This window comes from Ostrea edulis, chromosome 4, assembly GCF_947568905.1.
Source record: "Ostrea edulis chromosome 4, xbOstEdul1.1, whole genome shotgun sequence".
In the NCBI taxonomy this organism is placed as follows: domain Eukaryota; kingdom Metazoa; phylum Mollusca; class Bivalvia; order Ostreida; family Ostreidae; genus Ostrea; species Ostrea edulis.
Window position 1 is genome coordinate 79,216,246 of NC_079167.1, and position 72,089 is coordinate 79,288,334.

Genomic DNA, 72,089 nt, shown 5'->3' on the forward strand with positions numbered 1-72,089 from the left:
TCTTGTTTTCCCTTAAATTCACAATTTAGTTTAAAGTATGTTGTATAACATCCACTGCTCTGAGCTCATATAAGTGAATTAATGTTTTTCATCCAGTCCCAAATTTTGCAGTAGTTCTTTAATATTCGGAACTTGATCAAACATTTTTAAGTTTGTGGAGTTGTGGGGGTCCAGGGGATATGTCATCATCACTGTAAATGGAGTACCTGTTCAAAATATAGATAAATATATTTAAATATAGCAAAAAGGATGAATATCTGATATACTCAGAATTGTCTTTACAAATGTTTATCAAAAAAAAAAAAATAGTACCTCTCTTGCTGTTATACTTGTTGGCTCGAAATCCACTTCAACCTGCACTGGTCCTATCTAACCTCCCTCGGTCTTCAGGCTGATGCCTAGAAAAAAGATCATCATAATTGATATTTGCACAGTTAGGTCTATATTATACCATTGAGTAATTAGATTGCGTCAGACAATGTGAATTTTAAAACTGTGTCTCAACACATATTCAGTTAAAATTTAAATACTGATGTTTCAAAATTATAAATTGCAATGAGATGACATGTATATATGTTTTCATAAACTGCCATATACTTATCATATCTGTTTTATTTACAAAATGTGGGTCAAGAGAAGGGCATACGTGTAGTATACATATCTTAATTATACATACAGTGCATACATTTGCCTATGAGAGGGCATATGCAGACTTGTGATTAATTTACATTATTTAAAAAGGTTTTGCCAACCTACATGTTTGTGTGAAACACGAAACTTCAGGTTTGATATATTTCTTAGGTCAATGAAATTTCAAAGTAATAGTATATGTATACTATAGTCTAGGGAATTATAATTCAACACATGCCCCCCCCCCTTTCCACTTTTTATCCGGTTCCCTCATACCCCTAGATAGTAGATCTATACAGATATTTGTTTTTCATTACTTTTATACATGTAGTTCAAGGTATGTTATTTTTCGTAACGGTTATTTTCATAACGATATTATTATTTTCTTAATAAAAGAGTTGTGAGAGCCCATGTTTACAAATGTGGTATACATTTACATGACATCCGTTCGTTTACAATCACATGCACAGGTGGGAGTTATATTTTATGCACATATGGAATACATATATACATACAAAATAATACATCTACTGTATGTTGTGTGTTTAAACTTACAGATGTTATTATAAATCGCGTTGTGAAATAGCAGAGGAAATGTGAGTTGAACTTTTGAATACAAATTTATGGCATTTTTTTCACTCACCAAACGAAACTATGATTTCGTTGTCCAAGTTGAATGCATCCACCAACTTCCTCTTCTTGCAAGAAACTTTGTTTAGCCTCTCAATGACTGTATAAACAGTATTTAATCTCTCAGAATGCAGCACTCGGACATTACGATGCATCAATCAACAACTTTGTTTACGTAGCGCATCTATGTACATGGATTGGTGGTTGGTTTAACATTTCGTTTAGCAAAAAGTTTCACACAGATGAAACATTTGATCTACCATTATTACAGACATTGACGTATACTTATGTGGTATGTGCATATTTTCTGTAGGCGAGTCAGTCACATAAACAAAACACTTTCGGAACCCCTTTTTGTTTTTCGACTATTCTATGATGGAGTAAGGAATTCCGGAAAATGAATTCACGTGAAAATACACAATTTTTACTGATCACGTGGTTGCTATCCGTCGCTACCTTAAAGCAAATTGTAAGGAATATGACTGGTATAGAAAAATGTGGTTTAATAAAAATCGGATTTGGTTGAGTACTACCTACATTCTTTTGACAAAATATTATAATGGGAATAATAATAAACTCTTAAATATAGTAATAGACATTTCTAAAATGTATTGCTTAGATTTTTAGTGTAAAATGGGGTTTCTTGAATGAATTATATGTTTAACGTAAGGTGAAGATTAACGTTACACGCCTGTGTAGGTTCACGTACAATCACAGTTTGTCAAACGCAGAAAAAATATCTTATTTACAATTACGTTTTTACTTATAGCAACAAAACTTACGCTATTTATACAGCATATGACTAGAACTTCAATGTATCTGTTGAAACAGAACAGTTTTGTTTTTAATGATCTAAACATCTAAATTTTAATGATATGTATCCATTGTTCCAAATTTCTCAAAATACATGTAGATGAATCTTAATTCATAAATGCTTTGTTTGAAACTTGTTTGTTAATATTTTTCTTCCCTAGTAGGTTTTGAATTTTAGACCTGTCGCTAAACTAGAATTAATTTCAGATGGCCTAGTGATAATAGAACAAAATGTTGAATTCAATACACCAACTCAGTCTGTTATTTGTAGATCTTACTGGCGGACGGAATGTTTGAATTGACCTCAAAACACAAACAGGGAATTTATTTCGTATGTGAAAAATTTAGAGTTCATATACTGTTATAAGTGCTGTTATTAAAAGTAACGAGATGTCATTTGTATCTTTATAAAGATATGAATTAGTACCACTGTAGTAATGTGGGCACAAGTTGTGGGTTTTCAGTAGAGTACATAATTACCAAGGGCTCTTCAACATGTATTGGATTTTGAAAAAAATTCTTTCACAATAGCACGATAGCAGTTTGTAAAATCAATATCTATGATTTCCCATGTAGTGAAGTTCAGTTGTGTTCAAATCATAGCTCCCCCATCACTATGGTGTGTATTATCATACATATTCAATCTATACCATCTTTGACAGAATGTGTCATATTCGGGTTCAAAATTTTAAGAATGGCGCATGCAGTGACAACTCCTCTCAAGAACAATTATTTGCATGCTTTTCAAAATAATCTACAAGCATTCTCCTTTGGTGTACAATCCTCTTTTGTTTTGAAGTTAGAGCGTGGATCTTGGACAAAGCTTCACATCAAAATTCTTAATGTGGCTCACTAGACCCAGAAAGAGTTTCCCAAATCAGTACAAATTGGTTTAATCATAAAAGATATGGTGATATAGAATAAGTATGTATGACAAAAGGCAGAAAATATGCAAAATTGGATAAAAACATGATTTTCAAAAATATTATTTCAACACATAAACAAAAGACTGGCGGATTTGAACTGGAGATCTGCGGTTCACCAGCCCAATGCTTGTACCACTGAGCTACGATGATAGACAAACAAATCGATCTATACAAATACATTCACAAAACATTTAAATAGCAATCTTGTGACGTAGTGTCATCAAAAGTATAAGTGTAGTGAGCTACCTCAAGGCGGCATGATACACTGTTCACCGGAAATTCAGACGAGTGTTTAGCATTTTGAGTGATTTGCCCTTGATTCACGTTTATTTTTGAATGGGTTAATGTATTGGTAGTCAAGAGGTGTTACCAACCAGAGTTTCATAACGACAGCGACTGTTGTTCGAGTAGATTCGAAATCTGCCGGATACTTTTACATTTCTTTTATCTTCTACTCTGCAAATTCTAAATTTTGCAGGTTTTGTGTATCTCGAACACCAACATAGATATCCTCTCTTTAGTTTGGTGTTTTATTTCATTATCATATATACTTGAGTAACATTTGAATGATATTTCTGTGATTTATTAACAGGTTATGCAAATTATTTCGGTAATGTTTGTGATCTCCGTCTACATTTTAACAAACCAAAGGCATTCTAATTTTTGTATTTACATTTTTTCTGTATCTTTTTTTTTAAAAATATAGACACACTTTCAAGTTAGTAAAGTACAACTATTATACTACTAGTCTAGTCAATCTAGCAAATCACCTCAAAGTAATAGCAACAGAAACAAACTCGACGGAATTTAATAAACAAAAGCGTGATTAACAACATACAAAAAATCGGACAAAATCGGACAATGGGACATATTTAAAATTTAGACTTAAATGTTGTAGTAAACCATCGATATTTTGTGATGTTTACGGCACGCCGTACACGTAAAGGGGAGTAACTTAACTGTGACAGTCATCGGAATAAAGTTATACACAACGATCTAAAGTGCATGTAATAAAAAACGCGATTAAACAGCTTAACAGTTGTATTAAAAGGGTGATTTTAAGACCTTCTATATACATACAATATTGCTCAACATCTCATATTCTTTGCCGACTTTCATTCCCGGGGAACTTTTGCGAATAAAGCTTCAAAATATTTTGTTTGACCCTCTACTGAATTAAATTTAATTATAAAAAACAATATTTACTTTAGAAGTTATGAAGAATCAATTATAAATGAAATCTTAAAGAATTAGTTTCAATTTACAAGGTGGAATTACGTTTGTTAAAAAAGAAAATATGGAAAGCCATTCGGGTTAAAAGTTTCAGTTATTTTGTATCTTCATCATTTGAGCAAGCGTTTTGTATTAAAAACTTTTATAAAACTTAGTAAGTTAAGTATTTTTGCTTTTCTTTTTCAAATTCAGGTTTGGGGAGTCATTCATGGGTAATAATAATGATAATAAAACATTGATAATATAAATAATAAAAATCAATATAAGTAAACACTTGCGCATAGTATCATGATTTGATGTAAAATCGAGTAGTTGCTCTTTCTAATTAGTCTTCGGTTCACGACCTGCGGAACCACATATCCTAGCAGCATGCGAACAGCGCGCTAGACCACCTGGTCATCTATTCAAGACAAAACTTGTTTTCGATGACGATGGAATTCTCGCCACGCTGGCACACGATAATTGAGAATGGAAATGGTATACAGTTATTTATCGTAAATTTTAGAGGATCATACAAAATGCACATTGTGTTTGAATATTATATATAAAGCACAGAAATAGCAACGAACTCTGAAATAAACATAACTGCCCTAAGGGACGAAATCAATGTCGGATGAAAATTTAAATTAAATTCGTTAGTGGGAGAGGAATAAAAACTCCCCCAAGTTTCTGTCATCCGACATCGATTACACTTTAGTGGAAAAAGGAAAAAGACAAGCGACTGTTGAATACCACATACTATCTAAAACATATTAATGAATATTTAATAGATTTAATGTACACTTTCATTTGTGAATAAACAGTAGAAAAGGTATACAGAAGTATACAGAGTGTTATTTATAATCGTAAATCTCTTTTCTTGTTATTCGATTAGTTTCAACATTTGTCATATTAAGTTTTAAAGGGGGGGGGGGGTTCTTGGTGAAAACTATGTGAACGTAGTTTTTTGTGAGACATTGAATTCTTGATCTTGCCCCTAACTGAAGAATATCGTTAAAATCAGACGTCTTTTTAGGAAATGAAGTTTGTCAATCCTTGCCCTTTCTACATGCATTCACAGGATGCGACACAACGTCAAGAATGTTCGGCATCGGAACAGGTCCTGTATAGTCAAAATGTAGACAAATCACGAAAAAATTATGTATATGATTAGTTTTTAAATGGAGGCAGGCTACTGACGAACAAGTTGATGGTGAAGGGGTTTCAACTGTTTCGCTTAAAGTTAGCATTTCGCGAATTATATGGTCGTTAAAGCAATCTACTTTGCCAATACAACTTATCATTGGGTGAAATCTGTCTGACTTGCTTCATATAGATTGTTAGGCCGTTTTTGGCACAATGATATTGAATAAGGGTAACTCCGTTTGCCTTATTAAGATATAGAACTCACGGCGGGTGTGACCGGTCAACAGGGGGTGCTTACTCCTTATAGACCATAGGCACCTGATCTCACTTCTGGTATATCCAGGGGTCCGTGTTTGCCCACCTCTCTATTTTGTATTGCTTATAGGAGTTACGAGATGGATCACTGTTAGTTATCTTCACCTTCCTATATGAGGATTTCATAGAGCAAAAAGATATATTCTGGTGTCGATGTCATATCGACTTTGTAGGATGCAATACCATAGAGACACTTATAGGAGATTTGCTTTGTGAAGAATTGTCTAACACAATATAATTTTTATCAGTTCAGTCACTGCCACTAACTACTAACTACAGCTGCAGAAAAGGAGCACTGCAAGAATTTTTTAAGTCATAGAGTGGACTAAAGAAATGATTAATTTGGATCCCTCGAATTGGGGCTTATCACTGCTTTCAGCAATTCTTGTATCCATTAAAACTAAATTACAAGTCGCGACAGATAAACTTTTGAACGTTTTTCGCTGTAAATGCAAGGCATATTGTGACACTAGCCGTTGTACTTGTAAAAACATGGACTGAACTGTACTGCAATTACTCAAATGATCACTCATATAATTATCAGGAACGTAGCAATAATAGCTCTACATCTTTTATCATTGCATGCAAAGTTGATAAATATTTACGCACAAAGGTCTATTTTTAAACAGATTGGTTGCCCTCCCTCCTCTTTTCTTAAAAAATAGCATTGCCGTGAACTGTACACAGTGGAAGTGTAAAATTGAACTGAGAGAACAACCTTAGCCCCCCCCCCCCCCCCCCCCACCACCACCACACACACCATCAAGGATTTGTATAACTTTGGATTAAAATTCACTTGTCAATTTTCAGGCAATATTGTGAAATTATCTTCACCCCCCCCCCCTTTTTTACGATGCTGCGTGCCTGATTCATTTTGCTTTTAATTCTATGTGTCCATTGTTTTAAAAACAGATTACTCCTGAAATTCTCGGTATTAATTGTACAATAATTTGGATAGAACTAAACATCAAATATGGCTATACCCCCCTCCCCTCTTTCCCAAACTCTAGAACTTGACGAAGTGCACGTATTAAAGATTTCCTTATAAAATCGAAGAAACTGAACCTTGTTTCGTCATAGATGTAGTACAAACTGTTAAAACTCAGCTTAATAAAGAATTTGGTAACGTAAGCTTTACTATACACTGTTTGTTTTAAAATACTACATGTATTTATGTGAAACATAGGACCTGAATGGTAAGCGCGCCTCCAACTTCCGATGTAAGGGGAGTAACTGCAAAACTGTAGGTCATCTTTTACAGACCATTTTTGAAGGGGCACTTGTTTTGTGTTAACAGTTTATTTTAATATATAAATATTCATGTGGTAACTCATATATGCCTAATGGACAGGAAAAAGTATTTTCTTCCAAAATCCAGTTTTTAACGATTTTTGTTGGAAAATGAAGATTTCAGCCGAAAATTCGGCAAGGGGAAATAAATTTTGGTGCAGAAAAGTTTAGTTGTGGATTTGGACGTTTTATTCTTAAATTTATATGATCACTGTCATATCTTCTATAAAACAGTCATTTCCTATCATTTCCAGTTTTTCACTATTTTTGTTTTAGAAAAAGGTAGGTTTTCCTAACTAAAATGGTAGTTTTCATATATATTGAAATAATCTATATATTTTACTTGTTGAGCAGTTTTGAAAATAATTCCTTGCTTCAATTTTTTATTGGTAGACTCAAATGTATGACAAAATGTGGGTTTTCTTCTTACAATTTCAACCTTTAACAATTATATTCAAAAAAGCAAGATTTTACCCAAAAATTACAGTCAAGGAAAGAATATAATCTGCTGTAAAAAAATTAATCGAACATTTCCAGGTTGAAATTTGAGATATGAAACTTATTTTTACTGTATATTACATAAAATGGACATTTTCTTCAATTTCCAGTTTTTAACAATTTTCATGAAAAAACACATCCTTTTACCCCAAAATTCCAATTTTCCCATGGAAATACAAAAGCCGATTTTTAATATGTTGTTTGCATGTGTTTTCTTGCATGAATAATCAAAATTTCATTTCTGTTGCAATTAGTTTGAGGTTTTGCTCATTTTTGAGCTAGATTGACTAGACTATACGTTTACCTGATCAGGATATAGGGCTCACGGCGGGTGTGACCGGTCAACAGGAGACGCTTACTCCTCCTAGGCACCTGATCCCACCTCTGGTGTGTCCAGGGGTCCGTGTTTGCCCAACTATCTATTTTGTATTGCTTATAGGAGTTATGAGATTGATCACTGTTCGTTATCTTCACCTTGCATCTATTTTTCTTTATTTATTTGCAAGTTGGTCTACATATTAATGCACACCGCTTTACCACCTTGGTTTATTTTTCAGTAGTTGAAAAATTAGGTCGTTGAATAAATATGCATGTATTCATACGCGAACATACAACAATAAAAAGCTGAATCTAACTGAATTGAAACAAACTGTGTCTTCATCGTTGTATATAAAACGCGATGGACACCAATAGAAATTAAGGAGAAAACAGACAGTGAATGTACATTTACCAGACATTAGTTTTTTGCCGAAAATTCGGTGATAGTACCGGGTCTCCTTAATTAAGGTGTCCCAATACTCAAATACCATTGGTACGAAAGTCTTCATTAAGTGTTTCATATTTCACCACATATCAATGTATATGTACGTTAGATCTCAAACTCAGGGTGCATTGCACACCTTTTAACAGATATTTGTTTCACTTTATATTCATGTACAAACAAGCTATTCTCGTTCGACTTCATATGGAGGAACTGGTCTCGGTGATTATGGGAGCTACCGCCCACTTCTGCTTCATACTTAGCTTGTTTCTATTGAAAATAGAGAACAACAGCAAAATAAAACCTCAACTTTATGACAAATGGGATGATTTTAGCTTCTCCATCGTCAACTTCCCATATTTATGTAGCAATATTTCATTACCACCTGCATATGGTGTGTGTATATATCTCAACTTATCCGATACAAAAGAGATTGTCTTCCGTATGGAACTAAACAAGACCAATTCCAAACAGTACTAAGGGTTGCAACAATGTATTTCAAAATCAAGACATGACAAAATAGGTTTTTTATAACCTGCCGATTAAACATTATCCTAAAGGAAGTATTGGCTGTATAAAAGTGGGCTTTCTCCAAGTACTACTATTTTTCCAAAAAGACCTTGATTTTAAGAAATGAAACATATAATCAATTTAGGAAATGAAACTTATACTTCGTGTCTTGATGCAGGTATCAAAGGAAAAATTGGACGGACAATTTTTTCATCAATGCGCTATAAGTTTCAATTTCTTATCATCTAGATATGTGTTTTTATAAATAGTAAAAAAAGAATTTCTCTCATCAACAAGCTTTAATTAACTTTTATGAAATGGCGCGTAGAAATATATGAAAGTAAGAATGAAAACAGCAACAAAAATGGCAGATGGAGTGCGTTCAGGTCAGGTAGAGTTACAGCGCGGAATTAAATGGATTAGACGCCGAATTAAAGGTGCAATGGTTTTAAAAAGCTGAATTAGATATAATGGAAGAGAGGAAGCGGTGACTGGATATATGCTGCATCGTATTGGAGGAGACGTTGAATACTGGTTGTATCGTGGGAACGGTGTGATTCGACTCAGCTCAATTTCAGTATCAAATCTTTATCGATTCCATGTCTCTGTTGGTCCCATAATGTAATGCGTTTTATGAACAAGGTGAAGATCATAGGAGTAGTTTGACCTTCATGCTAGTTTTTTGCTTATTAGTCTTATTATACCTGAGAAATGTCCATGTCTCTATCAATATCGATTCCAGAGTTATACCAGGTTTGGTATTCATGGTCAGATGTCAAGGTCATTGGGATCCTTTGACCTTGATACTAGTTTGTATGACTTGGCATCTTCTCATTTCTGAAGACCCCAGGACGCTATCATATTTTTCAAGTTATATCTCTTCCTCTATTAAGAATTTATTAAAACAAGGGAAAAGAAGAAATCTGACTCCAATTGGCCGCATAACTGTTATAAAATCTCTAGCAATCTCAAAAATTGTACATTTGTTTATTTCCTTACCGAATCCATCAAAAGACACTATTGACCAGTTAAACTGTCTATTTTTTTAAAATTGCTGTGGAAAAGTCCTGTTCATAAAGTAAAAAAGTCTATAGTTAACCAGGAATATGAAAAGGGTGGTTTAAACATGATAAATATAAAAACAATTATTGCAAGTATGAAATTATCTTGGGTTAAAATTTGCTAGAGTTCAGCAAAATGGAAATTTGTCATAGGCGAAGATATTAATATTAGTCAGGTCATTAGATGTGGACCAACATATGCATTAAAGAATATTGAAAAATCAAAAAACAAATTTTGGCAAGATGTTTTTAATTCTTGGAAAAAAACTGGAGATTTGTTTTGAAAATGAATTGACACCAGAAAAAATGAGTAAAACTTTTCCTTTGGTACAATGATAAACTTAAAGTAGATAAAAAGTGAATGTCTTTGAAGGAATGGAGTAAAAACAATATTTACTTAATAAATTCGTTACTGGATGAGGAAGGGAATATAATGAGTTATGCTCAATTCAAAACAATATTTGATATTAAAACTAATTTTTGGAATTTTTTGGAGTAACAAAAGCAGTAAAGAAAATGATGAAATATTTTAATATCGATAATCTGAATAAAGAACAAGAACCAACTATTCCCTTACATTTTACCTTTGCTAGATGATAAAACCAACAATAGAAAAATTTACAAAATATTGAATTCTAGCAAAGAAAAACCAACTGGACAAAGAAAATGGAATAAACAATTTGAAATATCTAGTGACGAATGGAGAGGAATTCACATGGATGTTTTTATGAACATAAAAGATAGTAAATTACAATGGCTACAATATCGAGTAAATCATAGAATTTTAACTACAAACACTTTTTTGAAAATGATTGGGAAATCAAACGATTTATGTTCTTTTTGTTTAGAGGAGAGAGAATCATTGGAATATATTATGTATGATTGTGAAAAAGTCAGAATTTCTTAAAAAGAAATGTGCAATGTTGGTTTACTGAAACATTTTCATTCAATATCATAACTGATAAGAAAACTTTTATCCTTGGATGTTCGAAAATTAAAATGGTAAACTTTGTAAATTACCATTTTAAACATTAGATATACTTCACCAAATGTACAGGAGATTGTTTGTCATAGAGTAAATTTAAAACCACTTGGATAAATGTATACAGAGTGGAAAAACAATTGCAAATAAATATAATTGTACAGATCAGTTTGAAAAGAAATGGAAATTATTTGAAACATTAGCTCAAGTATAACGTAAAATATGTTAAAACAAAAATATCCTAAAATGCTTCTTTTTTAGTATTATATACATCTGTTATAATTTTTTCTTCGTAAGAGGTGAAGTAAATGTATCTTCAATCAATAATGTGTTTAAAGTAGTATTTTATTAAATAACAACCTTGGTATTACATCATATATCCGATTGTTAATTATTATAGTATGATATTTATGAACTCAGCCAGAGTACATTGTCAATTTTTCTACTTTCTTTACTTCTAGCCTTCGTTTAGTATGAATGTCCGTGTGAATGTGTGAGCAAAAGAGTTGGAATTCTTAAAACCCAGTAACCCCCCCCCCCCCCTGATCAGGTTGGGTTGTAAGGGTTGTGTAAAAGCCTGACTATATACCTGAATAAATGTTGTTAAAACTGAAAAAAGAAGTTATATCTGTTGAATTAAGAACTAATTTTTCCACACATAGTTCTATGTTGGACCCACTCCCCAAAATATAACTTAACCCCATTTAATATGAAAACAAAAACATTTCTACACAACTATATATTTTGCCTTATCACATCCTTAAGTTTCTAATACTTTCATCTACTGTTTACGGACAACGGCTGCGGACATTTGAAGACAGAAGAAGAAGCGGAATAATAGTTAATAAGAAACAAGCACACACAATAAGTGAAGTGTGGGTGAGTCAATAACTCCAGTACATATATAATACTGGTCTCCAGTGAATGAAACAATTCTTCAATGTGTTTCCATTGTTATTAGGAGGAAGGCTGGTTGATGTCACAGTCTCCTTGACTGGTCCTCAGCAATTCGCGTACACTGTGTCACTTTGGAGATGATCAGCAATGACCTCGTAACAAAACTGATATTCTTCCTGAAAATAGAAAAACACGGAGTTCTCTGTACATTGATGTGCAAAGGAAAAGAAATCGCATTAAAAAAATGAGTGGAAAATGAAAGTATTTCAATCATACCAAAGAAGATATGAACTCTGGCCGTCGGATTTGGAGTTGTCTTGTGATTGTAAATATGTCCACCTGTGTATCCATGGTAAGTTGTTCCAGAGCATTGAATACAACCAAGAATTGTCCACATCGCTTGGCCACATCACTAAGTAATATGGAATTTTATCTCATTACTCTGATGCTAATATAATTTATGAATTGAATTCATTTGCTATGCAATAAAATGACTATTTTCTGGAAGATTTGTTTTATCAGAAGCGATGTATAATTTTCACAAGTGTTATACCGGGTATATTTGTGTTATTTCTAGATTAAGAGTGTAGTTGGCTTAACCCGTGACCAAAATTAGCCTTTCTTTAATCCCCAGGTCTGGATCTTCAAATAATTCTTAAGATATTACACATGTTTGCCAAAATAAATTAATCAAATGAAACCTCGACAGAACCAGAATCCTTCCCTCGGGGTGGGTCCTTTCCTCCACCCTCGCTTCGTTGATGAGATCAAGTAAAACTCTCCGGTTTGAGGAGTCGCTTTCTCCTTTCCATCTTCTACTTTCCAGTATGCAAACGCTCATGCCACTAGCTCTCTGCAATCATGTGTTTGAGAAGAAACGAATCTTGGATTATAAATGCCAACAGTACTTCTTGAAATGTAAAAACAAAATTCATCAGAAAACTTTACAAATGAACACCTTTTGGTGCAGAGTAATGCTAGTCTTGGTGACTGTTGTCGTTTGTGTACAATCTGTCATTTTAGTCGTGAATGTTCCAACCGTTTTGCTTTCATTTTTAGCAGGAAGCCAAAGTGAAGACTGAAAAAGAAAACACAAACTATGGGCATGGTTATAATAACGAAAGGAGTCAACTACAAAATTTAAGCTCATGCCAATCGTAAACCGTCTTAAATCATGAAAGGTGAAGATAACGAACATTAATCAATCTCATAACTCCTACAAGCAATACAAAATAGATAGTTGGGTAAACACGGACCCCTGGACACACCAGAGGTGGGATCAGGTGCCTAGGAGGAGTAATCATCCCCTGTTGACCGGTTACACCCGCCATGAGCCCTATATCCTGATCAGGTAAACGGAGTTATCCGTACTCAAAATCAGCGTGCCAAGAACGGCTTAACAATCGGTATGAAACATGTCAGACAGCATTTGACCCAATGATAGGTTGTATTGACGAACTAGATCGTTATAACGACCATAGAATTTGCGAAATGCTGACTTCAATTGAGAATGTTGGAAGCCTTGTACCATCAACTTGTTTGTCAGTAGCTTGCCTGGATTTGAATACTGACAATATGCAGAACTGCAATGACTGGATATTATTATTATTATTATGACTGGTTGGTTTCTGAGGTTGCACAAGGAGTGTATAGTATTTTCGTCTAGACTGCTTGATTTTGTAATTACACGTGTTTATGTCAAGTTGAAAGATCGGTGATTTTAATCCAAAAATAGAATTCAATGAAACAGCATATATTTATTACATGTACATTTACAAAGTTACACACAACACTTATGTTACCGAATGGAACCTCTGAGTGTGATATTTAAACCGTTATTATAGTAACAATCACACTAAAATGACATCCGGGACAGTTTTGAAAGTTTCTTGTGAGGTTTACACCCGAAATCAATGCAAATGTATAAAACACATACAAAGTAAAATTTCCAGATTTTCTTTAAAAACTATGAGGATTATCTCTGTCGTAATTCTGAGAAACTCATTCAAACTATATAGAAACTATATAGAAAGTATTTTGTAAACCTACAAATGTACTCACTCATTCAAACTACATAGAAAGGATAGTTTGTAGACCTAGAGAATATAATCATTCACACTACATAGAAAGGATAGTTTGTAAACCTAGAGAATATAGTCATTCACACTACATAGAAAGGATGGTTTGTAGACCTAGAGAACATACTCATTCACACTACATAGAAAGGATGGTTTGTAGACCTAGAAAATGTACTCACTCATTCAAACTACATAGAAAGGATAGTTTGTAGACCTAGAAAATGTACTCCCTCATTCAAACTACATAGAAAGGATAGTTTTTAGACCTAGAGAATATACTCATTCACACTACATAGAAAGGATAGTTTTTAGACCTAGACTATATACTCATTCACATTACATAGAAAGAATAGTTTATAGACCTAGAGAATATACTCATTCACACTACATAGAAAGGATAGTTTGTAGACCTAGAAAATGTACTCCCTCATTCAAACTACATAGAAAGGATAGTTTGTAGACCTAGAAAATGTACTCCCTCATTCAAACTACATGCAAGGTGAAGATAACGAACAGTGATCAATCTCATAATTCCTACAAGCAATACAAAATAGATAGTTGGGCAAACACGGACCCCTGGACACACCAGATGTGGGATCAGGTGCCTAGGATGAATAAGTATCCCCTGTTGACCGGTCACACCCGCCGTGAGCCCCATATCCTGATCAGGTCAACGGAGTTATCCGCAGTTTGTAGACCTAGAAAATGTACTCGCTCATTCAAACTACATAAAAAGAATAGTTTGTAGACCTAGAAAATGTACTCACTCATTCAAACTACATACAAAGAATAGTTTGTAGACGTAGAAAATGTACTCACTCATTCAAACTACATAGAAAGGATAGTTTTTAGTCCTAGAGAATATACTCATTCACACTACATAGAAAGGATAGTTTGTAGACCTAGAAAATGTACTCGCTCATTCAAACTACATAGAAAGGATAGTTTGCAGACCTAGAAAATGTACTCACTCATTCAAACTACTGTAGAATAATTCATATTCGAGGGGACCAATTTTCGTGGATTGGTGGATTTTTACTAGTTCGTGGGGATGTAATTTCGTGGATTTATATATTTGTAAGAAATATAACTATGGAATGTAATTATGATTCTTTATTCGTTGAGGATGTAAATTCGTGGGTTAGGGGTACCCTCGAATTCCACGAAAATTGAGCCACCACGAATTCTAATGATTCCACAGTCTATAGAAAGGATAGTTTGTAGACCTAGAAAATGTACTCACTCCTTCAAACTACATAGAAAGGGTAGTTTGTAGACCTAGAAAATGTACTCACTCGATACTATGAACTCCACCAAGCCTTTCTATTTCATACCTATCAGTAGCCTGCTATATGAGCATTGTCATCATATCAATAAAAGTTTGATAAATCACATATCGTAGAAGTTTCAACAGTTTAAATATCGAGATTCGTTAAATTGGTATGCATACAATGATACCTCTTTCCTTTTCTTACTCCAATTTAGCGACTGACATCACTCTACCAAAATCCCCTCACCTAAGGCATCACTGTACAACGTTGTGATACACATATTTTTTTTCTTCTTCATAATGAATATTTTTGTCCAATGATGTTGCTATTGAAACATCTTTGGTACAATTTACAAGGCCAATTTCTTTCTTGTTTGAAGCAAATAGACTTATTCAAAAGTGAAAATAACGAAGAGTGGCCAATGTAATAAATCCTATAAAGAATACAACATTAATAAGAAGACAAACACGCACGCCTGGACACACTGGTCAGAGGTGACATCAGATGCCAAGGTGGAGTACTAGCAAGCATTTCCTTTTGATCGGTCACATCTTGATCAGGTAAACTGAGTATTCCGTAGTCAAAATCAATATATAAAGAACGGCTCTAGACAGCTTTCGACCTAATGACAGGTTGTACAATATTTGCAAATTAGATCATTATCATGACCATAGAATTCACTAAATGCTGACCGTAAACGAGACGGTTAAAATTCCCGTTACAGCAACGTATTTGTCAGCAGCTTGTCTCGATTTAAAAATTGTCCATAGACTTGAATCAGTTGCGAGACATAACCATCATATGCAGGTGACAAAGGAATATTGATAAATAGATATAGGAAGTTCACGATGAAGAAGCTGAAGTCATCCCATTTGTCATGAAGATTAAAATCAAATAATTATATAAATGTTCCATGATTTAAAAGTGCACATTGATTCTAATCTCTCAATATTAAATTTGGATGCTTATGTCCAACACCGTATAAGTAAAAATAAAATAAAAATGACGTCATTGTAACATCAAAGTCGTGCGCAGTGACCTGACAAATGATTAGTAAATGAATGGATACAAGACTGCTCATTATACAAATTGCAGGATTTTTTCTCGACCATACCGATTCGATTTCCACCAACGGACTCAGGGATACAATTGTAGGTGCATAATAAGCCTTCACAAGTCTCAGGAAGTCCTCTGTGTAATCTGGGAGAGGATATTGAGCACTGATGAAATGGTCATTTCTTGCAAAAGACTGAAAAGGAACAGGAAATGAAACACAACATGCAGAATGTATTCATCATGTACGCATTGTTGTATTCAATCGGTGCATTCAATGTAAATGATTTATACATTTGTAGTAGTAAATTATGGTTATTTAAAATAATATTGTAGTTTTCATATTCAAATGACTTGTAAATCTCTATATTATACATTTACAAATCAGGAATAATTACCATGGATTCATTTTGTTTAAACGGTATTTACAATGTTGAGGTTTTCCGCCGACTCGCAATGACCAACACCTGCGCTACACACAATAAGCTAATCAACACACGGTGTGTTGTCAAAGACAAATTGCATTAGCAATTTAATAAGTCTATATAATCAAAGTTAGACATTTCAGACATGAAATATTGACCATCCCCTTCCAGGTGAAGCATAATAAGAACAAAGGTCATTAATCCTACATAAAAATCATACACTGTTCCCGTAAGGCGATCCATAAGAAATTTAAGTATATGAACGTTATCAATTGATAAGGTCTGCACAATAAAGATGACAGAATTGTTTTGATCTATACAGAAATTAATATTTATCTTGGAATCTTTGAAAAAGTTCAATTCCTAGGATTACATTTTGTCCTTTTAATTGTTCTTAGGTCTGACCATTTTCACTAGCGAAGGGTTTACTCTACTTTGTAAGAATATAAGTATATCAGAAACCCCTTGCTAGAACAAATGGCGGTCTGATAAACATATCGCCCCCATGTTCTATTCACAAATGTATATATTACACAGCAGACAAACCTGTAAAGAAACTGCGTTGTAGTAGGTGTTCTTCCCTTTAGTGTTTGACAATGGACACATGTAACTTTCAACTGAAATGGTTTCAAGAAATTTATATACAATTCATCAGTCAGAAGGGTTTTATGTCTCTGGGTACCCTATATATATATAATAGCAGTTGATTCAGTCAAAATTAAAGGGTGTAGAGCTAATGTGCAATTATATCAAAATGGAATGCAGGAGGCCTAGGATCGAGCCACCTTGGGATCTCTTGTCGGCAGACATCAGTAAGAATGTATCTACATGAATATGTTACTATGTTAAAGTGAAAGTGCATTGTAAACTCTCTATGTTAAAAGTGTGGTACCATTAGTGAAATGTAAATATTCAACTGTGATGGGGATTAATCATTAATCGGTAATAGTCTATCATTATTGCAAGATGAACTGCGTTTTCAAGGTATTCATGTATTATACAAACTGGTTTACCAGGCAGAACACTGGGTGTGTAATTGGTCGATACGTTTTGCCGCCCTGTTTTGTAGTCCTCTTGTGTGTATTCTCGTCTTCCGGACAACAGGTCCTAGAAACAAGAGCTGAAGATCATTCTCATGTCACATGTTACTGCACAAAATCACAAATATCGTTCTAGAATATCCAACAAACTGTTCAAATCATCCAGACTAAGACACGCTGCTATTTTATTAGAGATTCATAAATAGAATCACCTGAAATTCAGCAGAAAGTGGTGATTTATTGGCTATTTCTCCGAGATTGATATAACAGGAATGATCCTGGAATTCTCGTAGAAATGTCCTGGTTGATACAGACCTTCCTTTTCCTCGGAATGATTCAAGTAATGCCAAGTAGACAACTTTGTATTGATCCTTAAATATGAATTGCATTATAAACGGGTATTAAAAAACCCGATTTTCTCTCTTTATATTATTTGTAATGATCTAAAATTCTAAACGAACCCAATACACATATCTATATGAAAGGTGAAGACAACGAACATCGATCAATCTCATAACTCCCAGAAGCAATACAAAATAGATAACTGGACAAACACGGACCCCGGACACACCAGAAGTGGGACCAGGCGCCCAGGAGGAGCAAGCATCCCCTTTCGAACGGTCACACCGCAGTGAGCCCCATATCCCGATGAGGCAAACGGAGACATCCGTAGTCAAAATCAGTGTGTCAAGAACGGTCTAACTATCTGTATGAAACGCGTCAGAAAGCACCTGACGCAATGGCAGGTTCCATTGATGAACTAGATCGTTATAACGACCATATAATTTGCGAAATGCTGACTTCAATCGACACTGTTGAAACCCTTGTGCCATCAACTTGTTTGTCAGTAGCTTGTCTTGATCTAAAAACTGACTATACACAGAACAAGCTCTTGCATACCGAATTAGTTGAGAGACATAAACACCATATGCTGGTGATAATGAAATATTACTACATAAATATGGAAAGTTGACGATGAAGAAGCTGAAATCATCCCGTTTGTCATACAGTTGAGTTGTCAGTTTGCCGTTAATGTCTACTTTCAATAAAATATCTAAGTATGAGGCAGAAGTGGACGACTCTGTGGTGTCTTTTATTTCGAGCTCACAGGGATATATCGAATCGACATATGAACGAAAGTTATTATTGTTAATAGACAAAGCGTCGTCGATAGATCTAAATGTCGAATTGAAGGCCACAGCAAGATATTGTTTCTTCTCGCGTAGAAGTTTTTGAATAAATTCTGCTTCATATGAATATAGAAACATGTCACCTAACAAAGGAGGATAATTCGTGCCCTTGAGAATATATGTAACATATCAAGGAATACATGCATAATATAGCACATCTACCAACAATTCTTTACAGAGAATTGAATGCTACTAATCAGATCTAATTGAATGCTACTAATCAGATCTAGGACTTTGATTTCGAAGTTTCGTCTGAATGAGAATTGTTTGAAAACACATAAACACCGATAAACGAGAACACATGCGTAACAATTACCATTTCAATTGAAATTTATTATCTATAACCTATCATTGGACTAAATGCTATCTGACGTGTTTCATATCAAATGTTACACCCTTCTTAGCACACTGATTTTGACTACGGATAACTCCGTTGGCCTGATCAAGATATCCCGTAAAACTATCCACTAGGAATCAAAGAGAGTAAAACACAAACTTACGTCACCCTGGATCATGTTAGCACGGCTGTTTCTTATGGTTTCTACATACTGCCGGATATTAACTTTCCCGGTTATCTCCCCTCCCTTATTAAGCGCGTCCAATGCTATGTACGTCCCTGTCCTACCAATCCCTGCGCTGTATTGTTAAATAGAGGTCATTAGTAGTCTTCAATATAATCAACGGTTGAAATAGAAGTCATCTATAAAATCAATGGTTAATATGAAATTCATTAATATAATCAACGGTTAAATTAGAAATCATTAATATAACCAACGGTTAAAATAGAAGTAGTTGATATCATCAATGTTTAACATTCTAGTATATTAGACATGGATCTCAATTAGTCGAATAGTAATATTATTTGATAAATATGATTATTTTGGGGGAAAACCCTTCAACAACAGTGAGATTACCAGCATGGTAAATTATATTGAAGGTAATCAAAGGTCACTAAATCCTGTCTGGTGCACGAAATTTTAAAAATCCAATTTCAGAATTTTATCTTGCATATTCCCAACATTTTCTCATTGCTGTCATGAAGTAATTTTATTTTCACACTGAAAATATCACTGTTATTACTGCGACAGGCTGAAAATATTCAGTGGATGAATTATACTATGTTGCTATTGAAAAATATGAAAGAATAAATAGTAATACGCGCCTGCAGTGAACAAGAGTGTACTTCCCTGGATGTTCGACAGAAGTTTTCAGAACGTGTCGATGGAATACCACAAGAGCCAGCGGTTCTGGGACACCGTGGTCAGGCCACTGCGTATAGTGGAACATACACACGTCACGCTCAGCTTTATCCTGAAATTAAACAGTTAATGATCACCTATATGGAGAGTTGGAAATATTGGATATATATGTTGCAGAGAAAGATGACGAAAAGATACGTACCAAAATAATATAATTCATATAAATTGAATAAATTATATTCTGACGTTTCATAATCAGAATACGACATTTAAAATTCTGGATTCTGGCACCTGCATCATATTCTGTGAATCTTAATCATCACATAGTGGCCTGCGTATTTTATCATGAATTAATCTTATTATATTGCAGTACAATTATGACGGAGAGGCATGATGTTAAAGTGTGTTCAAGGATTTGTCCATAGCCATGACATAAAATGAAAGTAATATTACATGCATCTTCCAAATTAGTGTAGCCTTATAAGTTAAGAAACTTTTGAGGATACATTTCAATCTTAGTTGTAAACGACACCAGGCCTGGGTTTCTCGAAAAAATCTCAAATCTTAAACTCAGTTCAACTTAAGTTTGAGTTTTTATCTTAGTTGAGATTTTGCTCAAATTGCATTTCTCAAAACGATCTTAGTAAAATCTCAGCTGAGTTAATCTTATTACTCAGCTGAGTTTATTCCTCACGACACTAAGCGACCCGTCTGTCAAAAAACGTAACATCCGCACAGCTGTATCTTTCGTAAACAAATCGTTTGCTTGTCTTCTGCCGCGTATAACGTCAAGATGGAGGACTTTCCTAAAGCACGGAAACCAAATTGGACCGAGAGAGAGCGTTTGACCTTGGTGGAGGCGGTCCGATGCAGAGAGGACCACCTTTTCGGCAAAATTAAGGGGGCAGGGGGAGTGAAGAACTCTAGTGTGAAGGAATCAGCGTGGGAGGAAGTCGCTCAATTCGTCAATGCGTAAGTACTGTGTTATATTTTTTTGCTATCAACAAAATCTGTGTACCTTTCATTAAAAAGAAGTTCATCCCCGGAAGATTGCACAAACGCATTATGTTAGGGTTAGGGAGGGGGTGCAATCTGGTGTAATTTCAATTTGGGGAGATGTGGAGACATTTGTTAAAGAAAACAAAGTATGCTTATATTATCATCATCGTATCTAATAAAAAAAATCCTCAAAATTATTACTAGTATAGATGTTCATATAATATACATGTATGTATGCATGTCTCCACAGTTGTTGCTAAATATCAGATGTGCATCACTCTTTCATTTTTAGCTCACCTGAGCTGAAAGCTCAAGTGAGCTTTTCTGATCGCTTTTTGTCCGTCGTCTGTCTGTCTGTCCGTCTGTTAAACTTTTCACATTTTCGACTTCTTCTCCAGAACCACTGGTCCAATTTCAACCAAACATGGCAAAAAGCATCCTTGGGTAAAGGGCTTTCAAGTTTGTTCAAATGAAGAGCCATGTCCCTTTAAAAGGGGAGATAATCACAAAAATGCGAAAATAGGATATGGCCATTTAAAAATCTTCTCAAGAACCACTGGACCAGAAGAGCTGAAATTTACCTGAAAGCTTCCTGACATATTGTAGATTCCCTGGTGGTAGGATGGGGCCACAAAGGGGGACCAAAGTTTTACATACAAATATATAGGAAAAAACTTTTAAAATCTTCTTCTCAAGAACCACTAAGCCAGAAAAGCTGAGATTTACACGAAAGCTTCCTGACATAATGCAGATTCAAGTTTGTTCAAATCATGGGCCCGGGGGTTGGATGGGGACACAATAGGGGCTCAAAGTTTTACATAGAAATATATAGGAAAAATCTTTAAAAATCTTCTTCTTAAGAACCACTAAGCCAGAAAAGCTGAGATTTATATGAAAGCTTCCTGATATAGTGCAGATTCATGTTTGTTAAAATCATGGCCCCCGGGGGTAGGATGGGGCCACAAGGGGGATTAAAGTTTTACATACAAATATATAGGAAACATCTTTAAAAATCTTCTTCTCAAGAACCACTGAGCCAGAAAATCTGAAATTTACATGAAACTTTTTGACATATTTCAGATTTTAGTTTGTTAAAATCATGGCCCCCAGGGGAGGATGGGGTCACAAGGGGGATCACAGTTTTGCATACAAATATATAGGGAAAACCTTTAAATATTAGCCAAGTGACTCAGGTGAGCAATGTGGCCCTTGGGCCTCTTGTATATATTATACTGGTGTGAAAAATAAATTTCAGCAAAGGAGAAAGCGGATGCCATCAGGAGACCGGCAACTGGTGGAGGACCAAAGCCTCCCTCGACCACTCCAGTGGAGGCAGAAATTATTGATGGAATGGGGGACAGGCCTACATTGTGTGATCTGTCTGGAGGACATGACACAGAGGAAGGTATATAGTTTACATGAATGTTCGAAATGTATCCTATATGCAGGGCTCGAAATTAACATATGCCCGTCAGTCTATGACTGATTAAAAGTCTGATAGACTGACTGACATTTGTTTTAGTCAGTCCAACGGAACCAGTCAATTTTCTAAAGCATCAGTTTGGAAAATATACTTATGAAATTTTTTACACATATGGCATGCTTCGATCTGTAGATATCAGACGAATCTGATTTTATAAATCAGTGATTTCAAAGGTCCGTCGGACATTGACAAATGTCCGGTAATTTTTGTTTTGGTCCGATCAATATCAGTTGTTTGCCGGACCAAGTGTCCGATAATCTCTTTTCCAATGAAATACATGATTAGATAAATTTTCAATTTTTAGCAGCATATATTATGTTCCAAAATTTATTCTGTTCTTTAGTCATTGCAAACAGAAAATGTGTTTACGTTTAACTCAAATATTTATCAAACGTGCAATCATCTTCAATTCCCCCGAGAGGGTGATAATACAATTGAGCAATATATCCCGTGAAACTACAGACGTCTTTGAAGCGTTTGAATTAGAGAATAAATAACACTTATTTTAGCAAATATTGTGTTGCAGGGTATACCCAAGAAATCAGACAGACAATTAAAGTATATCAGTTAGTAAGGCCAAGTATGAAAAAAATTATTTGATGTACATTACCCCAATGTATAATATTCATTCATGCCAAATAATTGTTAAGAACTTTGTGGGGAAAAATCTTGACATCTTCTGATGCCAAAATAAGAGTTAATTTTCATATTTGACAATTAATGAATTATCCATGTCCATGATGTATTGAATGATTCTCATTTATTAAGCCAAACTTTTAATTTTCATATTTAACAATTATTCATGTCCATGATGTATTGAATGATTCTCATTTAGCAAACCAAACTTTTTCTCTTGATATAAAATGTCCAACCTTGAAAGTTGTATGTTGGAGTACATGTGCATCAAACAAATACTTTTAATTTTGGCCCAATTTATTTGCAACTCTTAACTGACATAATTCTTGTAATTTTCTTTTCAAATCTTGTGTCTTTTCTAAAGTTTTCTACATGTCACCCCCCAAAAAATATTCATTGAAAAACAGTTCACATTTCACTTTACAACATATGTACAATGTACCTTTAACCATACATTATTAAACAAACTTGAAACATTATAAAAACAGTATTATAAAGAGACAGTAGTTCAACAAAAAAAATAATGACGTTGTCGAGATGGAGCGAAGTTTATTTACACTAACACTATTTTTCATTGCAGTGATATTTTACTCTGTGCCAAATGAGGTGCCACAGCAACATACTTCCTCATCTGAGATTGCCTCCACATGTATGTGAATATGAAATAATTCATAAAGGTTTCACTGTTACATGTACATGTATTTAATTTTAGCTCACCTGTTAGTTCACTGGAAGGGCCATGCCCCTCAGAAAGGGGAGATAATTACATAAGTGCAAAAATGGGATGGAGTCATCAAAAATCATCTCAAGAACCACTGGGTTGGAAAAATTAAAATTTACATGACTCTTGCCTTACAAAGTGCAGATTCAATTTTGTTAAAATCATGGTCCATGGTTGTAGGTCGCCCCGACCTACAATAGGGGATCAAAGTTTTACATGCGAATATATGGCGACATTCTTTAGAAATATTGTTCTCTTGAACCACTGGGCTAGAAAAGTTACACATATACAAAAGACATTAACTGAAATCATTCGATGTAGAATTGTGTTTCGCAACCATTCTGCTGCAGAACCTGATATTAATTAAAAACTTGTACTTCTATTTCATGATTTATGTACTACAATTTGTAAATGTATCATTGTAGCCAGTTCCAGTGCAACAGTGAACTGTCAGGTTATTGACTTGGGTTTTTTGCCAACACCATCCACATCAAAGAGATGGAAGACGATGGAGGATGAAGAGATTTTAACCCTTCGGGCAGAAAGGGAGGCTTACCAAACAAAGACAGCATATTATAAAATGAAAATGAAAATTTTGCAATCTAAAATGGACAAGGCATGTTCAGAGCAGTAGGCATTTTGTTTTTACTCTGTTTCTCCTTCTTCTTTTTCTCCCCAATACATTTTTGCATGGGAGTGTTCTCAGAAAATGCTCAAGCACACGAAGTAGTTAAAATGTATTACACGTCTTTTGTAAATCTTCTTCTGAAGAACCACTATTCCCATTTTCAATCAAAAGTGGCATAAATCATCCTACATTGAAGGGGATTGAATTTCATTCAAATGAAGGGCCCTGCTCTCTCAAGAGAAGGCAAAATAAGTTAGGATCATTTGAAAATCTTCTCAAGAACCACTGGCCCAGAAAAGTTGAAATTTTTATGAATGCTTCCTAACATATTGTAGATTCGAGTTCGTTCAGATCATGGTATTTTTGGGTAGTGTAGGATCAAAATAGTGTATCAAAGTTTTTCAATGGTGATGTATAGGAATAATCTTATAAAAATCTTCTCAAGAACAACAGGGCCACTAATCATATTGATATGTGACAAGACCTGTCTTTTGGTACCAAAGCTTGTGAGTGATGTGGCCTATGGGCATCTTGTTCAATGAAATCTTTTGAAAGTTATATCTTGTGATATATATATATATACAGTTTCAATTGATTTACATGGTCAAAATGATCAATCTGTATGCACATGTGATTTGCTTTGATTGGCAGATATTTAGATAATCGATAAATTCCCTTATGAAAGAAAAATGGAATGATATAGACATCATAGGTTCATACTATAAAAACTGTATATGTAAAATGATTTGTTGTGCTGAAGCACAATGGCACCACTTCTTTAGTGGTGACGGGATATTGGGAAACATCCATAACGATCTCCGTTACAATTAAAACTAGTTATTTTTTGTTTCTGTTGTGATTCACAGGGTTGGTATATATTCTGTGTACATGTATGTGTAGAACAGTAAAATAATATTCGAGAGTAAGAATTTACAAGTACATTACAAATACTATTTAGGATTTCTTCATCTTCCATACTTTTTCCGTCTCTTTGATGTAGGTGTTGGCATTGCTAGATCATTTTCCTATTAACATATATATGGGTTTCAGTAGGAATATATGTGTGTCAAACTTTGCCTATTTATGTATAGGCAGAATGTTCTTGTATATTAAATGTTTTTGATCTACAGTATCAAAATGTTGTTATCTGGAAAAATCTATGGTGCTGTTATTTTTACAAAATTTGTAATAGACAAGACAATCCAGACAAGGCATGTAGTATGGTTGGGAAGATATGCTTGATTTGTATGAATTAATGTAAAATATTATGTATATCATGTTTTGATGCATTCCAACATTTCATTTTGTGATGCATTAATAAGTATTTGTATTCAATGAATATTTCAAAGGGGCATGGATGCAATTTGAGCTGAGAATTCTCAAATTTTATTTTCCCCATTACTTAACTCAGGTACAGTGTAATTTTAATGGTCAACCAAAATTTGAGTGTCAGTTGTTGAATTACAAATTGGATACAGCACTCACAATCATTTGTTATGTAAACAAGGCCAGAGCCATGTTTTCGTATACTTAAAAATTGCTAAATAGATTGATTTATTTTATCTTGTTTAATGTCTCTCAACATAATTTTTCACTCATAGGAAATATGTTGAAAACAAAATGAGATGTGACAAACTCTAGAAACTGTTTAATTGTGTTCAGAATTAACTTGTAATATGAAAAATCTGCTTTAACCAAAACTTTTACAAGTATATTTAATCTATATGAACAAAAACATGACGCAAGCCTTGTTTACATAACAAGGACTTGTGACCTCTGTATCTCCCATGTACCTCGACAACTGACATTCGAATTTTTGCTGACCATTAGAAATACCTTCAATGTTAAACAATGTAAACATTGAAACTGGAAAAATAAAAGTTTGAAATTTTTCAGCCAAAATCGTGTCCATGCCCTTTTAATAGTCATCATTTAAGAAGAAAAAAATGATTCTATCTTTTTTTTCTGTATATCGTCCAAACCTTTAGTATTAGTAATAGATAACCTGTTTTATTTCAAGAAAAAAAATGCCTGACAAATATAATCCCTAACATGTTTGCCATCTCTTTGATCCCCTACATCAAAGCTAACATCCTCCTGGTTTACAAATAATTCGTCTACATCTAAGATATCTTTTCTTTCAATACCAATGTTGTGCAAGACTGCACAGGCCAAAGTGATACTACATGCCTTGTCTGGAGTTGTGCGTAGGCCAGTGGACAAACATGAAAATCGTTTCTTAAGAATTCCGAAAGTCTGTTCAATGAGAACTCTTGTTTTAGCATGGCAGTTGTTGAATTTGACATCTGCTGGAGTAGAGGGAACAGGATATGGCGTCATAAGGTAGGGCTTGCAGGGGTATCCTGAGTCACCAAGAAGGAAACCTTTGTATTGTCCTGTTGATATAGAAAAAATATAGTACAATCAGTCTATTGTATTGGTACTATCTCAAAGCCTAGAAAATTCTTAATTAATGATATGTACCATTGTCAAAGGCAACAGAGATAAGGCTGTCTCTAAATATCCTACTGTCATGCACGCTTCCTGGCCATTTCGCCACACAGTTTAGGATCCTATACTTACATCACATATCATCTGAAATTGTTATTTTAAAAGGAATTCAAATTATCATTTCAAAACCAGATTTAACTGTCAGTTTATCGGACAATAATTTATGTCATGTTTGTTTGGTAATAGTCTTCTATGCTATTACATTCAAGTTAGATGTATGAGCTTGCATGCAAAATGTTTGAACCATCATATAGGTTAAATCCTGAGATGTATATAGGAAGTTTTTGAATACCTGGTTACATGTATTTGTATAATTAATCAAAAGTTGTAATTCATCATCTTCGCTAGCCAAGTGTCCGATTTACTTACTCTCATGAGAATAAGAGAATCGGACACTTGGCTAGCGAAGATGGTATTTTATGGACATTACTACAGTGTTTCAGTGTGTTCCTGTATTAGCAATATGGTGATAAAATTGTTGTGTTAAATACCACCAGGTATTATTTGTTGTTTCGCTCATGTGAACTGCTGGTTGGTGTGAGCTTTTCAGTCTATCTTTGTTGTCTTCATCATTGTTGTCATCTTTGACATTCCATATTTTAATCGATTGATTGTTTGTTGTTTTTGAAATAGTTTAGCCATTGTACAGTAGTATTAATTAAGCATAAATCTTCAAGTTATGAAAACATTTTATATTGTGTAAATTAAGACTTGTTTAACTAGTTGCCCATCTTCACAGATGAGCAATGTGGCCCACAGGCCCGGTTGTTTCTGTTGTGGCATAAATGAAATTATTAATACATTATCAAAAATCGTACCATACTGTGTTGTGTTGTGAAATCGAATATGATTCATGAATATGCTAAAGTTAAAAGCACAGAATACCTGCACATTAAGAGAATGATATCCTTTCCTATTGACATAGTCTGGTTCATTCTGTGATGGTGCTTGCAGCTTGATGAAGGTCCCATCAACACATCCCAGAACATTTGGGAAATCTAGATATATAATATTTTGTTAACTTATGGTCACTTGTCAATTGATCAGACTATAGTAGAAATATACATGAAATGGTGTATTACTTCACGTGTGGAAACGAATTATAACTAGTAATTTTAAAAGATTTCAAAATTTAAACTATATTAAAGTACAATTCTCGGGTATTGAAATTATGATTTATAATATCTGGCTCATTTTTATGTGCCATCTTATGTGCTTTTCTTATGTAGGTGCCATCAATGCAGCCTAATACATTAGGCCAACAATCTATTTTGTATTGCTTGTAGGAGTTATGAGATTGATCACTGTTCGTTATCTTCACCTTGCATTAGGAAACCCTATGTCAAATTGATAGAGATTAAATTGTGTACAAATAATGACGGCATTATGCGTTACCAATCTTTAGACTTTCATATGTACATTATGTTTCTAACCACACTCCCCTTGAAAATTTTAAGTCTAGATCCACCCATACATTGGAATAAACGAATACTTCCGCAAAGATCTGCTTTATTTATGTGTCAGAATCAAATCAAACTTTTTTCTTATAATCCATTGTACCACGATAATATATCACAAGTGAAGCAATGTTTTCATTCCTAATACGTATGTATGTACGTTTGTTGTTCAATACGAAAGATTTGTGGTACGATATAACCTGAGTTGCAGAATTATTTCCCTTGACTTGTCGATGTTGGAAGTTTAAATTACCTGCAATGGCAAAAAATTCTTGTTTCACTTGTACCATTCTTGGACCTGTCAGCATGTTGATAAATTGTCTTGCCACCCAGCACAAACCACTGCACACGTCTCTTACTGCTCTGCATATGGAAGGTGGGGAAATAGAGGAAAAGGTGTCCGAAATCAGCGAGTAAAACCCACCAGTCGCTAAAAACCTCAGTGTTACAAGGACTTGAAGAAGGGGTGGTAGAGCGCAACTCCTCAGAGTTTCGCGTGTAAGAGAAGGGGCGAGCAAACCAGTGATATAAAGAACTGTATCAGGCCTAAATCGGTACCTCTTAAACACCTCTACTTCACACAAATTTTCTAATGGATTTTCGCGATCCACGAGTCTGTTATACGCCATACGCTGAAGATGCTGGCGGCGACGACGTTGTGATCTGTTTTTGATCGCCATATTTGAGATGTAAGATAAGATTTGAGACTACTAAGAAGGTATCTCAAGATTTAATCTCAGCTGAGTTATAAACCGATCTTAGATTTTTTTGAGAAATCCAAATATTCGAGTTTTCTCAGATTTGAGATTTTTCTCAGAAATTTAGTAAAATCTCAGACTTAAGTCTGAGTTTGGACTTAAGATTTTTTCGAGAAATCCAGGACTGGCCCCAAGACCGTAAACTGAATATAGACTTAAGTCACAATTTTGATTACTTAATCTTAGGATTTATTTAGCACAGATGTTAAAAAAACTGCAAGTTTATAAAACAATTCAAATGCAATTATATACTGGACATTTTATTTGTTAATGAAAGTTATTTCAAAAGTTAGCCGAATTTGAAATTTAGATTTTAGTCTATTCTCAGTTTATAGTCTTGAGGCTCGGTCTCTTGATATCAATCTCAGATCTATTTCAGTCTTAAGAAAACTTCTATAAAGTTCCTGCGTGAAAGAATTCTAAAGTTTAATCCTGTGATCCTAGAGAAATGAACACCATCGTACAGGTCTTTTACTCGCGTATTACAAAATAATATCGGGAAATAAATATCAATATCCCAAATCACTATAACTTTGAGCCTCACAGTTTTTAAGGAAAGTTCTAAGCTTTTCAATCCTCATTAGCTACACGGCTCGTACGAGAGGTTTACCTTCCAGTTTCTAAAATTTTGGTATAATCTATCGAAACTTGCTAAAAACGTTTCTAAAAAATGATGAAAATGAAAACCAAATGTTTTTACAAGTCAAATAAATACATTTACCATATGGAATGCAATATATTCTCATGATTTCTCAATTAAATATAGGAAAGAGTAATCAATTAAAACTTTTTAACATGATAGAAAATTTACAAGTCCCTTACGTTTAAGGAATTTTACATAAAACACTCAATGAAATTACATAATATTACGCTAATTACGGTGAAACGTGCATACATCTTTCTTGATCAATCCTGCCGGTTTTGACTCCCATAGAATAATGACCGGGAGTCATTTTTCGACGTCGAAAAATGACCCCCTAGCCGTAAAAAAATTGGGTAATTTTGTAGAAAGAAGACCCAGGGTTCATTATTTTGCGTGTCGAACCTGAAAAATAATGAACCCCGTAGAAAATGCCCCCCTCCCTTTCTTAACAGATTGATTTATTTTAAAGGAGTTCATACGGGTTTGCAGGTCATTATTTACCAAGAGTTATCGTTCCTGCTGCTCCTCTTTTCAAATTTATTCCATGTGTAAATTTTTTTTCAAGGTTAATAAAATAAAAGTAAGAACTAGTTCATTACATTTGAGGAAAACCCACTGTAGGTTTCATGACCAATTACAACTGAAAAAAAACCCGCATATCTCAGGGATGGATCCAGGGAATTTTCAAAAAGGGGTTCTACCATAAATTTTAGTTTTCAAAAGGGGAGTTCCATTCTCAAAATGTGTTATTTTTACCTCATTAAGCAACATTTTGTAACGATAGGCAGAGGTACAACCTATAAAACCTCCACACCTCCCTCTGAATCTACCAATGTATTTATGCTATCTATTTACATGTATAGATCTTGTGTAATCAAACACACACATAAAAAAGAGCTGCGTCTAAATACAATTACTTCTTGTGTCACAGAGAGGCGTGAAATCTTCTTAAAACTGATGAATTGACATACTGTACATTTTTTGCAACTGAAGTCAATAGCCTATTTCATTTACGCATCATTATCGTTTTTCAAAAATTTTGGAAAATGAGTAAGTGTTGATAGAGGTATTAGTGAGCATGCGAACGATAATTTTGGGTAGACTATAGCATTTCACTGGATAATTTATGCCTATCAGGGGTGTAGGACAAGGGGACGGGGGCACGTGCCCCTTCGCTTTTGGAAGAGGGGGGGGGGCACAAGTGGGTTTGTGCCCCCTCACTTTTTTAACACAAAATTGACATAGATTGATCAGATGATAATATACCACGGTTAAAAAAATACTCAATTCTAATATGCAGGTTCTCAGCACTCAAAGCATTATTTCTTGCATGTACATAACCTATTCTCTCCGTCCTACATTTTTTTTGACCGAGTTACGTTTTAAATTAAACCGTCATAAAATTGATAGTTACAAGAAAAATGTTCTCAAGGTGAAAATAGTTATATCTCATTTATATTAGAAGAGGATCCCCCATTGCAATGTTCAAAAGTGCAGTATGTCGTACACAGTACAGGGGAGTATGGGAAGGTACAGCCGGGGCACATGCCCCCACACTTTTCAAAGGGGGAAGAAGTATGGTTGTGCCCCCCCCCCCCCCCCCCCCTGCCTTAAGTAAGGCTTTTTTACAATCTGATTAGAATAAGATCCCCGATCTGTTCCTTTGTTTTCATATTGTCTCTACAACATAAAAACAAAGGAGCAGATGGAGGATCTCATTTTTATCAGATTGGGCTTGTTAGTTAGTACCCACAAATAAAACAATTTTCAGTCCTTACAGTCGGAAGACCCTCCAGAGGCCATGAATCTTGAATTCTTCAAAATTGTCTTCGGAAGACATGAAACTTGATGAATGAAGTCAGTAGGAAATGTCATACAAGCAAAGTATTTAAAGTGTAAAAAAAAATTTGACAAGGGAAGTGTAAAGTCCCCCACCCTCCCCACGAAATATGATTTTGGAATGTCAGAAGGATATCCTACGTCTTTTTTTATTTTATTTTTTTTTTTTGCTTGTCAAGTCAAGATGTGTTTAATGTGGATTTCTTTGGTGCCCCTCACTATTTTTAGCCCAGCTACGCCACTGCCTATTGTGTTAAATAATCAAAACACCCAAAATAAAACGCCGCACTGTCATATCACAGTAAATGCAGTACACCTATTATCACCGTGTAGAAACGCACTAGAGTAAAGTGTATCACTTTCTACTCTCTCTCTCTCTCTCTCTCTCTCTCTCTCTCTCTCTCTCTCTGTGTGTATGTGTGTGAAGTATGTAGAGGAAGCAAATTTACAAAAAGATGTGATTAATTAAGATTAATTCCAGGTTTAGCACCCTATAACAATGGCTGATGGGGGGGGGGGGGCGCAATTTGTATCCCCCCTTTCGAAATTCCTTGGATATCCGTATGAGTACACAATTCCCGCCGCTGATCAGAATTAGAGGATTCCCAAGACACTGGGTGCGTTCACAATTCTTCCATTGGTACAAATATCGATTTTGCCATTGGTTGTCTTTGGTACCAATGTTAAACAATGGTACAATTGGTTGCCTTAAAACTGTGAACGACAAATTGGCAAACCAAAGACAAAATAACGGCCAACGGTTGCCAATGTTGACCATTGGTACCACTGGTTACTAATGGTCACCAATGGTAGTCAATGGTTACCAACGCCAAATGTTTAGTTTTCCGCCATTTTCAGAAATGACAAACCTAACAAGAATATCTGTTGCACTGCTGAAACAAAATGAAACTAATTTCATGGACATGATCACTTTATATGATCACTTGTCATCAGGTGATATTCTTTTGCCAAAAAAGAGTTCATTTGTACCACGTGTGCAACACTATGTTGAGGTTCCTATTCCACAGTACACCTTAGATGATTTTAAAAGTCGCTTTCGAATGTCAAGAGGTACCTACCAGGCAACATGCTTGCATTTGCGACCACTACCTGAATATAATCAAACAACTGGACCAATTCCAAATGTTGAAAAAGATGTTCTAATGTTTTTATGGTTCATTGGTATGTAAAATTAGAGTAATTCTCATTTGCTTGCAAACATTTGTAACATGTAAAATTAAACTTGCTTGTTTTATAAAGTAAAATGTCTTGTTACCGGGTTTCAGAAGTATTAGCATTATAGACTTAAACGTTATCATTGCAGGTAACCTTGAGAGTATAAGATCAATGTCAGACCGATTTAATGTTTCAAAAAGTTATTTTCACAAATCCATGAAAAGAACAGTATCTGCACTAGTTAGAATTATGCCAGATACTATCATATGGCCGTGCAATGCAGCTGCAATCAATAAAACAGCGAGAATGTTCAGTGAAAGATCACAATTTCAAAATGTATTGGGCGCTATTGATGGGAGCCATATTCCTATTACTGCTCCAAAACACTTTCACCAGGCTTATTTTAATCGTAAAGGGTTTTATTCAATTGTTCTGCTAGCCTCCTGTGATTCCAATATGTCATTTAACTACGTCTGGACAGGGAATCCTGGGAGTACGCATGACTCGACTGTACTAAGAAGTTCTGACTTATTTTCAAATTGCAATGGAAAGATACCACAAGGTTTTTATCTCTTGGGAGATTCTGGATTTCCTCTTTTAAGGTGGCTAATAACACCCTTTAGAGACCATGGGAATCTCAGCCATCAACAAAAACTATTCAATAAAACTCACAGCAAATGTCGTGAAGTTATTGAACGTGCATTTGGTTTGCTAAAAAGTAGATTTAGAAGGCTTTTCAGATTTGAAGTAATAGATATAACAATTCTGGTGAACAGTGTTTTGGCAGCTTGTGTACTTCACAACATATGTCTAGCTGAACACGATGTGTGTGACCTAGAGGAGCCCCCAGATGCTGACAATATGGCTGTGGACAATGATGAGACCTTTACAACAGATGGACCGAGCTACCAGGAGTTCAGATGAGGCAATAAAAGGATATAAATACTGTTGTATTTGTTTTTTATTTCAACATTTTAAACCAACAAAAATATAAACTCAAATGATGTAAACAAATGCAAATAAACAATATCTTTGTAATATATAATTTAAAAAAAAATAAATTATGCAACTACATGTATCACAATTTAAAAACTTAAGAAAAAAACATTTGATATCATCTAACTACATTTTAAAATCAAACCTGGACATGTAAATCAAATTTTTCACATACATGTATAATGAATACTTGCAATTTCTTTTTTGTTTTTTGGATTTATAATCAACATGAGTCACATGTTTCTCAAATAAAGGGGGAAAACTTGAGTTGACAGCCTGTCATTTGTATGTTTTTTCTATAGTTTCTCAATAAGTTTTTCCATGATCTTGTTCTGTTTTTCATGCATTTCCTTGAATGCATGAAGAAACTTTTCATCCCTTTCCTTTAGATATTCTGTGAGCTCATTACTACTGGTACATCTCCTCTTTTTAGGGGTATCTTTCTCTGTGGTGTTCTCATCACTGTCGCATGTTTCAATTGTGGCAAAGGAACTCATCAAAAGTGGCGGGCTGAAAGCGGGATCATCATGTAGAAGGTCATACATTTCAGACTCATGAATAAAAGGCTTTGTTCTTTTGTTTCCTGTCTTCTTCTTTTCTGCAATGAAATTTCTGTACGACCTCCTCAGAGAATAAAATTTTTCTCTTCATTGTTCAGGACTAGGATTTTTTTTGTTGAGCTCCCCTTTTATTTCTGTAGCAACTGATTTCCACATGCTTTTGCTAAAATTATCCTTTTTTTCCTTTCGTGCTTTTAAAACTGCTAGCAGTTCTTTCGTATCTGAGAATTTCCATTCAAATCTGGATTTTTCATTGTCACTACTATCTTCGAAATGAAGAGTGTCTGGAACATATGGTGTGGTATCCTCTGTGCTATTTTCTTCAAAAGTCTCTGAACTTTCTGCATGTTCTTTCCTCTGGTCCTTAGAATTCAATTTGCGAAAAATAACTTCAGGTATGTGAATTTTTCCATTGAAAAAACAGATATAAATTGGATCATCAGGTAAATCATTTGGTAACATTGAGCTCAAATCTTGAGTCATCTCTGTCAGATCTATAAAAATCCAAATAAATAATATATAATCAGTGTAAGAAAAGTCCTTTCATTGGTACCATAAAGGTCAAAATTTCTGCTGAATTTTGTAACTTTCTGAATCTGAAGAGTCATTTAAAATATGCCTACATGTATGTCAGTATGTATATAGATATATGTGTAAGTGTAACAGGTATCAACTCTCAGACTACTAAAAGAATATTGTAGTCGAATTAGGTGTCCGTAAATAGACGGGTCGTGCGTATTGAACCATGACTTCGTGCACAAGCGGTTTTCCTGCACTGAGACACTCACTCGAAGTCAAACCATGTAACCATTAAGACCTATTATTTTCCTATGTATTACCTGTGTGTCAGTTATGTCCAACATGCCTGTGTTGAACCTCTGCCATATGTATGTACATGTATATATGCTTTGCATTAAATGTCATGCTAAGTAGTACTATTTATTAAATAGTAGTTGCATTTTCATATACCATCGCTTTGTAATTGCTTGATATTTTAACACAGCAAGAATGTCAACAATATATTTTGTTTTAAATTTTTTACTGACGATATATATAAAATAAATAAACACAGTTTAAATTCATAATACTGAGCGAAGCTCGGACGGACCAAAGGCCCGTCCGCGAAGCAAGGCTCTAAAGGTAACACGTATGTAAAAGAAAAAATGAGAAAATCAGCAAAGTACATGTAATAGAGCTAGAGAGAACCTCTATATACGTTCACTGAAAAGGTATGCATCAAATGAAAGGAATATACGAAAATATGTGTTTTTATTGTACTTACGTTCAGAGAGATATTTGATATCCTTCCCCCTTATCAAAAATTTTACAATCTTCTCCCTGATATTCACTTGAACTGGTATTATTTGTGAAGAAACGTCACTCACGCTACCAGGAACGATTCCCGCCGCCATCTTGTCGGTGAGTCTAATAAACGAAAATTCGCGTTGGTAATTCTACCGTGAATGTGGTTGGCCTGCAGAATTGGTAACCAATAAATGTTACCAATGGTAAACATTAGTACCAATGTTTTGTCAATGATAAAATGCACCACCAATATCAACCAATGGGAGAATTGTGAACGCACCGACAGTAACTCCCCGGCATGTCCATCCAGGTCTGCAGAGGTTGGGCTTACCGACAGAAAAATTTTGACATGTTAAAAATTTCTGCGGGAGAAGAATTCCACTAAAATTCTTTCTACATTGTTCTGATCCCGCTTTTCTGTCCTCTCCGGTGAACATCCGTGGTGATTCCGTTGATTCTATATAATAAAATCTGCTTTTTTTTCAGCGGATATGAAGAAAACATACGTGTATAATTTTCTGCCTTTTTGCTCCCAAATTTCAAATGGATGAACGCTTATATATAACTGATGGGTGATCTGCAGTTCATCTATAATTACATAGATTTTGATAGTGTTCTTTGAAATAGTTTTCTTAGTGGATACAAAAGAGCCTTTTTTTCAAGTACTTATAAGAATCACTCGACCATTAAATATTTCCTTTATGCCTTACATAAATTCCTTTTCGTTTTTGTAAAGTAAAATTAAGTATCTTAAGGATGATGTGATCCAAGGTCATATTATTCAAATGTCATCATCCACGTGAATTACTTATAATAGATAGGTGTTTAATTGATTTCTGTAACGATCACCGTATTAAGGGCACTAATTTGCTTCTTTTAACTTATTTTTTTCAAATTTCGATATTTTAATTTCAATGATAGAGTTTTCCTTACAAAATCAAAAATACTATTGAATATGAATTGTAGAAGGATTTTATTTCGGTGAATGTTGAACTGTCTCCCTTAGGCATTACCAGATAAAAAATCCTTAATAAAATTTACAAGGGGGTCATTATTCTACAGGGGTCATTTTTCTAAACGTGAAATGGACTGATTTTTTGAAAAAGACATTTTTTCTACGGGCAAAAGGGGTCATTATTCGACGTAGAATAATGACCGGGGGTCACTGTTCGAAGTCGAAAAATGACCCCCGGTCATTATTCTATGGGAGTCAAAATTTGCCTTTACACCGGCGCTAGTCCATTTCTTGTTATTCTTAAATGCAACGTGTGTGTGTGTGTGCGCGCGCCAAAAAAGTTTACATGATAAATGATAGCATTAATTATATGATAAATATTTTCCATACTATTTTCTTGATGTACAACCTAGATAGACTTCAGTACTCAGTTGAAAACGTTAAAAATTGAAATTTCCGATATATAATTGGTACCGTATAAGTTTTACATATATAGAGGCTGCCCTGATGTGGAACTCTTTTGTATTCAAGACCACAAAAATCAATAATTTTGATGTCACACAGGCTGTTCTGGTTTTGATGAGATTCTATGATCATCAAAGATGTGCATGCGGTAGATTTTATAAATAAATAGATTTATGCCTTCCTGTCAAGCATTTAATTACATTAACTATGCGAAGGAGAAATGTTTTTAAAAATTTTTTTTTTTCGAAATTTCTGACCCAACCAAGTCATCTGAAAATAAAAGACTATGTAAACTGTGGATCCATTAATTGCGTAATGACAAGTTGAAGTTCGAAACATTTGTATGGAGAAACGTGTACCGTCTGCCTGGTCTGCGACTCGACTGAAAGTCTTTTTTAAATTTCTTCTTGCGAAAGACAGGCTGAAATGTACACGGCTCCAAACTTAACTGTTCGTGACATTATGTTTACGTACTGATGAAATAAACCGGAACCAACGGTGTGACATCATAAATCAAAACTTCAATGGCCTTTCTCTTAGCGGCGGGTAATTTAAAATATACGATATATTAATATTGATTTAATTGTTAAGCAAGGATGTTTGTTTCGAAAGGTTGTCATTAACGGTATCAGTAAGTAATACTTTATTCATAAAAGCAACAATGTGGTTAGGGTTGCCTTTCCCTTTAAATTAGCATTATTCTTAACAGAGCATTCGAATATAAATACAGAACTGTGGCGCGCTATATCTAATTGTCTTCATAATCCTTTTTCCGTCAGTGATATAGGTGTACATTTTCTGCATGACAATTTTAATCTTATATTACATATAATTCTGCTTCACATACTTTAATATAATTTTGGCCATAGCATGACCATTTTTCTCAGCTGACGTAGAATATTTAATGACGTAAACTTGCGAGACTCACGGCGCTGTTTTGCAAGCGGAAGTATCTGATGACGTAGTCCGCGTATACGTTTTCTTTCTGGTTTCGTATGCTGATGTTGCCTTTCTTTATCTTGTCACTGGAATTTGGCCAGTATTGGGCACATTTGTTCTGATAAAGATAGGGAAGAAAGTTTATTATCATAATACAAATTGATTGCGAGAAAGAACACATTACATACATGTAGAGCCATGTGATCAGTTTATTATCACCGTATTGCATGCATGTAAATTGTATCCCTTGTATGCATGCTATCAATGATTGATTTTGAATATACACTGTTGTATATCACGTGTCTCTTTCTAACCTTATTTCCCTCTTTGAGATTAGTCAGACAAACAATTACACTAATGTCTTCTTGCCAGACCATTTTCCAGAAATCAACAATTGTCTTTGATTTTGGTCCTAATAAATATGAACAGGCATATTGAAACACACCAAGGAATACGAGTTAAAAATCATCAAAAATGACATGTCCAGCCGTCTTTTTCAATTTTACAAATTCACAATATATGTTGGAATAATAACGCACACTTGAAAATCGATATATGAAGATATACATTGTATATTTACCTTGCGTTGCAATGTACGATTTCTTTCCTTGCACATCCTGTGACCATGACGAAATTGAAGATCAATATTAGGAATAAAATTACTCATTGATTTTTCAACAATTTCAATCTGCCTTTCTTGTATAAAAACTAAATGATGGCTACTCATTTGCATTATATATGTAGATTTTATTTCTTTGGCGATACAGAATTTTATTTGTGTACTTCATTAACACTAACAACTATAAAAATCGATTCAAATCACTGACCTCAATATAATTCGCGTTAATGTAGTCTGACTCTTTTGGGGATGTTTTCAGAACAACACGTGAATGATCATCTACTCAAAACAAAATATACACAATTTATTTATCACAACACTTATCACTAGTTCAAAGAACGTCACATTGAGACACTTACACGGGAAAATCGTGGTGTACCGATTTTTGGCAAAATTGTCCTGTTTCTTTCCTTCATTACATGGGTGTAGTTCTCCTCTAGGAATTGTCTACACACACCAGTGAATGAAACGATAAAATTGTATATATAGAGAAATAATGTTAATACAATAAAAGTCAATATGCAACATTAACATAATACATTTAATATCTTATTTCTGTACAGAATAGTGAGGACTGATTCTTAATCTTAATCTTTATTATAAGTCTTCGTCAGATACTTTGAATGACTTGATTCCACACTTGCAACGAAAAATCTAAGACAGGAGTTATATTTTCAAAACTAACAAATACACCACCAGTTTAAAGCCCAAAAAAATAACAACACTAAAACGTTTAGTACACCACGTTCAGATATCAAGAAATTATAGACAATCAAGCGCAATATTCACTAACTTTCAATTTAAACATTGATATACACGGTTTACCCGTTACATAATTTTATCAGTTAATAGACACGTACCATGTATTCTTCTTTAAACTTGGCATTCTGATTTTCAGACAAAACAACTATTGCTTTATCAAAATCCGCGACGGATATGTCTATTTTAGTACTCGTCGTTAGCACTCCCCCCTCAGTTTTTAATTCTAAGCCAGGATTTCCGACTCCACCCATTTCCATCTCTTCATGTTTTTTATCACCTGTAAAATATCATAACAATTGATTTACGACACGTGATACTAATATGTCAACAGAAAAAATTATTCAACAATATTAACTTTTTCCTGTGCTTAAAATTCCTTCTTGTCAAAATTATTGATTTACAAAATACAAAGATTTACAAGATAATTACGTTAATATTGATTATTTGTCTCTGAAATGATATGCCACACTTGATGTCATTAACATGTAAGTATCTTTTACAGCATCAGAATTACCTATTGTTAACGTTTCTGGGACAGAAGAAAACGTTACCGTCTCCGTATCTTCATGCTTTCTCTCCTTCTTTCTTCTCCATCTACATAAATACAAAATACAGTTTTGAATGTAAGTTTTGTCTATATTTAAGTCTCAATGTCTTAACAAATTCATTTTGACCTATATATTAATATGGAGTCATTCAACTACTTGCTTAATGTTTAGAAAGGAAAATAGTTAAAACGAACATTATGTAATATGTTAACATCCACCAATAGATGAAGTACAAATACCGTATAAACAGTATCCCTGTGATGAGGACGACAATAAGACCTACGGCTCCCACCGTCCCTCCCACGGCTCCTGTTACTGCGCCAGAATCTGTCGTATCGGACTGTGCTGCAAAACCTCCTGACCGCGAAGATTCTGATAATAAAAATATTCTCTCAAACGAATAGCAAGGAATCAACTTGACGAAAGGGTTAAAGGTATGAGACCACAAAAGATGAAAAAAATCGTTCTATTTTTTTTAATAGATCACACTCATTGCATTTTGTACATCCTTTTATGAAGAATAGTTAATTGTGAAGTCCTACTTTAATTGATTTAAGTCCTACTCATCACCCACATCTTGTGAATTGGCTCCAGTCCCTGCGCATCTATTCAAACAATGCATTGAGAGTTTTTTGCCATCCATCACTTTAATCATCAACAATTCGCTGTTGGAATCTACTGTTCCTAGTGACATTAAGCAGGCAATCGTTCGACCATTACTGAAAAAGCCAGGGCTTGACAAAGACATTTTCAAAAACTATCGCCTTGTGTCAAGTATCTCGTTCGTTTCGAAGATTTTTGAAAAGGTTATTGTAAAATGAATCGAAGCCCATCTGGATATGCATCAACTGTATGACAATTTTCAGTCCGCGTACAGAACGGGACACTCTACAGAAACTGCGTTAATGAAGGTACATCATGACATCGTATGTGCAGTTGACAATAACAGTTGCGCTATCCTTGTATTGCTCGACCTCTCTGCGGCTTTCGATGTCATAGACCACAATAACCTATTGCAACGTAAGGAAAACATGTTTGGTATCACTGGATATGCATTGAAATGGATTAAATCCCATCTTAGTGATATATATCAACGTGTTGCCGTCGTTCCATCGTTGTCTGATGCTTGTCTCCTCGATTGTGGTGCACCACAAGGCTCAGTCCTTGGTCCGAGACTCTATTGTCTTTTTTCAAAACCCTTAGGGGAAGTATGCAGACGTCATGATATGACGTATCATATATACGCCGATGACACCCCGATCTATATCATCGTTGAACCTGGTGACAATTGGACTGACATGTCTCAAAGACTCTCAAGTTGTTTATGGGACATACTTATGTGGATGAGTATTAACCTCTTCAAACTCAATGAAGATAAAACTGAACTTGTAGTCTTCGCACCAAAACACAGACTTTCAGATATAAGCAGTTTTGATCTTGAATTTGGTGACTGTGCTGTAAGTGATTCATCTTTCGTAAAACAAACATTAGGCGTATTCTTTGACAAATCTTTACCATGGAAAAACACTGTGTCTCTATTTTCCGCTCAGCATATGTGAGCAATCGCAGGATTGGCTGTATCCGTTCATTTATCAATGATGAAGCATGTAAAACTGCAATAAACTCGGTAGTTACATCCAGACTAGATTATGGAAATGCATTGCTTTATGGTGTCCATTCTCAACTCACCAGCAAACTTCAGAGGGCACAAACCACAGCTGCAAGATTAATAACACGCTAAAAAAAATCCGACCATATTTCTCCTGTTCTAATAGATCTTCACTGGCTCCCAGTTGAATACATAATTCAATATAAGATACTTCTTCATACTTTCAAATCTCTCAACAACCAATATCCAGTTTACATGAAGAATATCCTTACAGTTTACAATCCCACGCGACCACTAAGATCCGAATCTCTGCATCTTATTCAGGTACCTCGGACACGTACGAAAACATATGGGGATCGACGTTTGGACAAGGCTGCATCGAGTCTCTGGAACTATCTGCCTTTTAAACTCAGACAATGTACCTCACTGTCTAGTTATAAAATGGACCTCAAAACGCATCTTTTTAGATTAGCTTTTAATTTGTGATTATTTTTATATACTTAGTGCTCTTACATACAGCTCTTGCAGTGTTGTTAAAAAAACTGTAGTTTGTTATTATACCTATGCCCTTTCTATGTACGTAATTATTCCTAAGGGTTGTTTTAATTTGTTTCATATGTCATTAGGGTAATCATATCGTTACATTAGGCGCTATATATTAATAATAATTATGCATTTTGATTCTGACACTATGAATTTTGTATTCACATGTATGTGCACATCGATTTTATATTATCTTTTCTTTCACATTTGTAAAGCGCTTTAGAGAACTAATGTTGATAGGACGCTATATAAATCTTTTAATTACATTTACAATTACAATTAATTAAAATAGCTTATTTGCTATAGTAAGCAATATAGCACAATAAGAAACAAAAGTTAACAAAACTCTCATATTTTTTTTTTAAATAAAAATCTTCAGTGGACTAAATTCAATCAATTATCTAAATATTGTAAATTGTGTAATGTAAAACTTATACGGTACCAATTGTGATGCACCAGATGCACATTTTGACAAATAATGTCTCTTCAGTGATGCTCAACCGAAATGTTTGAAATCCAAAATAACTATGAAGTTTTAGATCTAAATATAGCCAAAAACAGCGTGCCAAACAAGTGGAGCCATATTCGTCCAAGGATAAGAGCTATGCATGAGGGAGATAATCCTTAATTTTGAAATCAATTTCTAAATTTTATAACAGCAATTAAATATGTATCCGTATTTTCAAGCTAGTAACGAAGTACTTAGCTACTGGGCTGTAGAGACCCTCGGGGACTAACAGTCCACCAGCAGAGGCCTCGACCCAGGGGTCATAATGTAAAACTTATACGGTACCAATTTTGATGCACCAGATGCGCATTTCGACAAATAATGTCTCTTCAGTGATGCTCAACCGAAATGTTTGAAATCCAAAATAACTATGAAGTTTTAGATCTAAATATAGCCAAAAACAGCGTGCCAAACAAGTGGAGCCATATTCGTCCAAGGATAAGAGCTATGCATGAGGGAGATAATCCTTAATTTTGAAATCAATTTCTAAATTTTATAACAGCAATTAAATATACATCCGTATTTTCAAGCTAGTAACGAAGTACTTAGCTACTGGGCTGTAGAGATCCTCGGGGACTAATAGTCCACCAGCAGAGGCCTCGACCCAGGGGTCATAATGTAAAATTGATACGGTAAGTAATAAATTCATATTTCTGCTTTCGTAATCGGGATCGAGATGCCAAAATGAAGCCTCCCATATGATCGACATTTCCGATTTCGCTTATTTTGAACTTCGGTTATATTGAAAGAAAAGGATTGGTCACCTGAATTTCAATATATCCGGAGTAAACTGTATATTTAAAAGAAGTAAATACTTTACTATTCTTAAAATACTACATACCTTTGTTGCAGAGACTTCCTAAGTATCCTGGTGTACAGCCCTCCAGACAAGACCCATTGATTGGATTACATGTCATGTTTCTGCAATGGCTGCTGCAGTGATTTCCACAACTTGTGCCGTACGTTCCTACTAAACATTCTAGAAGAACAATAGAGGGAAATGTAAAATGGTTTACCGGGGTATTTACCATTTATAGTTCATATATGTCACACGTAGATCAATGGTAATTGTACTTGTTTTTCAAAAACTGACAGTTTTATGGAAATTTATTTCCGTACTAAACTGCACAGGGGTGAATACTTTTAAATTGTTATTTATCATTCAAGCTTTTCTTGCAAGACGAAAAAGGTGAATATTATACATTTATTGCATGATAGTGAGGGAGATATGAGGACAACGCCCGAGGGGAATATGATTTTTCTTGGGTGAATAAATTTTCTTATTATACCTCAGTATGAGAATTCTATGCAACGCGTAATTTGATTGGTTTAAACGGTCACATGCCAGGGATGACAAAACATATCTCCCTCTCAAACATCATATCTCCCTATCATATTTACCCCTTGGGCAGCCTCGCTTGAATGCAGATTTACTTGCTTGTTTTTGTATCAACCAAAACCGTGCATTCAACTGTGTATCAGAGACCCGCATATTTTGTGCCTTACGAACTATGAAAGTAGAATGACTCGGACTTATTTTGACGTCACAATAAACTTCGTCTACCTTGACTTCGTCTACCTTGACGTTAAATTTATGGAAAATGCACGAGGCTTCCCAAGGGGTAAATATGATAGGAAGATATGAAGTTTTGTCATTCCTGGCAAGTGACCGTCTAGACCAATCAGATTACGCGTTGCATATAATTCCCATACTGAGGTATAATAATAAACAAAGAACGGTGATCAATCCTATGAAAAGTGAACATAAAGAATGGTGATCAATCTCATAACTCCTATTAGCAATACAAAATCGAGAGTTGTACAAACACGGACTCCTGGACATGTACCAGAGTGTGATCGGATGCCTAGGAGGAGTAAGCATCCCCTGTCGATCGGTCAGCCCTATATCCTGATCAGGTAAACGGAGCTATCAAATTTGTCAGGAAGCATTCGATATATATGTACATCATATGTATATAAGGCGCACATATCCTTGTGATATAAACATTGACAGTATTATGGAAAAGTTTTATGAAGAAGTGTTTTCGAACTATAGTGATCCTGTATGTACTAATTTGGCTATCATTTGAAATACCGATGCTGGAAATTTTTGTTGTTGAATATTTCAATGATACATGATGGAAGGAATATTGGTTAAAAGGGCTAATATTTAAAGAAATATCGAGTATAGGAAAGCATACAAGGAACGGAACTTCATATTTAAAATTACTCTGTTTGCAGTTGGGAGTCCTCCATCCCGGTTTACATCCGTATGTACAGCTGCCTGTGGTGTGGTCACATGACTGATGGACACAGTATTCGCTACACGGTGTAGAGCAGTTTTCTCCATAAAAGCCGTCATCACAAACTGAAACAAGAAAATGAAAGAATTATGATTATTTTTTCAAAACATCGAAATTCCTACTGAGTTATTTTGCCACTGATTTATTTTCGCCAATATCTTAAAAGGGTCAATCGAATGTTAAGTGAATTTACATATTACTTAAGACCAGCAATAATCAGTATAACGGAGCAATAGTTTTTCAGTTTTTTGGCAAAAATAGCATTTCAAAAAATAACTGTATACTATATCTATTTGTTTATGATACTTGGTGAATAGCATATACTGAAATGAACTCCACGATACAGGTCATAAACGGGTACTATCATATCTCATATTATCATTAAGCCAATAGTTTTCCCGAAACCTTGAATTTTTAAAGAAAACAAATATTTACAGGTTTAACACTGAAGCAATTACATCTTTGTCAAATCCAAATGTTCACTAAGATCATACCATTCAAATTTTATTGAAACAACCATAAAGATGCACAAAATTAAACTTGCTCCAGGCTTTGTTATTGACCTATAAAATCAAGCTTAAAACGAATGACTAAGATAAAGTTTTGTCAGCAGGGTTATTCCGTGGTATCTGAATCTTTCCAATGGTAGAATGATTGTTGTTGCGTGTATACAAGCAAAATGTCTGACTGATAATGAAATAATAGTATGGACTAACCTAAAGTTATCAATTTTAGAAGGATATGAATTATAAATGTAATAAACTTTTGAAGATAAATGACAAACAGGTTTACATGTATAGGGATGCTATTTTGCTATTTTGGGTAAAAGGTATCATTATAATGGCCGGTTGCGTATTTGTAGTTCATAAAAGTAAAGCTAAGTCTAATCTGTATCATTATATTGTGTGAAAGTCTCTATCAATTTGCTCTCTACTAATTATTCTCTCCACAGAATGATAATAAAACCTGTCCATTGCATTAAAATACAAGAAGATGGGTTTAAACAACATGTACACCTGTTTCATCAATTACCATACTTCTGAGCCATTCTCACCTCAGTCCTACCTGTCTGCAACACGTAAATATGAATTCAAACCTTGTATCATTGATTTGGGGCTTAAACCTGAGATACACAACCGGTCATGTGTTTGTTAAAACTGTAGTATTACCTTGTTCATAAAAAAAGGATACCTACTTTCCTCGCATTTACTTCCCTGGAATCCATCGTCACATCCATGTTCACAATGTCCGTCTATATGGTTACAATGATTACTGTCAGATCGACAACCGGAACTACAGTTCTCTGAACAATGCAATCCGTAGTGGCCAACTGAACATACTATAAATGCAAATAAGAATTGGTATACTCATAGAACTTCTTTGAGCAATACATTGTCAGATGCAAGCTCCAAATTATATATTGATAACCATGCCAAATATATATCATATATGCATAATTGTATAAATGAAACGCGCTGGATGCCAAAGACAAAATCGAAAAATTACCGGTAGAAGAGTGGAGAAAAAACAACAACAATCAAACATAACGCACAGAAGCATGTATGGGGATGATAAAAAAGTACAAGTATGTATTCCTACGAAACCGCATCATATAATATTAAAGTCATACAAATGTACCAATGATCGTGAAAAACAATCGGTGCTTTCGATATGATTGAAAATTTAATGCGATAGCAGGAAACTGTCCAATGAAGAAACAAAGCACAAACACTATATTTGATCTGTTTGCCATCATACAGATAATTATGCAATCACTATTGATATTATACTGATTATATACCGGTATATATATTTGTATATACCGGGTACGCAATAATTATATACCTTCTCAATATCTCTATTACTTTGATTATTACAGCTAGGTGTATACTTACGATATGAACATGTAGTGACAATGTACTATTGCAGAAGGCTATGCACTTTGCCTATTACTATCATGTTATGGATAATAGAATATGTTTAAATTAAAGGAAATGTACAAATTTGAATTCAAGATACTGTTCAGAGCTTACTTCATCAAACTTAGAAAAAAGAAATATTTCAGTAAATATCATTGATAACGTTTTCGCAGCATCTCACCTTTGTCACAGAGTTCCCCGGTATATCCTGGATTACAGCCTCCGTCACATCTTCCTGTTGTCCTGTTACAAGGGAGGTAATTTAGGCACTGTCCACTACAGTTATACACACAACCAGGACCGTATGATTCTGCAGGACACTCTGACAAAATATGATTTTATTATAAAATTTATTATTTTGAACGAACATATATTTTTCCGTTTCACATCCCTAGCTACATTACTAATTCTTTTCTGTTTTCATAAGTCTAAATTTATAATGTGTTAATATTCCGTTTGTATCTACTAAACATAATGAAACCCCGTGCAACCGGGGAATTAGATACAATGATAGTACACAGAGGAAGGACTTTTTAAATATGTGTTTGAATTGTTGCACACATGAATATTGAATGAACGATATATTTAATTCAAATGAATTTAAGAACAATTTTTGCATAATTGCATGCATTAGTTATTTTATATTCGTTGATGTCATATACAGTAAATAAAATTTGATTATTAAGAAGCCACTTGGAGCTCAAATTAAAATGTTCCTTCTGTAATCTAAATTATCTCTCTCTGTATTGAAAGTTAGATAATAGTTTTACGAATGCACTTGTAATCTGTCATGCCGAATTGTTGACCAAAGACAAAATGTACGGTTGTTCTTTATTTCAAAATTTTGAAACTCAGTAATGCAAATGTTTTTATAAGATCTGTGCCATCACAAAACATATTCAACCAAATTAAGAACTTTTTTGTGATTACCCTTGCGTTTGCACATTTCAATAACTGTTAATGGTTATTATAAAATGTCGTAACAGTGATTTCTATAATCATGAAACAAATAAAGAACATAAAAAATATCAGATGATTATCGTTTTAACACATTATCGTTGGTCTCAGTAGGGAGTATCCTTCGGTGAAGTAATGTAATTAAAAATGTTCACGAAATGATAAATATGATACTAGTAAAAACTATTATAAGTATAGCTAACACTGAACACCCACATACTTTTATGCTGATCATTTTGTAAACCAATCGCAACTTCTTGGTTTGCCGAAAAGGCCCCAAAATGTGCGAATGGTTATAGACCTAAGCTTTTTAGTGGTGTAATGCCTAGTTCCTATCGCTTTGTTCTAGAAATTCCATAATGCTGATTCAAACCTAAAATCAGGGATTGAAGTAACGAACAGACGCATTTCATTTATCGATAAACAACGGATTTACTTTATTTTAAGTTGTCATTGAAAAGAAAACAAAAGTGGCTTAGATCTGCCAAAGCGTGTCTGCCAGTGTACTCTCATTTTTGCTATTTCAGGGTTGTTTATCGAAAACGAAAGTAGATTTTTAATAAGTTTACGATATCTACTAATCAACTAAGATTCTAATATTATAGCTTACGGACTCCACCTCATATGTAGGACAATATTAAAGATGCACGCTTTTCGGAGTTTATTGATAAAATTTGTTAATTCATAAGTATAGATATTCCACGACAGTATGTAGATGTAATTCATCATCGAAAGTATCTAAAATAATGACAAATGACTTACGTGTGTTGCATTGTGTTCCTGTCCATCCATTACCACATCCATAGTCACATTGTCCTGTGGTGTGATTACAGGACAGGTTGTCTCTGCAATGTCCAGTACACGTGGATCCACACTGTAAACCGTAATATCCAGCTGGACATGCTATGAAAAATGGCATTCCTTTGTTAAGTTATACCTTGTCATATCTCATTCTATATCAAAAATATATAACATACATTAAAGTATCAATAATCTGTGAATGATATAACAAACGTAATCTTACATTTGTTACAGAAGTCCCCCACCCATCCTGCAGTACAACCCAAACACGCTCCGTTGACAATGTCACATCTTAATTCCTGACAGTTGTTTGGGCAGGGTAGATTACAGTCATGTCCATACACACCGGGTTCTTTACAACCTATAAATATATATGCAAGATATTGAAGATATGATTCCTCATCTTACACTCATCATACAATTACAAACGTATTCACACAAAGGGTAATGATGTATTACAATATATGTACACAATATAACTATGTTTATAATATTTATTTACAGTTATCATACACTAAACGGGTTTCTAATTGTATAATTGGTAGCACAATATTACCTGTTACAGTTACTTCACATAATTCAGTGAAAACTTGGAATGTTTGATATCCAGTAGGATAAGTCTTTCCTTGAAGTCTTTCATTGTAGAATATAACGTAACGTCCATGTTTGACACAAGTTGTGTTGAAATCCAAAGCCGGTAACACCTGTCCGTTTTTGTAACATAGATACCTATCCCCCTTTATAGTTGTGTTCGACACATACAGCGAAAAACCAGCTAAACGTCCTTTTTGTCTCGTCACTGAAATTATCAATTTTTAATACGACACTGTTATCAGTTGAAACAAGAGGTATTGTGAGCAATGCTCACTAAGAATACCCCCCGCATACCCCAATATCCCAAAGGGTGTTGGTAATAGGTATAAACTACCTCTTTTCTGAGTGTAAAAAACAAATGGCATGACAAACAGAACCATATTGCTACTTCGATGTCCAGTGCGCGTGACCTTTGACCTTTTGACCCCAAAATAGATAGGGAGCATCTTCATCCCATGGGTAGTCCATATGTATGATATGGTTATTGTAGGTGGCCAGGATGACGCTTTAGAGCCCGGAAACCATATTGCTACTTCGATGTCCAGTGCGCTTGACCTTTCGACCCCAAAATCGATAGGGAACATCTTCATCCCATGGGTAGTCCATATGTATGATATGGTGACGGTAGGTGGAAAGGATAACGCTTTAGAGCCCGGAAACCATATTGCTACTTCAATGTCCAGTGCGTTTGACCTTTTACCTTTTGACCCCAAAATCAATAGGGAACATCTTCATCCCATGGGTAGTCCATATGTATGATATGGTGACGGTAGGTGAAAAGGATAACGCTTTAGAGCCCGGAAACCATATTGCTAATTCGATGTCCAATGCGTTTAACCTTTGACTTTTTGACCCCAAAATCGATAGGGAACATCTTCATCCCATGGGTAGTCCATATATATGATATGGTGACGGTAGGTGGAAAGGATAATGCTTTAGAGCCCGGAAACCATTGCGTCTACAGACGGACGGACGGACGGACAGACAGACGGACAACCAGATTCCAGTATCCCCCCCACAACTTGTTGCGGGGGGTATAAAAAGAGAAAAACTTCTCGCTATAAAAGCGATGAGACTTGACTAATTGTAATAACTTTCTATTAGAAAACCAAATTTTCGTTTATCTAAATGCTATGTATTTTGATCAAAACATTGAAATCGATGAAGAAAATTGGAATATGTAAAATGTTAGAAAAAAGAGCACGGTACAAGCTCGATTGCACCTGTGATAGGTAACCTTAAAAGTGAGTGTCATGTGAAATTGACTAAACAAGAATGTACTGATATCATTCCCACAATAGTAAAGTGTAACAACTGTATAATACACTATTCAATTATGGACTGTTTAGTAGGAAGACATTACAAATTATAAACAACAAAGGAGGAAAAAGTTTCGTCTGTTGACATTTAATCAATCACTACCATGCGATGCTTTGTATATTAATGTGGGTTTACACGTTTATTACAAACGCTCAAACGACGTCGTCTAACAACCTATGGCGAACTGTCCGCGCATAAAGTTGACATATGTAATGATGTTTATATCACCCGTTGTCAAATAATGTTATCCGTTGCTAGATACTTTCACTCTGGGTCTCGTGCTTATTATTCTCAGAGGGAGATATTTAGAATGGTTTTTTTTTCAAATGCTTCTCGAACAATCAGATTGGAGTATATTACATGAAGGTATAATATTAAGATCAATTGATATCCCTCTTATGATGCATTTTGTGTGAGACTTTGTGATACAGCTATTTATTTTTGGACAGAAATACAGGATGATATATTCTCACGATATATTTCATACAAAAACATCTGATTTGTGAACATTATAATTTCATTATATAATACATACCAGAAATGCAAGTATCTTTTATCTCCATTTAATTGATGTCGAATTTCTTAAAGTTTTAATTACCATCGTTTACATTCTAAATGAAAATAACGAAATGAATATGAATATTATCTTTAATAAATGCTTTTCACTGTATTAATCTACAAAATACACATCCAAGAAATTTGTTTGACATGCTTAATTGGTAGAATAGATTGAAACCTTTATTTATGTAATTTTACAGCAATAGCATATCGAATTTGCTGAATGTAGAGTAGTTACTGAAATTTGAAGGCATTAACTACTGGCGTAATATATACGTTTTGAATAAAAGAAAAACAATTAGATGGGTATAATTGGCAAGCCTCTAGGACATTTTAAAAAAAATCGAGGACTCATTAAGAAAAAGTTAGTGACAATTAAAGGAGGAAAATGAAAACATAGCGAACTGGACACAAACGAAAATCACAGCACTTATGTATCAAGACATATATAATTAAACTATACAAACCATACCATAGTGTTCTCCATAGTCCTTGAACTGTATTCTGATGCTGTAGATGCTGAGCACTTTCTCAAAGTCAACATACCACCATGCCCATCTATCTTTAGCAAGATCATTACTTCCAAAAGGTGCTGTCCTTGTACACGTTTTAATGTCTCCATCCACTGCACGACTGGATTGATATTGATAACACGTTCCAGTTTCTCGGCAGCCGGGTACCTCCTCAGCCTGCTCGGTCTCCTTATTCTGAGATATGATATCTGTAAATGAAGAAACCTGTTCTCTTGCTATATGAGTGTGGAAATAATCACTTTTTCACTTATAAACATAATTCTAATCAGAACAAGTAATGGTAGCTGCATAGTCATAATTAATAAAGAGTTGAAAACATGTAAAATGTGTATGGTTATTCCAGCGTTTCAGTAAGAAAACGACGTGAAATGCATTTATATTTTCCAAGACGAATAAAACATAATAATCATGTTGCAAATTCATACAATGTAAGCTACACTTTGATGTACGATGGTAAATGAATACTATTTAAACCTGATTTAGTTTCATTACATAGTGTGAGGAAAACTAAATTGGAATAGTTGTGCACTGAACTGTAGAAAATGAGTATCCTACCTTGATTCGGTTTGATTGTTCGTATGGTGTATTAATTGGCAACAACACTTTATTAGACAGTATTACGAACGAGAAAGTTAATAGTACGATATATATAAACAATATATTGTTTGCTTACGGTATCCATATGACAAAGTCAGTATCATTGATATCGAAACGACAAGTGTCTGCATATCATATATATTCAACATTTTAAAACAACAAGGAAGTTTTATTCATAAATTTTAAAAAACAATATGTAAGGCGATCAACAGTTGTCATATTTCTAATTTTTAAGTCATTTAATGACCATGATGAAGTTTAAAGTTTTCCAACATTTATCTCTGCAGAATGAAAATAAATAATTGGAAAAGAAAGTTTTCTACATTTACATTTATACAAATTTCTAAAAGACGGATACTGATTTGTCTTCATACAGTTATACTTGAGTAGACTGAAGAGGAGTTTTGGATAATAATCGACAGCGAGCACTTAAAGAGGATCTTAGAAATTACTATACTCTGTGGTCAAGGGACAATATGAAACAATGATTTAAAAGCAAATTGTGAGTCCAAAATGTTGTCGTTGCATAACCCACGAATTGTTTTTTAATGGTAATCAGCTGGTCTATCAATACTGTGGAGTATTACAAATTATATATATATTGACATACATGCAAATTATCGAATGCCATTGATTGATGATAAGGACATATCTTCATCATGGTTTCTCGATTAATTGGTATACACATGGATGCATATTTGCTAACATTCTAAGGACAACAAGGTACTTTCCTTCAACAACTGTGATATTCTGTTGAGATGAGTAGCTTTTACTGTTTTGTAATACATAATGAAGTATTAACAAAATATATCATATTCTGATCAGGTCACTCACCCTTTTGCATTTAGGATGAAGATGGGAAAATGCGAGGACGGCCAACTAGAACGGAGGTGGGGAAATGCGAGGGCGATAAAACGAAATTGCAAGGAAGATGGAGTGAAACGTCATGGCGGAGGAGCAAAGAAAGCTGTCATCCATATTAAGGAATTTCAAAATTGCATCCTCTTTGTAATCATAAAGGTTTCAGATATTCAATAAGTCAATCTCAGCAAGTAATGGTAATATAGCCGATATCAAAATATTCCGATATTTGCGAGTTAAATGATATCAAATCGTCATCACTAAATATACAGTGATAAAAAGTTCAGGTCAGGGTACTGGAATTTAGAGATACCATAAGTGATTTCCCTTATACGTATGTCGGTGATTTCAAGTGGTGGATGAACTTCCATGGCAGTATAAACCTCAAATCGCGGTGGGGTGTCAATCCTTTAGCATATTGTTAGTTATTTTCGGCAGTAACAATGTTACTTTGAACAAAATTAACTGTACTGAATTTTGTATGCAGTTGAGCAAAATCAAAACAAGAACGGATATTCAAAACTAGAGTAATTAATCGTAACTGACAAAAGAAAAAAGGCATTGATATTATATCTTCATAAATTTATAAATAATTTGTATGATGTCCCGGGAGAGGGACATTTTGAATGCCCTACTCCTAATGTAAAACTTATACGGTACCAATTTTGATGCACCAGATGCGCATTTCGACAAACAATGTCTCTTCAGTGATGCTCAACCGAAATGTTTGAAATCCAAAATAACTATGAAGTGTAGAGCTAAATATAGCCAAAAACAGCGTGCCAAAAAAGTGGAGCCAAATTCGTCCAAGGATAAGAGATATGCATGAGGGAGATAATCCTTAATTGTGAAATGAATTTCTAAATTTTATAACAGCAATTAAATATACATCCGTATTTTCAAGCTAGTAACGAAGTACTTAGCTACTGGGCTGTAGAGACCCTCGGGGACTAACAGTCCACCAGCAGAGGCCTCGACCCAGGGGTCATAATGTACAACTTATACGGTACCTATTTTGATGCACCAGATGCGCATTTCGACTGAGAAAATCATTTTTTTCTTATATGATCAGACACCCCAAATTGATTTATTAATGTCATTGTGTATCTTATCACACCCCAGGATTATTATATAACAACTTCAAAAAAAAAATTAAGATCCCGTGGGTTCGAATATGTCCTCAGTGTTTCATATCGTACAAGTCCATTTAAATGACTTCAGGTGAACAAAGGAACGCAAGCATGGCTTTTAGTTTATTGAATACTTGACTACATAACCAGGGGAGTAGTAAATGTAACATGCATATGGAATAAGATAAGGGAGCAGTTCTTAATGCCAGTACACAATATATGGAATACCGCCACACTCAATACCCTTGCTTGTCGTAAGAAACGACTAAATGGGGCGGTTCTTCGGATGAAACCGCAAAAAGCTGAGATCTCGTGTCACAGCAGGTATGGCACGATAGAGATCCCTCCCTGCCCAAAGGCCGTAAGCGCCGAGCATCTAAACCTAACTTTGTCAGCCCTTCAACGGCAGTGGTGACGTCTCCATATGAGTGAAATATTCTCAGGTGACTGATTCAGGATTTTCTCCAAAATTTTCACTTTTAAAGATCAAAACCTACTGTCTAATGTGTTTGAAAGATTTCACATGAAAATTAAGGTTATATACATTATCACAGAAGCTCATTTTAGAGGGTTTATTATTTATTTTGTAAACAAGGATTGCGGTATGCTATAGTTTACGAAAATTTCAAAAGAAATGAATATCGATCTAAGTTTCAGGGGTAAAATGTGTCATCTAAAAGTTAAAATTTGCGACTGTGCAAAATTAAGATGCATTATATTACAAAATCAATATTTCACTTGTTTGTTTGTTTACTTAAAAAAACTCGAGTCCTTGTTTACAAGACACAGATTTAAGGCTAAAATATTGCTTTTATTGTTGCATTCAGAAGGTCAGAATTTTGACTGTCAACATTAAATTAGTTATATTTTAAATGTTTAATATCAAAAATGAAAAATACTTTTATCGAAAATCGTGAATCAGTCCCTTTAAACAATATAAAATCAAAATTAAGTATTAGAAATATGACAGAAGTAAGGATTGATGAGCAAAATCTACAATTATCAGAGGAAATTATATCATATTCAGTTTGTCAATGTTTAAAGCTCTGCTATGCAAATAGATAGAATTTGTTTATACGTATTAGTTATGCTATATATTAAGAATAATACAAGTATTTATGGATTATATCTGCGCTAATGGAATTTCAAGATCCTTTCGTAGGAAAATAGTGTGACCTTGAAAGTACACGTTAACAAAAAATAATCTTGACATCCACATCTGCGTGTCTCAAAAGAATGCATCCATTCTATAGTTGTTGCAGACAAAATATAGTATCTCAACGACTCCAATTAATATGAGAAGAATCCATCTTTAAAGTTTCCAGCAAGTTGGACAGATTATTCAGTCATGGATGATCTTACAATTTTAAAGCTGTAATGTTCGTATTTTTCCGCAGTTCCAATGTAAAAACGGAAAATGTGTTTTAATGTAGTTGTTATTGTTCAATATTGATTAATGGGAGTGCAGTATATTGTCAGAAATGCAGTAAATAGCCGTCGTTCAAGTAGATATTAGGCCAAATTTTACAATTAAATTTGGTTACATGCAGTTTTTATCTAGCTCATTGTATATGAAATCGCTCGAGTATAGTTCTGACACACTTTCTTGATTACCTCCAATCTGAAAAACAGCATTGTCCCATATTTGCATAAACTTGTAACCTCTTAACACAGGAATGATTTATGCCAAGTTTCATTGAAATTGGTGCAGTAGGCGAAAATTTAAAAAAAAAAGTTTATAGATAAGACAACAGACAACAGGTGATCAGAAAAGCTCAGTTGAGCTTTCAGCTCAGGTTAGATAGCAAGGTTAAAAACATTGGTGTCAACAGAATGGTCTTAAAACAAGAAATGAACACTCTAAATATGAGAACCATATCACTCATCATTCAAAAGTTATGAGCAAGGTTAAAGTTTCGAACACATGGGCAGACAAAACAATATGCCCCCTAGCATACATGTACTTGCACAGGCATGAAAAAACTTGAATGCACACAAATTGAGAATGTTTACAAATTTGATATGATTTAGCGTGACCTTTCTACTGTTGAAAAAAATGTTTTAATGGATATTGTAGGTATTCGCATTTAAAACTGTGATCTCCTGATGTGGCCCCATTCTATCTCTGGGACTCATGAACTGAACAAACTTGAATTTTAACTACCTGAAGGTATTCAATGTATAACAAAAGAATATTGAACAATTTTTAATGAAAGTTTATTTTAAATAATGATGAAAGTGAAGTGTAGATCGAATTTCCATGACTGGTAAATGATTAGAACCCGATCTTTCTTGGAAGAGTTATCCGCCCTTGGTAAAAATGAAAATCTAATTCTTTTTAAACATCTGTGCGGTAAATGATTAATTTTATTTGATATTTTTATAAATTGAAAGTTTATGTAGCCTTTTACCAAGAGGTGTGTATGACAAATAATTTTTTTAAAAATATATTTTAATTAAACATGCTCTTTCCATAGACTTAAATGTAAAATTTTAGGTGAAATAAATCAAGCGGTAATCAAAATTTTGTAAATCCCTGTGGTGGAATACTTTTGTTCAATAAACTCTTGAAAATGATACTATGATTACAAAGTCCCACTATCCATTTACCAGATATGAAATATCATACATTTATTGCATGATAGTGAGGGAGATATGAAGATTTATTCACCCGAGAAAAAGTATATTCCTCGAGGGCAACAGTTTTTCTTGGGTGATTATATCTTCATATCTCCCGAACATTCATGCAATAAATTGTTTATTATACCGAAACAAAGCAAGTCCGCTCATTGCATGTAACTGAGATCGCCCTAACGTTAACACCGCGTCGTCAACGCATTAGAAGGCACAAACAACGAAATACAGTGACATGATAACCAGTTTTTGTGCCTTACGAATTATGAAAGTACAATGACTTGGACTTATTGTAACGTCACAATAAACTGTAGTCTGCCTTGATTTAAAATTTATGGGAAATGCATGGGGCTGCCGAAGGGGTGAAATATGATGGGGTAGATATGATGTTTGAGAGGGAGATATGAAGTTTTATCAAACCTGGCACGTGACTGTCTAGACCAATCAGATTACACGTTGCATAGAATTCTCATACTGTGGTATGATATGATCGGTATACATTGATGACTACTCATGACCCTTGTGAGGAGTGGAATGTTTTCAATATATTTCCTCATGTATTACTAAGTAAAACTGTGCAACCAAACTACGTCTGGGGATCATAATTAATATGACCAATTATGTCCCTGCTGTTGTTGAATTATTGAAATGTAAAAAATATAAAACCTTGAGGCCCAAAAAGTGCGTGAGAGTGAATCTACACTATGTGAGGACGTTTTCATGTAAAGTTAACTTTGTTTCGTTCAGGGGTTCTTGAGGGGAATATTTTAAATGACCCATCCTATTTTCCCCTCTCTTGTACTACTTTCAAAGAAATATCTTAGTTTTACTCTGGTTTTAGAGTAATGCTATTTGAATCAATATCCGGGTTATAATAGGTCCTCAGTATCCCTAGCTTGTCTTATAAGGCGACTAAATGGGGCGGTCCTTCGGATGAGACCGCAAAAACCGAGGTCCCGTGTCACAGCAGGTGTGACACGATAAAAATCCCTCCCTGCTCAAAAGCCATAAGAGCCGAGTATAGACCTAAGTTTTGCAGCCCTTCACTGGCAGTGGTGACGTCTCCATATGAGTGAAATATTCTCGAGAGGGACGTTAAACAATATTCAATCAATCAATCAATCTTTTCAGAATGTCCGGATGCTTACTCTTCCTAGGCACCTGATCCCACCTCTGATATATCCAGGGGTCCGAGTTTTCCCAACTCTCTATGCTGTATTCCTTAAAAGAGTTATGAGATAGCCCATTATTCGTTATCTTCACCTTTCATTACTTTGACGTAATTTGTAATAACGCCGTGCATCTATGACTACATGAATTTGTGAAGTGCTGTAAGTTGTGGCTTGGTGGATCAGCGGATATAGCGGACTAGCACTGCTATGAATAACAGCTGATGGCTTGTGATGAAAACTTTAGTATCAATACCAGCTTGCCACAGTTTGCGTTGGGAGCCTGTGCGAGGGGTCTGTTAGGTATGACCGCCTTCTCGCTATAATGTATGGTTTCGAGCTCGTTTTTCTCGGTAGAGTAGGCATGCTTGATCAAAAAGTAATGAACAGTCTCGCTAATGAATTCCCTTGGAGGCAGTGCCATTCATGGCTCGTCATGATAAACTGTAGATTCCTTACTTTACGCGAGTACTAATTATCGCGAAATGACTCATGGACGTCAAATCGTTAGAACATAAATTAGCGAGTGTTCTGTTGATCAAGAGTTATTGCATGTATTTTGGGTGTATAAAATTAAAAGCGCGTTATTTTATTTCGCGAGTGCTGTTTCTCGCTTATCTACGCAATAATAAATTACTCGCGTATATTTAGGAATTTACAGTAATCCGTGAGTCGTTTGTAACTTCTCGCTTTGGATTACCGGATGACTTATGTACGACTTATGAACATGACTGACATTTGTCATTAAATTAATCATTAATTCACTTATTCAAAATGTTGATATTGTTTTTTGCTGAAAAAATATATTAGATTAATTAAAACTGTAATATACATGTGAAAGGTGAAGATAACGAACAGTGATCAATCTCATAACTCATACAAGCAATACAAAATATATAGTTGGGCACATACGGACCCCTGGACACACCAGAGGTGGGATCAGGTGCCTAGGAGGAGTAAGCATCCCCTGTCGATCGGTCACACCCGCCGTGAGCCCTATATCTTGTTCACGTAAACGGAGTTCTTATCCGCAGTCAGAATCAGTGTGCCAAGAACGGTTTAACAATCGGTGTTAAACACGTCAGACAGCATTTGACCCAATGATAGGTTGTATTGACGAACTAGATCGTTATAACGACAATAGATTTTGCGAAATGCTGACTTCAATCAAGACTGTTGAAACCCCTGTACCATCAACTTGTTTTTCAGTAGCTTACCTCGATTAAAAAACTGATTATACGCAGAACAAGCTCTTGCATATCGAATCAGTTGATATTTATAAACACCATATGCAGGGGATAATGGAATATTGCTACCTAAATATAGGAAGCTTACGATGGAGAAGCTGAAATCATCCCATTTGTCATACAGTTGAGTTGTCAGTTTGCCGTTAATGTCTACTTTCAATAAAATATCTAAGTATGAAGCAGAAGTGTAAAATTAAGTGAAGTATTCCTGATTTTAGTATCAATTTCTATTTTCAAATGAAAACAAATTGATATGTATTTTGTTACCCAAAGATTAGCAATATATTTACAAGATGGAAACTATGCTTTGATATACTAAACTTAAATCAGTTTCGTTAATATTCATAAAGAAAGCTGAGGAAGTGGTATCATTCGTAGAAACACTCCTTGTTTTGATTGATTGTTAGCGCAGTGTATATTGTGACTAATCTTCACTAGCTTACTTCACAAATGAGAGAGTTACTAATATGATAGATATAGGTAATATGAAAATTGTTTACTTACGGTATCCAGAGGACAAAGTTAATCTCAATAATATCAAAAAGACGAGCGTTTGCATGTTAGAATTCTTAAAACAACAAGGAAGTGTTATTCTAAACTGAAGAAAATAAGGTGATCAAGAGCTGTCATATTTGTAATTGTTGAGGTATTTAATGGCCGTGATGAGTTAATGTTTTCCAACACTTCCTTCTGGACAATTTACGTGGCTTAGAATTAGCGCTGAGATCAGGTGACACATTGTAATTTTGTCATATTTCGTGCTCAGCTAGTTGTAAGTCAGACAATATAATATATATAATATAATAATATTCCTGCTAATTCCTCATTGTGTGTGGCTCAATTTTCTTGTTTTCCGTCCAATTAGGGAATTTCTCAATCTGTGGAGACGTCACCAGTTTTAAGTTAAGTATCACAAATTCTTACCTATGTATGACATTGTAAAAAATGCGGGATTTTGATATTTCTCTTATACTTTTAATTCATTCTGACAGAGCATCATGTTCTTCTTTTTGATATATAGCCCATCGTCTGGCGAAATTTTTACATACAACAGGGGATGCTTACTCCTCCTAGGCACCTGATCCCACCTCTGGTGTGTCCAGGGGTCCGTGTTTGCCCAACTATCTATTCTGTATTGCTTGTAGGAGTTATGAGATTGATCACTGTTCGTCATCTTCACCTTGCATACTATAAATTCCTAAATATACACGTGGAATTTATTATCGCATAATTTCGTGAGAAACATCACTCGCGAAAAAATATTTCTCCCTTCTATTCTTATATTGCTAAAACACATGCAAAAACGCTTGATCAACAAAGTAGTCGCGAATTTATTTTCTCGCGATTTGACTTCCATGAATCATTTCGCTATAATAAGCACTAGCGTAAATTAAGGAACCTACAGTAATTCATAATAGAGATGAAGTTCTTTCGCCAGCTGAAAGACCTAGGTTATCTGTGTTTAGGAACTTTTCAAATAAATTGAACAATAATGCGTAGGTGGATTAAGTATAAGATGGCCTATATCTAGGTACTGCAAAGTTTGTTCATAATTAAAAAGTTTAGATGCAATAGTGGAAATATATTTGTAGAAAGTATAGGGTGTAGACTTGAACTTCAAATATGTTGGAATACAAGAATGAACTCTTTTATGACGAAGAATGTTGCTTATGTTCACGGCATCTATTCCTTTGTTTGTAAATTTGAGTTTAAGGTGATTGACAATGTCCATGATCATATAATTCAGTCTATATTCAGGTGTTAAAAAATCCAACTATAGACTAGCTATGGGTTCTTCAATTCACGTATGTGAAACTCTCAATGGAACAGTAAAGTTTTGTGTGGATAGGTTGTGGACCTAATTGTCTGTTGACGTAAGGTAAAAGTGAAACAAGCGTGATATCATGTATACTTGGTCTTTTTTCTATCGTTCATGACTGCGTTTCCGTCTTTGAGTATTGGGAAAGAGTCCCATTTCATTCACGTTATTTCCTTGTGGACTAGTCAAATTTCTTACATCCCCGAGGATACTTGTTGTTCGATATATGTTCTTTCATGAATATAAACAATAACGACACAATACTGGCTGACACGTCGCCCAGTATAGAAAAGTGTCACTCTGTGAAGTCTATATGGGGCACAGGCTCTAACAGATTTGTTGGTGTTCATCGGATTATCCTTCGAAATATGAAAGTTTTGTGTAATGTACAGTCATCAGATTGTCAGCTTTGGTACAGAAACGAAACTTCATTCGACAAATAATGACTCCTCAGTGATGCTCAACCGATACAAGTAAATTAACAGTTCATTATTTGAGAGGAATAATTAGTTTCAGGTAAATCTGAAGAATCCTCCCACATACATATATTATTGCTAGCATAGTATAGATGTATAATAAACAGGTGCAGTAAATATAAAGCACAATATCCTATAACTAAATGGTTTACGACACAATAACGCGAATGTCAGAACTTCCTAGCAGAAAGAGCATATAAATTTGAACCCGCGATAGTCTTTGAATAAGAATTTTCAGCTTTCGAGCACAATCGTGCAGGTTTTATAACTGAGTATACATCAATACTGGTTTAATATTTCTTGATATCAGTTGATGTTACAGGATTTTAACAGTCTCGTTTAAAGTGTGCATTTCGCAAATTTTATGATCCTTCTCATGTTATAATTTGCAAACACACCCTGTAATTAGCTGGTTGTTTCAAGATACCTATTTTCCTCTTATATCATTCTAATAATCAAAAGCAGAGAAGCTAATATTGTACTAACTTTATGAAAAGAATACACAAAACAAGTTTAAATGATCCCTAAACCTAGTTAAGTATTGAGGTAACATTTGGTGGTTAATATTGTCATGCCAAATGAAAAGGTGAAGATAACAAACAGTGATCAATCTCATAAATTCTCTAAGGAATACACAATAGAGACTTGGGCAAACACAGGTCCCTGGATATACCAGACGTGGGATCAGGTGCCTAGGAGGAGTAAGCATCCCCTGTTGACCGGTCACACCCGCCGTGAGCCCTATATCTTGTTTACGTAAACGGAGTAATTCGTAGTCAGTATCAATAGACTTGGAGTGCCACAAACGAGGTTGTACGTTGCACACTTTTGTATTTCTAACCTGATATTTAGAAGAGATAAATCGTCAATGCCAATATATGTCAATTCGATATATCCTTGTGAACTAGAAATAAATTACACAGAGTCGTGTACTTCTGCGTCATACTTAGATATTTTATTGAAAGTACATATTAACAAATTAACAACTCAACGTTATGACAAACGGGATGATTTTAACTTCTCCATCGCCAACATCCCATATTTATGAAGCAGTATTCCATTATCACTTACATATGGTGTTGATATCTCTCAACTGATTCGAGGCGCAAGCGCTTGTTCTGCGTATGGTCAATTTTAAATCGAGGCAAGCTATTGACAAACAAGTTGATGGTACGGGTGTCTGAACCGTCTCGTTTAAAGTCAGTATTTCTCAAATTATATGGTCGTTATAACGATTTAGTTCGTTAACACAGCCTATCATTGGGTGAAATGCTGTCTGACGTGTTTCATACCGATTGTTAGGCCGTTCGCCTGATCGAGAGATAGGGTTCATGGGGGTTTGACCGGTCTTCAGAGGATGCTTACTCCTCCTAGGCACCTGATCCCACCTCTGGTGTGTCCAGGGATTCGTGTTTGCCCATCTATCTATTTTGTATTGCTGATATGAGTTATGAAATTGATCACTGTTCGTTATTTTCACGTTTCGTCAATAAAAATCATCATACATGTAACGGACCCGAGTTGATGGTTTCTCCACAAGTACGTTAGTAATTAACGAAACGGGAATTACCCGCGTAATTACTCTGTTAATTTGCAAGAATAACCCGCAAATATCACCTACTTATATAACACAAGAATTACCTGTGTTGGACTCTCTCGGTTCAAATGATAAGACTTGTTACAGTTAACCTCTTTTATTAATTTGGAAACCAAGAAGTTTCCTATATATTTACAAAACTACAAACAGATAGCTCGTAATTAATTAATATAAATAACTACATGAGACGGGAATCACCCAGACTCATAGCTCGTAATTAATTAATATAAATAACTACATGAGATGGGAATCACCCAGACTCATGCATAAAGCTCAACCTTTGACAGTATTAAATAAGGGGAGTGTGACTTAACTAACACTAGATGGAAATATCCGTCTAGTGTGAACACTCTAGAATTACCAGAATGTACTTCTAACTTACAACAAGGTTTAACTATAATATTCTGATAAATAAAATAATAGAATTATTTTATGAATTGTCAATTAAGCTAGAATAACAGATTTTCCCCAATTATTTACTGTTCAGCTACTATAAAATCCACTAAAATTTCCCTCAAATGTATAAAGTTATTGAATAAATCTTATTTATATTACAAATAGATCAAGAGAATAACCCTCAGTCAATTGTAATTTCTTAATATAATTCCTAAGTAAGATCAAGAATTACCCGATCTTACCAGGCCTATCGTACTTACAATATTACTTTCAGTTATATATAGTATTTATAGAGTTCGGGAATAACCCAATTCTATAAATGTATCAAAAAAATCTAATAAATAAAATCCCAATGAAAATCATTAATATCCCTACCGAAATTATGCGTCCTGTATGTATAGGAGAAAAATCGATTCCCCGGCAGAGCCACTGCGTTGCCTTTTTATCCCTACAGACCGTCCCCCGGGCAACGCTCGTGCCTAGTGGAAAACCAACGGCAGGGCTGCCGGTGTCGCCGCTGGACACCGACCCTGCCGTTAGACACCGGCCCCGCCGTTTAACACCGGCTCCCACGGCAGATGCTAGTAGATCTACTAATAATAAATTTTAAAATCCTACAAAATATCTTTTACATAAAAGGAATGATAACCAATACAATTTACATAGTATAGATTCTAGATTTAAATATCGTAATAAATTTTACATGCTAAAATGAGAATCGGGCTCGAAATACAACAGTAATGTAGGTCAATACAGCGATGGCGCCGACGACAAAACCACGAGCTAACAAGGGTAGAAAAGGTAGTTATTTCACTTATAACACAACATTTTGATAAAATAAACGCCTTATAGAATCAACGCTGACTTAAAAACATTATTGTTTATAGGTCAAAATTAAACTCGAACGAGGAAACAACACACAAACTTCATATAGTTATACATGTTAAAAAAAATAGGGTAAGTGTCAAAAGCATACACTCGATCACATACAAATACGATCCTCTCAACTCAAAAATAGGTATCCAAAATACGACATATAATCCGACATTATTTTGACATCATTTATCCATTCATGTTTACAATAAAAAAATGTAACAGTAAATATTTAACATCCAAACGCAAAAAGTGTAACGGTAAATATTTAACATTAACATCGATAAATTTTCACATAAGGAAAACGAGAAGAATCAGTTTAATTCAAAATACTTTATTGATGCGTAGTGAATTAAACACATTCTATCATTGGATTTAACCATTTGCATTAGTAAATAAACCATGATAATGTTAACATTTACATGCATTTTAAAGCTCTAAAATTGGAATATATGTGTGCAGTGTATTTGCCTATGCTAACATTGTACATGTATATTAACACTACTAATAAATATACAAAGCAATAAAAAAAATAATGAAACAGTATATGTAACTATAAAAAATGAATCATTAATAACTAACATAATCATTTACACTTCAAAGATTTCATCACACTTTTACTTCTTAAAGAGGCCGGCCATTTCCATCTGTCACGATTCACGGGTTCGGCGGTCTGTCTAAACAATATTCATCGTCCACAGTTGATTTAAGAATTTCATGTTTATCATGTCGGTTGAGAACATTCTTTAACCGAAATTCCTTCTGCCAGAATTTTTATTTCTTTTTCTATATAAATTATCCAAACCAATATCGGGAGAACAAAATCATTTAAGCTCGTAATATGAAGACCTACTACTGCTTTGATCTAGCCACGCGCACCTATTATTTTCATGATGCGATAATAACGGAACAAAACTCGGGTGAAACCAACATTACGGGTACATAACAAATTTAATTGTCATTTTCCTTAAAATGGTAATTTTTTCACTTCTACCCAGAGTTTAAAAAATTGAAAGCAATACAACTCTACAACATCGTAACAAGAAACAATCGTGCACAGGTACATTCTACATTCGTGACATTCTAAACATTAAAAACTTACTACATATACATGTGCATGAACATGCATGTATATTTCATGGCAAGCAGTAGTATAAAATCCAGAATCTAGAGGAATAATCTACACTTCTTTAGATTTGAATAAGCCGATATCAATTTAAAAATCAGTACAACTGATAAGTGTAGCAGTTCAACAACAACAAAATCATTACTGCATGATGTTTAATTTATTTTTAAATACTATTAGGCTATTGATCAAGACTATAAAATAATATGCTACATATTTATTTACAAGATTCAACATTACACGCAATACAGATCTTATGTGCAAAAATTGGCAATACAATGTATCGATCGGCACGTGCTATCTAACTGACATATCACACACCACCTAATTAAAGAAAGGTGTTGACGGGGTACAGATAATCGCTTCAATTAGACAGTTTGGCTTGTTTTCTTTATAATTTACGCCTTGCTAAAATTGTCCGACACAGACCTTCCCTCAAAACAATTACCGTCCGGATTAACGGTACGATTCTCAATGAATTTAAACGTTTTGTAGTAAAAAATGACCGTCCGGAACGCGGATTTCCGGATTAATGATGCAAAATAACGTATAAAAATTCCGTTCCCTATAACAATCGTCCGGAATGTGAAGCGTCCGGATTAATGGCGTCCGGATTACCGAGGCTCCACTGTACATTTTATAAACGATCTCTTAATGACAAATTCTGATATGAATTATCATTGGACATGTTGAGTTCCTGATACTGGTGTACATCGTTATTGCTGCCTTGTGATGGAGGTGATATTTCAGCACTAGCTATATAGTCCGAGGAACGCTTCTCTTGTTTTCTGTTATAGAGTAGCCTAAAATATAGTAGAATTGATATGAATTACAAAGGGTTGATGGACTCATGGAGAATATTCATAACCCACAAACATATTTTACCTGAATAATATAACAATCACAACAACAAGGCTAAAGTTGATAACCAGTGAGATAGATAAGGCTGCGATGTATGCTTCTGGAGTACTATACTCGTCATTACTGACGATAGGTACCTCTGAAAGAATAAACTATTCAAATTTTAAATTCATTATTACTTCCGATCACTAGAACATATGAAAGATTACAATTTGTGATAGACAACAATTTCCTTAAAAATTCAGATTCTAGATTTTTGGGGGAGAGAATTATTTGAAAATGTTTAATATTATTTTTTGTACAACTATGGGTTAATTAACTCAAAATGACCCACAATAGGTAAGACAGATTTTACAGAGATGAGCAGGTAAATTCACTGGTAATATAGATGTAAAACAGTACTGGTCGACTAGGTTCGAAAGACGAAAGGCGAAGATAACGAACAGCGATAAGAAAAAGTATAAACGCCGATAACTTTGGTATCAAATGAAGAAACAGTTATCACTTTAGATATTCGAGTAGAACCGTCACTACAGTGTACAAACCTTCCAAGGAAAACACGTCACGTGGAATTTGATTTGGGGAAATGATATTCCAAATTTAATTTTTGACTTTTGCAACGTAAAGGTTATTTAAGTTCAGAGAAATCAAAGAATGTCTGAAATTCAGAGTTGTAAATATTTCTAGACGTTAATTACATTTTGAATAAAACAGAATACTTCTCTTGTGTTAGCGAAAACTGTCAACGGTATGGTTAATAAAAGCATATGGTATATTGGATTTACTTATACATGTATGTATGCTAAAAATAGCATATCCTGTCAATTAGATGGAAATTGTATTTAGTAATGTATTGTTTGTACACCAGACTGTGTGTGAGTATTTTACGCCCCATTTTATTTTTATGGATTCAAGTGGTAAGTTGAGGAGGTAAAGGTAAATATGTAGCTTATATATTTATATGGCATGGTTTTATTTAGAAGAATAGCGTTTATCCCTATTGTGATTGCTAGTTCACGAAGAAGGGAGGAGGTTTAAAATGTTATATTTATTGCTTTATGCAGAGAGTCAAAACGTCGCAAGGCTTGACCCAGGCAGCATTGATGTCATGATTTATATCTAAAAAAAACTTAGGTAATTAAACTTTACAAGAGCTTTAAACAAGGTTGATATTTGACTTTTCTGTAGGTAGATGAAGTAATTGTTTATAAATATGAGTTCGACACTTACTTTCACTACAGTCAGGGGACCCCGTCCACTCAGAGGAACATGTGCAGGATCCGTCAACATTATCACATTCACCGAGGCAGTTTTGAGAACAATTCTGGGAGCAGTTTATTCCATATGTTCCTTTGTCACATGCTTAAATACATAAAATACAGATAGTCTCTGTTAATGAAAAAGGAGCAATACTATGTTATACGCATATTATTGATCCGTCATTGACAGGGTTTGTCTTCTGTTTGTATTTCTACGTTGGGTTTTCAAACTTATCATAGTGTCTGATTTGCCCACCATATTTTGGAAAACACACGAATTTATGAAACAATTTGATATATTTCGTTAATGTTTAAACTAAGATCTAGAACTTTCTTTGATAGTGTAGGTGCTTTTGTGCAATATATAAATGAAAACATTGAAAACACGTACAGTGCATTACAAACATTATTTAGGATTTTTGATTTGTTTTGTCTGTTTTTATCATGTCCCTTCGAGAATTCTTCACTGAAAGTTAGGCATCACAAACTGGGTTCTTTAACGTACCGATGCCTGCTGCAACACGGGACCTCCGTTTTTAAGTTTTCGTCCGATAGACCCGCGGCTCACACTTCTAAATGCCGAATGTTTGACGAAAAAACACTCAATACTTATTTCTACGACTAATGTTTGACATAACAAAAGCACGATCGGGGTTCGAACTGACAGTGACCCTGACTCAAGGCGAAAATTCTTACCACTGAGTCAACAACGTAAATGATACATTGTTATACATGAATATGATTATGGATCTATGCACTATTCTGGGCATAGAAAATAGTATTCTGATATATATCATTATGTCTCATATTTCACGAAATATTGATATATGAAGTGGTATTAAAATCTATGTTGATGAAAATAGCATTATAAATCCAATACGTATGGCTGCAAAATTGGACATTGATAGCCTTTATGATACTGGTACAGAGGAAAATTGGCAGGGACAAATAAAAATATTAAGAAATAAACTAAATCTTTCATCATTAAAAGAAAGAAAAAGAATTCTATGTTTTAATGTATTATACCTAAGACATTATATGCTGTCTGTGCATGTGTGTATTTCATTATTATTATTTTAATACGCCCTAAAACTGATGTTTATTCTTATCTAGCATATTTATGGTATCTTGTGTTTTCATGATTTATATGTACAATCAGGATAGGTACAGCTACGGACTGTTTACATGTGATAACGCCTTTTATATCATTGTTTTTTAATGTTTTATTTATTTTCTATGTATTATGTGTATAACATTCTGTTGTAAGGCACATATGCATTGTAAAGCACCCTTGAGCGTACATAGTGTATGAAAAGGGTGCTATATAAATATGGTATTATTTATTTATTTATCAATGAAAGCAAATTTTACAAATACTTGAAAAATTACTATATTGATAATGTTAACATGCAACTACAAAATATCGAATTCTTTAAACGTGCAAAATTACTATTCTATAGTAGAATTAGAAAGAACTATGAATTACAAAACTATTTGAAATTTCCAATTGTGAAAGTATTATGCTCTTAAAAAGTTAAGAGTATCTGCCCACCCTTTAAAAATTGAAACTGGTATATATTCAAAACCATGTATTCCAAACCGTTTCTCTCAGTTTTGTAAAACTTCAGTTAAATATGAGTTACATTCTTTATATGACTGCTTTATGTATAAAGATATAAGAAAGTAATATTACCTTTTGAACATCTACAATTCAAATGATGATATGTCAAAGGGAAACCATCGTAAATTACTATGCAACCTTGTCCATGTAGTTCATGCTAGAAGGTTATGTGAACTTTTATATGAAAATTTTAACTTGTGCAACAAACGTAAAGTGCTATGATTATACTAATGAGAGGCGAAAATAACGAACAGTGATCAATCTCATAACTCCTATAAGCAATACAAAATATATAGTCGGGCAAACAGGGACCCCTGGACACACCAGGGCTCATATTTACTAAAGTTCGTAGACGTAAACGTAGCGTAAATCTAGACGTAGCGTATGTTTAGGTGTGGGACGGTATTCACTAACAGTCGCAGACGTACATTTACGTCAGAAATAAGCGTAACTCTACGTGTGCTATATTAGTATACGTAAGCTGATCGTAACTTAAAAATAAACAAAGCAAATGGCGACTTGTCAATGCATGTACTTAATTTCTTAAACATGTACCGTAACAAATTTTATTTAGGTGAATATCAAACATTTTTTTTTTATTTTACTGTCCATATGAAATAAATGAATAAATAAATATATAAGATGACATCAATGTATCAGATGGACAATCAGCATGGACTGGTCATTGGGTAGAGTACCAGACAATGGGTCCTGGGTTGGATTCTCAATCCTGCCATATATTTTTGAATCATTCCTCTGCTCGTCCTTTCACACAATCATGGCAATGAAAGATGAGCATTTCTCGGTTTCACAAAAGATGTTTCAGGTCATTACAGCATTGTACCCATAGACCTAAAAATGACAGTATTACATTGATTTAAACAACTGTAATTAGACTGCAATCAAATTTCATAAGGCTTGAAAAATACATGCAACATAATTGTTAGTTAAATATTAAAACTGTAAAATTGTTATAATACTGATTTTATTGTATATTTATCACCATATCTGGAAAGATATCTGCAAGTATCACCTACAATTTCTAATTTTAATAATTTACAACCCAAGAGCCCATATTAAGAAAAAGATTTCAAATGACCCCAATGTCAACTTTAGTTTTTCTTCATTACCCATTCCCCTTGTAATGAAATTGGCTTCTTTCCAAAACATAAATAAATACTCTTTAACAAAGAATGGTAAGTTTCAATTAAAGACATACACGTTTCTAAATAAAAATAATGTTCCGTGGTATTTCAGGTATAATTCACTTGCATTCTATTTTGTTTCTACAAAATTCTCAGGTTTGATGTAGTCTAGAGTTACCAAATGTTGACAGTTCCTGGTTGCGGTAAGTAAAAATGTAAAATCAGCTGATATGTGCTTCAGTAAGCTATATAAATGGGACTTTACTGTAGCAAAGAAGGTGAGAAAAATCTTTAACACAATTGAGTATCGAACCTGGGACCTTTGCATTACTAGTTAGGTGATATAACCACTGGGCTAATCAGGCTGACATATAAAGCATGGTAGTACTACATTATAAAGAACATGACCCACAATATGCCATTTTTGGCCTACCAAATTTGGAAAAATTAAAGAACACTTTAGAATAAATCTAAGATTATATTTTTTATCCATAACATGAGCCAAGTTGTATTGCGCAATCGTTTCCTCACACCGGATGTTTAAAGCACTCAAGTAAATGCCCAAACCTACCGCAGTTTCACGTTTTCCGGGAAAATCGCATAAATTTGCCAACTTCAGTCTATAAATTCACATGGGCCGCATTACTCACGACTCAATTTTGTAAACTAAAATTAAAATGTAAAGTTAGATTAACACTTTCCATCAAAAAAATTAACTCGTAAGCAATGCGGCCATGTCGAAAAAAAAAAATAATAATAACAAAAGTGTCGTCTGGAAACGTCAGATTCCAAGGAAGTCAATACATACAACTAACACAGTTGATACGACTCAAAAAGAAACAGCAAAGAGGTGAGTTTTTATGTTCTTATATATTTTTTAAAATAAAAAAATCAATATCTAAACGAGTAAATATGAGAGTCATGGCCTATGGTAAAAAGGTACGGGGGGGGGGGGGGGGACCTATCGTGTATGTTTGATTCCGAAGTCCGTTCCGATGGCTTTAAAAGTACCGATTTCCCTACCTTTTGTTACTTTAAAAATGATATTGTTCAAAACAGAATGAATGTTCGAATCAAACGTACAGTACAAACTTATTCGGCCATACGGAATACCCTAGTTAGAATAATCTGTGTCTCGGGACAGGCCCTCACCACAATCGGTGCCGTAGGACATTATCATTTTAACGATAGAACATTCTCTCTAGGAATACCTCAGTAAACATTTCAATTACACAGGCCCAGCATGTACACATGTATTACGCATGGAGATGTGCGATATATATTCAGACAGTATGATCTATCGTATGAATTTGTCCATTGGTTCTCATAATTTTTACAAATTATGTAGATCTACGTTTAATTAATATAGGCTACAGTTCAAAGTTTCTTATAAAATATTAAGTCTGTCAATCATAACTGTAAAGTTGTAGCAACGTGTTACATTAACAAATGTCCGAATATTACAGCAATGTCAAACACGGCTGTAAGCTCTATCTATTTTACATTTGCACTTGAGAATTTGAACGCACAATATTCATAGATCGAACGGAGATAAAATTACCGTTTTGTTTTATATTTCAACTATTTAAGTTCGTAAATTCATAAGTCCCTTGTATATACGTGGAAAGACACCTACAAAAACACACAGAAGGTTTGTTTTTAATGAAGTAGATCAATTTAAATACATATCAAAATATATCTTGTTAA

At 34.4% G+C, this 72,089-nt stretch overlaps 3 protein-coding genes across 3 annotated transcripts in view; all 3 read right to left on the reverse strand.

Annotated features, from left to right (window-relative positions):
• Positions 1 to 11,774: 11,774 nt before the first annotated feature.
• Positions 11,775 to 39,054, reverse strand: LOC130054338 (receptor-type tyrosine-protein phosphatase epsilon-like). Its single transcript, XM_056163871.1, has 15 exons — positions 38,976 to 39,054; positions 38,825 to 38,895; positions 38,578 to 38,614; positions 38,312 to 38,409; positions 37,987 to 38,115; positions 19,890 to 20,038; positions 19,228 to 19,363; positions 17,750 to 17,908; positions 17,511 to 17,604; positions 17,044 to 17,114; positions 16,167 to 16,268; positions 12,629 to 12,748; positions 12,372 to 12,523; positions 11,947 to 12,082; positions 11,775 to 11,846 (listed from the first exon to the last, which is right to left on the reverse strand). Exons 4-15 carry the CDS (start codon positions 38,372 to 38,374, stop codon positions 11,775 to 11,777), a joined length of 1,383 nt encoding a protein of 460 aa, XP_056019846.1. The 5' UTR covers positions 38,375 to 38,409; positions 38,578 to 38,614; positions 38,825 to 38,895; positions 38,976 to 39,054.
• Positions 39,055 to 39,461: 407 nt separating this feature from the next.
• LOC130053859 (multiple epidermal growth factor-like domains protein 10) lies at positions 39,462 to 53,012 on the reverse strand. Its single transcript, XM_056161486.1, has 12 exons — positions 53,003 to 53,012; positions 51,511 to 51,759; positions 49,123 to 49,365; positions 48,790 to 48,927; positions 48,528 to 48,668; positions 46,990 to 47,130; positions 46,085 to 46,228; positions 44,817 to 44,954; positions 43,428 to 43,565; positions 40,166 to 40,298; positions 39,893 to 39,972; positions 39,462 to 39,655 (listed from the first exon to the last, which is right to left on the reverse strand). Exons 1-12 carry the CDS (start codon positions 53,010 to 53,012, stop codon positions 39,462 to 39,464), a joined length of 1,749 nt encoding a protein of 582 aa, XP_056017461.1.
• An 11,658-nt stretch (positions 53,013 to 64,670) lies between these two features.
• Positions 64,671 to 72,089, reverse strand: part of LOC125682902 (multiple epidermal growth factor-like domains protein 10) — an 85,121-nt gene continuing 77,702 nt past the window's right edge. The window contains exons 16-18 of the mRNA XM_056161487.1: positions 67,588 to 67,719; positions 66,382 to 66,496; positions 64,671 to 66,299 (exon numbers count right to left, since the gene is read on the reverse strand). Of these exons, the coding sequence (XP_056017462.1) occupies positions 66,134 to 66,299; positions 66,382 to 66,496; positions 67,588 to 67,719 (413 nt within the window). The 3' untranslated portion in view covers positions 64,671 to 66,133. The remainder of the gene's footprint in view (positions 66,300 to 66,381; positions 66,497 to 67,587; positions 67,720 to 72,089) is intronic.

Bases quoted from the DNA above. Each gene is read 5' to 3' on its own strand.
- LOC130054338 (XM_056163871.1), bottom strand. From the start codon at position 38,374: ATGGTCTGGCAAGAAGACATTAGTGTAATTGTTTGTCTGACTAATCTC. The intron at 17,909-19,227 runs GTAAGTTTGTGT...TTCATATTTAAG, and splicing joins CTAACATGATCCAGGGTGAC to GATCAATACAAAGTTGTCTA. The intron at 12,524-12,628 runs GTGTTCATTTGT...ACATGATTGCAG, and splicing joins GCATTACTCTGCACCAAAAG to AGAGCTAGTGGCATGAGCGT.
- LOC130053859 (XM_056161486.1), bottom strand. The intron at 48,669-48,789 runs GTAAGATTACGT...CATTTTTCATAG, and splicing joins GGGGGACTTCTGTAACAAAT to CATGTCCAGCTGGATATTAC. The intron at 39,656-39,892 runs GTAATTCTGATG...GATATTTTACAG, and splicing joins CCCAGAAACGTTAACAATAG to GTGATAAAAAACATGAAGAG.